At 32.4% G+C, this 61,390-nt stretch overlaps 8 protein-coding genes across 10 annotated transcripts; 3 read left to right on the top strand and 5 right to left on the bottom strand.

Moving 5' to 3' along the window:
* The first annotated feature begins 7,822 nt into the window (after positions 1–7,822).
* On the top strand, positions 7,823–8,769 carry LOC125825005 (uncharacterized). The gene has a single exon (XM_049504357.1). The coding sequence runs from the start codon at positions 7,939–7,941 to the stop codon at positions 8,551–8,553; it is 615 nt and encodes a 204-aa protein (XP_049360314.1). The 5' UTR covers positions 7,823–7,938; the 3' UTR covers positions 8,554–8,769.
* Positions 8,770–15,202: 6,433 nt separating this feature from the next.
* LOC125824988 (protein PHOX1-like) lies at positions 15,203–17,393 on the top strand. Its single transcript, XM_049504332.1, has 2 exons — positions 15,203–17,137; positions 17,227–17,393. Exons 1-2 carry the CDS (start codon positions 15,223–15,225, stop codon positions 17,367–17,369), a joined length of 2,058 nt encoding a protein of 685 aa, XP_049360289.1. The 5' UTR covers positions 15,203–15,222; the 3' UTR covers positions 17,370–17,393.
* Positions 17,394–19,172: 1,779 nt separating this feature from the next.
* LOC125825013 (probable protein phosphatase 2C 42) lies at positions 19,173–24,618 on the bottom strand. The gene is made up of 6 exons (XM_049504365.1): positions 24,030–24,618; positions 22,481–22,851; positions 21,662–21,898; positions 20,325–20,417; positions 19,550–19,647; positions 19,173–19,334 (listed from the first exon to the last, which is right to left on the bottom strand). The coding sequence occupies exons 1-6, from the start codon at positions 24,331–24,333 to the stop codon at positions 19,259–19,261; spliced, it is 1,179 nt and encodes a 392-aa protein (XP_049360322.1). The 5' UTR covers positions 24,334–24,618; the 3' UTR covers positions 19,173–19,258.
* A 4,307-nt stretch (positions 24,619–28,925) lies between these two features.
* Positions 28,926–30,057, bottom strand: LOC125824998 (uncharacterized). Its single transcript, XM_049504347.1, has one exon. It carries the CDS (start codon positions 30,031–30,033, stop codon positions 29,047–29,049), a length of 987 nt encoding a protein of 328 aa, XP_049360304.1. The 5' UTR covers positions 30,034–30,057; the 3' UTR covers positions 28,926–29,046.
* Positions 30,058–32,752: 2,695 nt separating this feature from the next.
* On the bottom strand, positions 32,753–36,182 carry LOC125825006 (ER membrane protein complex subunit 7 homolog). Its single transcript, XM_049504358.1, has 7 exons — positions 36,087–36,182; positions 35,705–35,748; positions 34,856–34,964; positions 34,420–34,483; positions 34,215–34,331; positions 34,029–34,137; positions 32,753–33,133 (listed from the first exon to the last, which is right to left on the bottom strand). The coding sequence occupies exons 1-7, from the start codon at positions 36,143–36,145 to the stop codon at positions 33,042–33,044; spliced, it is 594 nt and encodes a 197-aa protein (XP_049360315.1). The 5' UTR covers positions 36,146–36,182; the 3' UTR covers positions 32,753–33,041.
* A 612-nt stretch (positions 36,183–36,794) lies between these two features.
* Positions 36,795–43,206, top strand: LOC125824989 (protein FAR1-RELATED SEQUENCE 6-like). 2 transcript variants are annotated; one of them, XM_049504334.1, is made up of 3 exons: positions 36,795–37,113; positions 38,126–38,246; positions 41,063–43,206. In XM_049504334.1, the coding sequence occupies exon 3, from the start codon at positions 41,063–41,065 to the stop codon at positions 43,073–43,075; it is 2,013 nt and encodes a 670-aa protein (XP_049360291.1). In that variant the 5' UTR covers positions 36,795–37,113; positions 38,126–38,246; the 3' UTR covers positions 43,076–43,206. The 2 variants fall into 2 exon arrangements, with proteins under 2 accessions (XP_049360291.1, XP_049360290.1); XM_049504333.1 differs by lacking the exon at positions 36,795–37,113 and having other exon boundaries at positions 37,979–38,246.
* Positions 43,207–43,350: 144 nt separating this feature from the next.
* LOC125825003 (vesicle-associated membrane protein 711-like) lies at positions 43,351–46,550 on the bottom strand. Of its 2 annotated transcripts, none has more exons than XM_049504353.1 (5): positions 46,468–46,550; positions 46,016–46,256; positions 44,942–45,132; positions 44,395–44,558; positions 43,351–43,743 (listed from the first exon to the last, which is right to left on the bottom strand). In XM_049504353.1, the coding sequence occupies exons 2-5, from the start codon at positions 46,230–46,232 to the stop codon at positions 43,653–43,655; spliced, it is 663 nt and encodes a 220-aa protein (XP_049360310.1). In that variant the 5' UTR covers positions 46,233–46,256; positions 46,468–46,550; the 3' UTR covers positions 43,351–43,652. The 2 variants fall into 2 exon arrangements, with proteins under 2 accessions (XP_049360310.1, XP_049360311.1); XM_049504354.1 differs by having other exon boundaries at positions 46,016–46,258; positions 46,379–46,478.
* A 12,914-nt stretch (positions 46,551–59,464) lies between these two features.
* On the bottom strand, positions 59,465–60,220 carry LOC125825008 (agamous-like MADS-box protein AGL29). Its single transcript, XM_049504359.1, has one exon. The coding sequence runs from the start codon at positions 60,108–60,110 to the stop codon at positions 59,568–59,570; it is 543 nt and encodes a 180-aa protein (XP_049360316.1). The 5' UTR covers positions 60,111–60,220; the 3' UTR covers positions 59,465–59,567.
* Positions 60,221–61,390: the final 1,170 nt, after the last annotated feature.

The raw sequence follows: 61,390 nt of genomic DNA, 5'->3' as shown, positions 1-61,390 counted from the left end.
ATCATTCCCGTTTTTTCATTTTTTTCTCTTTCATCAAATTTTCACCATTATTCTCTCCCTCATTGTTGAAGAAGAACTAATTATTCAAGTTCATACCAATTTGTTCAGATCTATCAATTAATTCAAGAAATCTCTCAATTGATAAAGGTATTTTCGAAGTCGTCATTTATTTTGCGAGATTTCATGAGATTTTGTTTTCAAAATCACAAATTATGTTGAATTTTGGATTGTATGTATTACGGATCTCCGTCTTTTTATTTTAATTTTTATGTGAGTTTGTTAACATACTCATAAAATATTTATGCATTTTGGATTTTTAGTATTTTAAACACTATTGTTCGATTTTTTTGTGATATTGTCTACATATTTGAGATTTAGTAGATTGTAATTTGTAGTAATCTAAATTAGCATTCATACATAATATATTGTTTGATTTTTTTATATATTCATATTTAATAATTTCAAATTTTGCTTATAGGATTACTAATGCACAAGTGAATACAGATTCAGATTTGGGTTTGGTGAAAAATATCGGAAAAAAGGAACATAGCAGACGAAGAAGAAAGAGAGAGTCAGAGAAGAAGGTTGCAAAATTGTATTCATAACAGAATAGTATTCATATTAATTTTTGTTTGTCAATTGTTTTTCTTTTACTCATCATTGTATTTTTATTAAGAACATTGTATTTCTTTTTTAGTTTGTAGTCATTCAAATAGGTATGTCAAATGGATTTTTATTTTTAAGCATAGATGTATCCTATTTTTTAACAATCAATTTGTATTTTTTTTTTTTAGAATATTGTATCCTTCCTCAACATACTGTATTATTTTCACTATGTATGCTATTTGTTTTCCAGAATCTTGTATCCCTATTTCTTTCATAGTCAATTTGTATTTATTTTTTTAGAATATTATATCCGTCCTTAACAGATTGTATTATTTCCACCACGTATGCTATTTTTTTTTTTCAGAATCTTGTATCCTTTCATATATCATATTCATATGTAATGATTAGATTATGTTGAAATACAATTAGTAATATTTTTGTAATACAAATAAAAGAAATATATATTTGGCAAACAAGTACTCCCTCCTTCCCATTTTATATGAGGTACTTTGACTCGGCACGAAGTTTAAGAAAGAAAGGAAGACTTTTAAAACTTGTGGTCCAAAATGAATGATATAAATTTGTGTGACTGTAAATCATTTCATTAAGGGTAAAATAAATATTTTATAGTTAGATTGTTACTTTATATAGAAATGTGTCATTCTTTTTGGGACTGACTAAAAAGGAAAGTGAGTCATATAAATTGGGACAGAGGGAGTAATACAATTTTGATCAATGAAATACAATTTGTAATTTTCACTATGAAAGTAAAAGAAATCAATTTTAATTTGAATGGTAAAGTGAGCACATAAAATGTAAAAATTATTGGTATACAATTATAATGAAAACATAATAAAAAGGAAAATTTATCCAATTGAATGAAAAAGAGAATTTTTTTGAAATTGTAATTGATGAGAATTTTAAGTGATATGTTCCTTTTTAAAAAAAAATATTATCTCCCTTGATTTTCTCCTTTCTAAATAATTGTAATCTTAAAAATTAAACAAATAAAAAAATACATAAATCAAATACATAATTATCTAAAATATTGACATTTTAGATAATTATTAAAAGTGTGACTAAGAAAACCCATTAAATATCAAAATATTGACATTTTGAAAATTTTTCCATTCACTTAATTACTATGTTCTTTTTGTGGCTAACTATAGTTTGATGGCCAAAATGTCAGAGTCAAAGACAATGTTGTACTGGTTGGGCTAAAATAGGTTTTCATTGAAAATTCTGCTTTGAAGGAAAAGTCAATAGTCATAAAGAATAGGTGTTAGATAACTTACTTATTTTACTCATTCTACAAATGTTGCATAAACTATCTTATTATGAAAGAAAGAAAAAACTTCATTGAATATTTACAAAATAAAATGTTTTAACCGCTTTAATAGCATAATTAAAATCTTAGTAAAGCAGTACCCTCCAAATTTTGGCTCGTTAACATTATCATAGGATTTAATTTATATATATGGCATAAACTATATTCTCTCTGAATAAACATATATCTTATAAGTACTTAAAGACAACAACACGCATTACTCAGTGTAATCCTATAAATTGTGCAAGAGTAGGAAGGTGTGTGTACAGTTTTTACTTTATCTTATGATATGAAGATAGAAAATATGTTTTCGATAGACTCTCGGCTCAAATCAGCTAACTACAAGAAAACATCTTATTTGTAATATGATATTCCATCTTGACACATGTCCTAATCTTATTTGAATCACTTGTGTATCACACAATTACAATTTCAAATCCAATCCCCACCTAAAAGTTGGTTGATAAAAAAAATAAATGATAGAAGTATGATCATAACTCATAGGATATAATTTATATTACCTTAAACAAGTTGGTGTAGAGAATAATCTAATTGACATGATTTTTAACCAATAAACAAGCGTTTAGAAGCTTCTTTTATACTCTATGTTATTTAAAAACTTAATTAAGTCTTAGAAGTGGAGCTATTCCTTGTTGACTACTCTTCATTTAAAAGCAACCCCAATAAGTATTTTAATTTAAAAGGAATAGGATAGTTACTTTTCGAGGAGTACTTACGTTAGTTTAATGCCACATAATTATCTCACTAATCAGATCATGATATAGACTGTCTAATCAAATTTTTAAAACACTAGAGAAAATGTTTATTTTTAAAAAGTGACCATCGATAATCATCAACAACAACATAACGTTACTAACAAGATAAGAAAATAAAAAGAAAATTCTTGAAGAATTTTATAAAGCAACCCTAGTGTGTCCCAAAGGGTGGTTTTATAAGGTCAACACCAATATAATTTGAATAACATTATTGTTCTTATCATCAAAGAACCAAATGACCTAATTATTGCAACTTCTTTTTGATCGTTACCATGAATATAATTTTTGCCTGTGGTCCTTTTTCATGATGACTATTTAGTAATTGACTTATTTTTGTTTTAGTTTTTTAATATAATTTATGAACCTTTTATACTGTTGTCTAAATATGCCTTTCAAACAAATAAAAAGACATAACATTATATTAGATCATGCTCTACAAATTTTAAACATGATACTTTCTGACATTAATTTCTGCCAAAAACCTCAAGAAGTAAAAAAGGAAACAATGAGAAAGAAAAATAAAATTATAAAAGGTCAAACTAACTATTTTCAGCTTGAATCGTGTATAGATATAAAAACAATTATTCCCTCGGTCCCTTTTTATTTGTCAAATTTTGACTAGACATACCTATTAAGAAAACAATGATTGATATAAGAAATTTATAATTTTATCCCTATTAATTGATAGAGTGTTAAACATATTTACTCGCTATATTTTTCAAAAATATTAACTCAATAATAAGTTGAGGATATAATAGGAAGGAAAAAAAATTTCCTTCCTGATTTGTCAAAAATGACAATTAAAAAAGGAAAATCAAATTAGAAAATATTTGACAAGTAAATAGAGATCGAAGGAGTAATAAAAAATAATGTGTACTTTGGTTGGGGGGGAATTTTTTTTAAAAAATTATGGAAAAAAAATCTCTACGCTTTATTAAAATCGTCTCTTAGACGAAAATTACTTCTTTTTTTTTTTGTTCTTTTTTTAAAAACATTTTTTAAGGAATTTTCTTAACCCATAAACCATTATAACTTTAGCGTTTGAAGCAGAAGCAACTCTTCTTATCTAAAACACCCTATATGTCATTATTTTTGTGTAAAGTTAATTTTGAAAAATTAAATTATCATTTATTAAATAGCATGACTTGGATAACCACAAGATAATCCAAGCAACCACTAGCAACCAAATTTATATCTGCCGAATACATTGGTTTAATCTCAATATCAACACTTAATTGCTTTGATGATCTTATCCTCTCTGTCTCTGACTTTAATTCCATGTAGAAAAGGACAACTTAAGAGTTTTTGGATTTAAACTCTGAAAAATAAGAACTTTATGATAAAGAGCCTTTAAATATCATATATGACATGAATATAAATTAGTTAAGTGAAAAAATATTTATTATTGAGTATAAATATAGTGAATGTTTACCTTTTTAAGAAAATTTAGGAATTTTAATTTTGAGATCAAGTCAATTTTTTCTTATAAATAGAGGATCAACTCAAATTTAATAAGATTAACCATTAAAATTTTTAAAAAATATCTTATTAATTCATCCAACTTAACCTTCACTCTTTAAAACTAGTGCGATACAATTATTTAAAAGAAGACTTATTAACACAAATTATGTCACCCAATAATAAAAGCTTGGTGGCTCAAAATTCAAATATAGTCAAATGAATTTGAATTATCTCAATGTAACTTATTGCCTATAGGCTTATAGCATGTTAGACTAGACTTTCAAAATTTCTTTGTTTTGAAAACTTATCTTTTCTCGAATCTCTTTTTAAGAAAAAATATTTTTGACGAGTAACATTTTATGTTTGATTAATTAATTTAAAATTTATTTTTATCATTAATGGTATAATGTAAAAATATATTCTTTAACTTAGCCCAGTTAATATTTATATCCTATAATTTTGGGTGTGCACAAATAGACATTTAAATTTATATAAATTTGAATAAATAAAAATATATGTCCTACATGACAATTTATGTCCTACGTGTATTGTGTCTCATATGACGCATGTATCTACTTGTTCAACTTTATATAAATTTAAGTACCTATTTAAATACACCCAATTGAAGAGTATAAATTTAAAATGAGATCAAATTAAAGAGCACATATTTTGTATTATATCATATTAAAACAATATGTTGGTGTGACATTTTAATATTAATAAAAATATATTATATGTCACATTATGTATCATGTTATGTCCATTGGTGGACATTACATTTGTGTCTCTTTACTCTCATCAATTATGGAAGAAAGTAGTCATTAGTTGTTAGTAACTAATGTAACCACCAAATCTTTATTTCACCCATTATTCCATCTTTTATGTCTTGTAACTTATGTAACATTTGGGCCATTTATTTGGCAAATTTACTACCCACTATCTTCATATTCATTGCATGGAAGAATTCATCACCTATAAATATTGTGGTCTTTCTTTGTGTTGGGTACAAGAAGAAATAACAATAGATGTACAAGAAATGATAGATCAAAAGAAGATATATAGTATTATATTGAGTGTATATTGATGTTAGTGTAGTGAAAGAGAGAGTAGTGAGATAGAAAACATTCCAAGTCTTCAACTATATTCACTATACAAAATAGAATATTTATATGTTGAAGAAAGTGTTCTTTTTGTGGAGCTTTGGACTCTTCAATTAATCCGGAGTTGTTTGAGTTGTATGACGTTGTTGGGCTGTTGTATCCTGAAGGAGATAAGTCAAGAGATATATTGTTGGATCGGTGTAGATTATGCCGCAGTGGACTTGAATTTCCTTAAAAAGAACGAGATATCCTGCCTCAACCAAAAAATTTATTTATTCATTTTTATTGTTTATAATTTATTATATTTATGGCATATTACACCAACACAATAACTTGTGTTTTGGTCAAGGTTCTAAAAGTATCTAGAAAAACTGCTTTTTTTAACACAAAGCTTCAACAAGCTATTATTTATAGGAAAAAAAACTTAACAAAAGAATAAGTCCATTCTATTCAGCAAAAAAAAAAAGTCCATTCTAGTTTTTACATTTTGTAATTTAACCATTCATTTAGTTCACTAATGATCAATTCTTTAACTAATCTTTGAAATCATAAAGTGACAATTATTTTGAGATCAAGTGATAACTAAAATGGGAGTAAGTAACTTGGATCGGAAATTTCTCTCCTCCACCCCCTATTTCTCTTCATTGAACGGAACAAATTATAATTTTCATCACCAATAATAATGAAATTGATAGAATGCCACATATTTAATTAAAAGCCTCAAAATTCATAGTTTGAATATAATTTTTGTAAGGAGGACAATTTGTTCTTAAATTGTCTTACACGATGGAAATTCAAATTGATTAAAATTCTAATAAAAATACTTCGTAATTATAGTCAGAACATCAATTTTAATTTATGTTTCTGGTGCATAGTCACTTTCAAGTTTTATGTGACGTTACGTCAATATACTAGGACTAGGGTTTCCCCAACATATGAAGCAAATAAATAATGTAAAGTTTTTTAAGAGATCAAAGATATCTTTATATAAATTATACTAGTTTCTGGACATATAAAAAACATTTTTTTATACTTTTTTATTTATTTAACATTCTATATGACATATTTAAGACTATAAAATTAAGAGGGTGTTCAGGTAAGGCAGTTTTTAACTTCGGTAAATATTTGATAAATAAGAAAATAACTTCAAATAAGATGTTTCTATATATCTTAATTTAAAATATAAATTTATTTTTAAAATTTTTAATTTCTTACATTAAATTAAAAGTACCAATATTTTCAAATTTTTATAAGGAAATAAAAGTGGTCCAACTTGATTAACTAGAGGACTAGACAGCTAGATATATATGACAGATCTATTTTGCCAGACCCTAAATCAGCCTATCCTATGCTTCCGCCAATTTAAGTCGGCGCATATAATCCATATTTTTCTTTTATATAGTTTGAACATTTAATCCAAGTTGATCCAAAAAAATAACAAACTTATCTCGGTATATAAAAATATTTTTTTTATTTTAACTTATTATTTAATATAGTTATGATAAATAAATAAATTATAAATAAAGAAAATGACAATTTAAACAAGATAAGTTATATTCCTTTTATTCGCTTCACTTGTCCACGATGAATTTTACATTTTTATTTAAAATAATAATAAATAAAACATATATTTATCATAATATGCATGACTATTAATATTTTAATTTTGTTTTTAAAAAATGATGAGGGAATTAGTAGTTATGTTAAAGGTAAAAAAAGGACAATTTTTTATTTCTAGTTACAAAATTTTCAACTAAAAATAAAAAATATTTTAATATAGCAAACAAATAAAAATGAATGAGAAATAAGTTAATGTTCAATTCGAATTGACTCAATTAAATGTTAGCAAATTATAACTCAACTCGTCTATTGATTCTACTGATGCTAACCATCAAAATAGTCCTTTAATATTCTAATTACGAAATCCTCAATCTTTTCACACCAAATCAATTTAAATAAGTATTAAATATTTAAAATTTATTTTCAATTAATTCATATCCTCATAGAAAGAGTCAAACTATAAAGAAAAATGCATCTAGTTCTAAGTGAACGTTTAATAGTAGATTTTAAGCGTAAATTCTTTCATTTGTATTTGAATATTTATCCGATAAAATTTTGAAAATTTGATCTTCAACTATTTTCAAAAATTCGATTCAAATCATTTTATTTTATTTTTTAAAATTTTCATTTGTAAATATTTTAGAAAGATTAAAATAAAAAATATATATGTATTTAACTTTCACTCACAAAACTTAAAAAAAATTAAGTAAAAAATACATAACTAAATACAATTTTTCAAATTTAAAATTTATATACAATGAAACAAAAGACAAATACGTGGTACAGACATTATTCTCTGCAAAAGCAGTCAGCTAAAACGGCTCCAATTATTGTCGTTTGCTCTATTATAAGTCGCTGTCCATTGAGAAGCCCATATTTAACCTCCACTCTCGGGTTAACTAGTGATCATGGTTACTTGAACCACACTACCAATTTGCTTTCCTAATTACACCTCAAAACTTCCTCTTATTTACAATCCGACCATCATCTTCTCCCAGCTATAAATTTACCCTTCGAGACTCGCTAGGTTTGCCAAACTGAAAAGCCTTAGGGCACTTTTTAAGAGATCTATACAAACAGAAATTGTTTATATAGATCTTCAGCGAAAATGGCGAATTCCTCTAGAAGGCCTAGTGGGTCAGTGTTGCTTAAATCGGCGTTTGAGAGGTCAATCTCACCTACCGGCGGGTTCTGTAACACCACCACCACCGCAACTGATGCGATGTCGTTCGCTTCGTACAGCAACTCTAGTTTTTATTCCTCTCCGTCGACCGGGTGTTTCAATCGATCGGCTTCTCCGACGCGCGTGAATCTTCACGCTCTGGCGCCGGTGAATTCTACGCCTAGCGTTAGGTTCTCCATTGACAGATCCATTTCTCCTCGGCGTTCCATGGCGGTGTCTCAACGTGATCAGGTGGTTCGAAAGCAGATTCCGAAGAGAACGTGCTTATGCTCACCTACGACGCATCCTGGTTCGTTCAGGTGTAGTATGCATAAGAATGTGAAGAATACTCCTTCGATTTCGTATTCGCCTAGCCGATTGAATGCACGGAGATCGGCGATGACGAATTCACTGGTGCGTATCTGGTCTGTTGAAGGTGATTTAGTGAAACGAGCTTTGGCAGCTCTTATTAGGCCATCGTCGCATCATCAGAGACGTCGAGGTGACTTTCAACCGCGTCCTAGCCGGCTTTCCAGAATGTCCAAAGCTGATAACCTGTGAAATTTCCGTTTCCGTGGTGTAACAGGTTGGTGATTTTCATATATTAACTGAGGCTCATCTCTTGAGAGTTATCCGGCGGTGGCGTCTGATCCAGGCTGCGGTTCTTACTACTCCGGTGGTGAAATGAAAGCTATAGGGCAATTTTGATGCAGTATGGAAGTAGTAGAATTCTCCCTTGTACATATGGTGTTGTTGCAGTAACTGATTGCAATTGAAGGACAATTTGAACTTTTAAAATCTAATTAAACAGATTAAAATTTAAAGCAAAAAATCAGGAATTCGGAACATCGATTAAATATTAATTAACAAATCATGAGAAATTTGTGTGTGGACTTTTTTTGGTGTTCGATGAAGTGGTGTGACTTGTTTCTCTTTGTGTTCGTTCACAGCCTTTGTGTTTTCCGTCGTGTTTGGTGTTCACCGTTACGTTGTGCAATGGCGTTTCCCGTTCGTTCGCCGTATATGCGTTCGTCGTGTTTTGGCATCTTTGCGTCATCGTTCGAGGTATTCCTTTTCTGTATAATTTTATTTACGTATTTAGTATTTATTTCTAGTTGAATTTGTTAATGTTATTCTTTTTGGTGTCCTTGTTTTCAGGTTCGGAGTATTCAGTGCCAATTCAAATTCTTGGACCAACGGAGAGTGGATGACGTGTACGTATATAACAATAGATCTTCGTAATTTTTACCTTACCCTTGTCTTGGAATCACGGAGGAAGATTGAAAATAAATGTTAAATTCAAGTGAGACATGTGAACATACTGGACAAAATAAAAGGATCATGAAATGAACAAAAGAGGAAATCTTGAGATTACAATAACGAAAACAATAATAGTAAAGGCTAAAAAGAGAAATAATAATTTGGAAATTAAGTAAAGGAGAAACGCCATTAATGAAAGCAAGAAAACGGGATACAGGCTGTACGTACTGGTATGGCCCAGTTAGGATGCCAGTGGTCCTAAGCATGAACTTTCCCGAACATTTTGAACAGCAAATTTTAGACATTCTAGAAGTCACGGTATGACTAAAAATGGCTGGAGTTGGTTGGCATATTGAGGGAAAGATAGAAAATGAGGAATGAGTCCAAAAAAAGGGAGGTCTTGAGTAGTTCTTACTTCATTATCTCCCTTTTTGTTCATATTCATTCACACTCCTATTCAATACTCATGGAAAAATCCACCCTTGAAAACTATATATACCAAACACTTGTAACACAAGACAAAAGTGCAAAGGAGTGGACTTGGGAAAAAAAGTTTTGATTATCAACCTAAACACAACACCATTGGAATGGTGCCACCCCATTTGTTAATATCCATTAATATTTCTTGCAAGAAATCTACAATTATTTTATTTCTGAAGTAACACTTACTGTTCATGCTTGAACTGTATTTGACATGATTCTTTTATAAGATAGATTTCAACCAATACCTAAAGATCTTTAGCAACCACATAACTCATTCATCTTGTAAGAAGGTTGTTGACCTGGAAAAGACATACAATAAAATTCATAAAATTTCTAAGGAAGTTTTATAAAGGTGTCTGGAGTTTCGAGGTGTTTTTGTGGCTTATATTAAGCAATTAAAGACATGTATGATGGAACCAAAGATTTGGGTAGGAACTGTGAGAGGTAACTAATCGGAACATTTTTTGTTCATGACGGGGTTGCACTAGGGATCAACCCTTAGTATGTTAGGACGAATTAACATGGTATATTTAAGGAGAGGTGTTGTAATGTACGTTATTTGCTAATCACATATTATTGATTAACGAACACGTAGAGGAGTTAGCTGTAGGTTGAAAGTTTGGAGACAAGCCCCAAATCTAAAGCTTTCAAATCAAGCAAGACTAAAACAAAGTACATGAAGTGCAAGTTCAGTGATGTAACACATGAAGTGGAGGTGGAAGTAACGATGATTCACACATTGTATTGGAGTGGGTGGGTGAATTGTGGAGGTTCACATTTGGCATACTAAGTGATAAGAATGTGTCACTAAAGGCTTAAAGGTAAGTTTTATAGAGTGATGGTTAGACCTACTTTGTTGTATAAGGATAGAGCGCATGCCAATCAAGAACACACATATTTAGAAGATAAAGTAGAGATATGAGGATGCTCAGTTGGATGTTTGGCATACTAAGAGAGATAAGATTAGAAATGAAATTATACAAGATAAGTCTGACAGGATGAGGGAAGCTAGATTAAGATAGTTCAGACATGTGAAGAGGAGGGTTCGGATGCACCAGTAAGAAGGTGTGAGAGGCTGGCAATGAGAACAATGTTGAATAGGCTAAACCACATGAGAAGGACGAGCAAGAAACAATAAAGACACCAATTATGCTATGAAGGTATGTAAGACATAGGTTTCCAAACAAATGATATTCTCCTTCTGTTGATTACTTGTTACTAACAAATGGCAGTGAGATTAGCTGTTTTGATAAGACAATGCAGGTTGATAGCAAGTCCAAGTGAATTTAGGAAATGGATGAAGAAGTATACTCACTCCACATAAATCAAACTTGGGACTTGGTCAAACTACTGGAAGGGAAAGACAAGTCAGAATAATGGGTTACAGGGTGAAACAGAAGCATATGGCAAGCTAAGGTTTGGTAATAAGAGGTTTCCAACAAAAGGCATGTATGGATTTTACTGAGATTTTCTCCCATGTGGTTGAATTACCTACTATTTGAATTGCGTTTAGTATTGTTGTGGCATAAGATTTATTATCATTTGTATTTTGAGCATTTAGACGTAAGGACAACCTTTCTCCATGAAGATCAAGATGAAAGACTAGTATATGTAAGAACCTGAAGTGTACATAGAGGCAGATAAGAAAAATCTGGTCTGTAGACTGAAGAAGAGTCTCTATGGTTTGAAACAAGCACCAAGAAGTTTGACAGGTTTATGATGACTCATTGTTGTTACTTGAAGAAATTTATAAATTCATACATTATTTTGCTCCTGTATATGGCTGATATGTTAGTGACAAGTTAAAATATGTGGGGAATCACAAAACTGAAGGAAACTATATAAAGGGTAACTAATTGCCATAGTTAGCCACAAGAAAGTGAAAAAAAAGAACAAATTAATGAACTAACCTAGAAGTTTTAGTGATGTTTTCATGTTTCTCTTGGGATGAATTACTTCTATAATTTGTTTTCTTTCATATTTGTTCATTAACTACATGTTTTTATTTAAGGTCTCGGTTTGACTTTAGTGAGGAGAACGTTGAGACTCACGTAGTGTACTGACGTTCTGTTTTTGGAATCTACATTGACCTATGCCAATGTAGACGCAGGTTTCATAGACGAGCAGATTACAAGTTAGATTGCTTTATTTCAGAAGTTGATTTGGTAAGTTCCGCCCTTCACCGTGGAATTTCTTCTTCTTTTCAGTTAGAATTTTTCCAGCATTTTTTGGGTATTAGCCAGAAAACTTATGTCCTGTGCATTCCCCTTAGTGCTCCAGTAGAAAGTGTAGGCTCTTGGGTGAAGCCGGTATAGCAAACACTATTTGGGGCCTTGTTTTTTTCAATAATAGTAGGTTTACAAATTATTATTTTCAAAATAGATTTGATCAATTGAAAGCATATGATTATTTTAAAAAAAAATTATTTACTGGGGAAAAAATTGAGAAAGTAACATGAGAAAAAAAAACAATTACCTTAACCACGATTTTTTTTCAAAATATAATGTTCCTCAGATATACATTTTTTAGCCTTATTTTCAAATGGTAAGTGTTAAGAAAAATGACATAAATAGAAGATAATATTTATTATACTCAATCAGAAGAAACGACTTGATTGTTTTCAAATGCATATATTGCTTACTAAATAATGTTGACAATTTTATTAACATTTGAATATTCGGAAACAACTTTTTAAAATTAAAATTGATAAAATCCTAACAAAGATTGACAAAGTCTCAAACAGATACCCTCATAGGATGCATACTCCTGTTTAAACTTGCCTAACTACGTGGAAGATATGTCTGAATCTGGAAGTAGGCCATTAAGAAGGACGGAGTCGGTATCGGTATAGTGACAATCATCTCTGGACCGGGCACTATCACTATACTATGCGATGCTTTTAACCAAAAAAATGGAAACCAAACGTTTTAGTGTTGTTCCTATAAGAGAGATTAATTGAAAAAAAAAATCATTAGAGAAAATTGATTATAACAAATTTTTAGTAATTTCACATCTCAAAAAGTAAGAATAACTTAAAGTAAGAATATATACAAAGTTTTTTTAAAAAATATTCAAGGACTCTTATTATGATTTTGTTTTAGACCATCAACGTTGTTGAACCATTAACGCTTCATTAACATGTTTTTAGTAGGGTTATGGTTGTTCACATTTGGCATCATTTTCTAATTGTTTAGATATTTCGATATATCTTTTGAATTATTTAAGATTTGTTGGAATAAAGTTTTGATTAAAAAATTTAGTTAAGGGAAAATTGTGCATTATAGCAAACTATTAATTCAAAATAAATGTTATAGCTACAATTTCATTTAATTCCAATTCACAGCAAACACATTGTTATTCGCCTATCTCCCCTGAATCTCGCTCACCACTCTCAGTTCTCTCCCTTGCCTCTCTCACTTTTATACAAACACAAATGTATAAATTGTGTTTGTATAAAGCGAGAGAGACTGCATATACAAATACAAATACATGCCTCTCCATCCTATACACTTAAAATTGTATTAATACAAATCTTCATCTGCTCAGTTCTCTTTTGTCTTTCTCTCTCCAGCTTTATACAAACACAAATTATACAAATACAATGTATAATTTGTATTTGTATATAGCGAGAGATATTTGATATACAAATACAAATACAAATGTTTTAACTCGATTCGATCGTATACAAATTCAAATTTTATGCAAATATACAAGCACAATCATTGATACATATACATACTAGTTACATATATACAATTATCTAACCGATATACATTTACAATTCATCTCTCTCCACTATCTGCCCTCTCGCTTGCATCTCTCCTAATCTCGCTCGCCACTCTAGCCTAACATAAAGAACATATACATATAAAGCACAATTTTCATAGACACAGACGCTTGATTTATACAAATCGTCGCGATTTATACGAATCAAATGCTCCATAGCTAGTTTGCTATAGAGCGCAAATAGCAAAATTGCAACTATAGAACGCTAATATGATTTTTATGTTTGTTATTCCTAAAATTAACTCCAACTTAAAGACATTGAGCACCAGTTACGACTTATCATGACAATATGTACAAAATATTTCTAGGCAGTGAAAGTTGTGAGTAGATTCATCATGTCAAATCTTGGTACAAAATACTGAAATATTGTGAAGTGGATTTTGAAGTACATTTTAGCAATAAAAGGTTTGTACCAAGATGTTGTTGATTCAGATATGGCTGGACATCTTTCTCGTGGAATTTGCAGTTGAAATTTATATGATTCCACACAGAGCACTAATAATACATATTTACTTAATAGGAAAATGGCCTCCCACAACCATCATCCTCTTAACACTCAATTTAAATGGCGGTTACATATTGTTTCATAATATATCTTATTATATTATAATTTTCTATATTATTTTAATGAATATAATGTTTGGATAAACTATATCATTTTTTCTGGCATTACATAACGTTATACATACGTAATTTAAAGAATAAATTTACTAGAAAAATAGGGTATAAGATAGAGCTATAAAAAAAAAGATAAAATATAATTAATAAAAAACAAGTAAATACAAAATAAAAATTCTGTTAATAGGTATACATTAAGGACCAATATAGCCCACCTTCTATAGATTAAGGATCCTTTTCATCATTTTTCTAAATCATTTGGGTTTCTTGTAATTCTAACACAACTCTGGCATCATAAAAATACTGATTCAGAATTTTACATTTATGAATTTTGCTCTTGATCATAAATATACCGTGGATCAATTTTTAATTTGTAATTTTTGCATACACAATATTTTACAACATTAATGGATTTTTTTTTCTGAAGTTATAATCAAAATTCCAACTAATATTTTCTAAAACAATTATTACTGTTGTAACAATTAATTTAAAAAACCAAATCGAGAGGGTCCTCATAATGTTTTGTTCAAAATTATGGTGGGCACGTCTTGCAAAAAAAGAGAACATGAAACGTAGAAACAAACATGGAAGAGAAAGGAAAAGAAAACAAATCCAAACAAACAATCATTGCAGATTTGCTTTATTTGTCAATATTTCCTTTTCTCTTCCATATATATCAATCGATTAATTGTTATCGATCGACTATATATATGAATCAAGGATAATCTTTTATTTCAAGATAGCGATACGTTCTAAAAAAAGTGAAGGAGAAGCTTTCATATGATCTTTTTGTTGGGAGAGCGTGTTCATCGTGTATTGAAGGTAATCTAATTTTCTTTTTCTCCCTTTCAAATTTAGGTTACATTTCAACAAGGCATATCTAATTCCATAAATCAAAATTACATCTGTACAATTGAGTTTGATGATCATTAGCCATGAACATGTTTGAAAAGATTTGGTCTTTATTTCATTATTTTCGATGATTCTGCAGCATCGTTATAGTTATTTATTGATTTTCAGGACAAAATTATAAGTTGATTTTGGGGCTATTCTAATTAGATTAGCTTATTGGAGTGACAAACCATGGGGAAGCCAACTGGGAAGAAGAAAAGTAATGTAAAATCAAAGTCAAATGATGGAGATGTGAAGCATAAATCAAAAGCATTTGATGAAGACACAGCTGTGTTTATCAAGATGTCTAAAGAACTGAAGGAAGAAGGGAACAGGTTCTTTCAGAAACGCGATCACGAGGGAGCCATGTTGAAGTATGAGAAGGCACTCAAATTGCTTCCTAGGAACCATATTGATGTTGCCTATTTGCATAGCAACTTGGCTAGTTGCTACATGCAAATGGGGCGTAGCGAGTTTCCAAGAGCTATAAATGAATGTAACTTGGCACTTGAAGTTGCTCCCAAGTATAGCAAAGCTTTGTTGAAGAGAGCAAAGTGTTATGAATCATTGAATAGGCTTGATTTAGCTTTAAGAGATGTAAACCATGTCTTGAGTATTGAACCTAACAATTTGACTGCTTTAGAGATTGCAGACAAGGTTAAAAAGGAAATAGAAGAAATACTTAAAGTTGAAAATAAAAAGTTAGTCTTACCCCTTCCAGAATCTGCCAATGTTGTGAAGGATAACATGAAAAAGGAGAAGAAGAACAATAAATTTGATAGAAAGAGGATAGTTGAGATTAAGGAAACGAAGATTGATGGAGTCGAAGAAAAGAAGGCCGAGGACAAGGTGGTAGTGGAGGAGAAGAGAACCGTCCAGGGAGAAAAAACGATGACAAGAACAGTGAAGTTGATTCTTGGAGAGGATATAAGATGGGCACAGTTACCAGTTGGTTGCAGTATTCGACTTGTGAGAGACATAGTTCTAGATCGATTTCCAAATTTGAAGGGTGCACTTATCAAGTACAGGGATCAAGAAGGTGATTTGGTAACTATTACAACTACTGATGAGCTCAGGTTGGCTGAATCATCTGTTGATCTTCAAGGTTCTTTAAGACTCTACATCAAAGAAGTTAGTCCAGATAAAGAACCTATGTATTTGAGGGTTGAAGAAGATGAGAAATCGAGCATCTGCAGATCAACTATAGTAAAAAAGGATGGGGAACTGAATAAAGGGCCAATTTGCCCTGAGAACTGGTTTGTCCAATTCGCAAGGCTATTCAAGAACCATGTTGGAGTTGATTGTGACTCGTATCTGGATCTTCATGAGACAGGAATGAAATTATATTCAGAAGCTATGGAGGACACAGTTACAAATGAAGAAGCAGAAGAGCTTTTTGACATTGCTTCAGCTCAGTTCCAAGAGATGGCAGCTTTGTCTTTGTTTAACTGGGGAAATGTACACATGTCTAGAGCAAGAAAAGAAGTATTTTTCACAGAAGAGGGTTCTGGGGAGACGGTGTCGGAGCAGGTTAAATCTGCATATGAATGGGCAGAAAAAGAATATGAAACTGCAGAAATGAGGTATGAAGAAGCTCTTAGAGTCAAGCCAGATTTCTACGAAAGCCTTCTTGCACTCGGTCAGCAGCAGTTTGAACAAGCAAAACTCTCATGGTACTATTTGGTTGGGAGTAAAGTAGAATTAGAGACAGGGACATGTGCAGAGATCTTGGAGCTATACAACAAGGCTGAGGATAGCATCAACAGAGGGATGGAAATGTGGGAAGAGATGGAAGAACAACATCTAAATGGACTCTCGAAATATGAGGAATATAAAGCTCAATTGTACAAAAGGGGCTTGGAGGGTATACTTAGAGATAAATCATCTGAAGAAACTAAAGAGCAGACTGAAAACATGAGGTCTCAGATTTACCTGTTATGGGGAACCATGCTCTACGAACGTTCCGTGGTGGAATTTAAGATAGGATTACCAACCTGGGAAGAATGTCTAGATGTTGCAGTATATAAGTTTGAACTAGCTGGAGCATCACATTCTGATATTGCAGTCATGATAAAGAACCACTGTTCCAATGAAACTGCTCTCGAAGGTAAAATATGAGTGAGATATTTGTTAACTGGTCTTTTTATGTTTCTCTTGAGTGATTTTCTTTAACATATTGCACCTGTTCTATTCCAGGGTTCAAAGTTGATGAGATTGTACAGGCATGGAGTGAGATGTATGATACAAACAGGTGGCAGACTGGGGTGCCAACTTTCAGGCTAGAACCATTGTTCCGCCGTCGGGTTTCAAGCCTTCATTCTATACTGGAAAATATTTGAATTGCAAAGCTATGATACATTGAATTGCAAAGCTATGATACATTAAAACAAAGACTACTGGTATCACCTCAACAAGTTTATGCAGTGATATACTTCCCATGTCAATATGTAAGTAACTGCTTCCTAGAGTAGTGTGTCCTTTACATGCTAATGCTATTGTGACTTAAAGGTGGTGAGAATAACTCGAAGCATGTTACCCTTGAGGTTTCTGATGCTTTTCCTGTCTTTTCTTTTCATTCTTGAGTTATTACAAGAAAAATAAAACCATAAAAGAGTAATTCGAATGGTAAAAAAGGAAAAGGAAGAAGATAATATTTGGAGATGCATGTTACTCTGAATAAGATTTCATGTGATATTTTCTTGATTGACAATGTTATCATCTCAAAACAAAGATTTATTTATGTGAACTCTTGTGATTGTTGTGGTCTGTGTCTTGGGCTTTTGCCGTATCGTCACTTCAGTTACAAGTCAGAATGTCATGTTAGCTTCGGTTGGAACAGGACATAATAAAGGAGCTAAAATAGAAAGAAAGTTTATTTCTGGATCCTCTTTATAGAAGAAGCAGAAGTTAAATAGGATTGGCCAAGCTTCTGTGAAGCCAGAAGTGCTTATTTTTAGAGCGTTGAGGTGTTTGGCTAAGCTTTTAGGAAAAAAATATGTGTTGTTGAATCTTGAGTAGTAGCAAAAGCTGTTTTTCAAAAGATGAAAAAAGAAGCTTTTCCCAGAAGCACTTTCAAGTAAATTTGTCAAACAAAATTACGTAATTGAAATTCACGTAATTTTATTTTTAAAAGTAAATAACTAAAACTCTATTAAAAAATACATATATAAAACCTAAATAAAATGGAGGGTATTTTTGTAAACAAACAACTTATTCTTAAAAAGTATACCATGCATAATAGTTTTAGTACAACAAACCAAACAGTCAATAAAAAACAATCTCAGGATAACTAATCCCAGCATAACTTGTATTCAAACCAAACGACCCCGTAGTGTCCAGGTCAACTTCCACGCACATCACCTAATTCCACTGGATACCTGTCACCAACAACAGGTACCAAGTAACTCTGTCCACTAAGGCTAGAATAGATGGGAAGAAATCCCCTAGTGTTTTTGTCTCTGTTGGATTTGAGCCTGAGACCTCATGGTGCTCAACCCACTTTATTGGCCGCTAGGCCACACCCTTGGGTGCAGAGGGGTCGTATTTTCTTTCAATAATAACTTATCATACACATGTTAGATTACTACTGTTTGTTAAATATAGAAGATGCATCTCCTTCACTCATAAGTGATTTTCTCGTGTTCTTGCAGATTCTTTCTTTTGAGTTATTGTCTTCATGTTCTGTTATTTGCCTTTGCTGATACATCGCTGAGTTCCATCTTTTCAAGAGATTTGTTTGTTCTACATGTGAAGGTTTCTGTGCCATCATTGGCTTTTACAGTTTTTTGTTATATTTTGTTAGAGGACCCATGCAAATTAGTTGCATTCAATTTTCACAAAACTAGTAAACTGTAACATTGAATTTGTAAGTCTGTGGTATATAGAAAATTGCACTTTCTGTTTTCGTCTTCATTCAATCTCACAGATGTGGTATATAGCTAGTCAAGAGAAGTTTGTTCTACAATTAATACTTCCCATTGTTACTGTTAGCCATCCAAATCGGGAAAACAATGATTATAAATTAAGAGAGCAGAAAATGCTGTAAGTAAAAGAAAAGGATGTATGTCAACAGGGCCGAATATAGTGTATATGTAACAGGTCAGATTGCTTGCAGCTCCGACCTTGCATATATATATGAAAATCTATTAGAATCAGTTTATTATTAAGAGAAGTGAACCTAACCTACTGCTTCAAGAGAGTCAGGTGCAGTTGGCCATTGCTCCTCCAGCTAGTTAAACTCAAGGCACTTCCTGGATCTGCCCTTGCCTACCAACCTCCAAATGGTGCTTTTGGCAGGAAACTTCCTGGGCAAAGAAATGCAAAGTTGGTTTAATATGGAAAATGGCTGCACAAAAAGTTAGATGAGGTTGTCCAGTATAATAAGACAGTGGAATCAGAAGCACCAAAAGAGGGATACATGTAGTCAAGGAGTTTGGGTTTGAATTGTGTGTGTGTGTGTGATTGTGAAGCTATCAATGAATTAAAGAAAAGAGGTCTTCAATATCAAACTGTAGCTCACCTTGCAAGATAAGAAAATGACCCCCATCTCCAAGTTCTTGAAACCAACGGCGGATGCCTAGCCTCCATCGCCATTTCAAAGAATTGAAACCATATTCTCTGTGTTATTTGAAGAATATGATTTCTTCAACAAAGGACTTACCATATACACAAAATCTATGAGGACAAAATACTAAGATTAAATTCAAGCGAGCTCGTTTGATTGGTCAAATAATTGTTCTCTTCTAAGGGAAATAAATTTCTTCCAATTAAACAATAAGACCGCAGCAACATCCTCTTTTAATTCAAAAGCCATCATTCTCTTGTGGCGAACCATTTCCTTTTAACACTTGTAACAGGCGGCAATGTTACAAGAAATTAACAAAATACTCCAGAATCCAGAAACAAAAACTAGTATACAGAATAAATTAATAATGAAACAAGGCTGTTACATAGAGGTTGACTGTATCCAAAACTTTTGAATTAGCATTCTTCTTGAACTCCACCTATAACAAGGTTCGAGAAATTCAAATTATAAGCCTCTTCAAAGGAAAAAAAACACTCTTATACAGCGTAGTTGATTCACTGATGCTGCTCCGGAGCCGCATATCAAGGAAAATTTTGGTGTTGTGACAGACCCTCAGGCACTAGTAAAAAATAATATATTCCTTCAACAATCAGTGTTCTAAAGCACTGCGAATAGAAAGTGTTGGATCTTGCACAACGCCTCTACATATCAGGTCATGGTTTAAGAATAAAATAATTACAGTTATATCATCATGAAAATGACGTCGGACCTTTTTGTCAATGTTTCGAAGATCAGAATAACGCATCTCTCTTTTTTTGGCAGCTACATGGAGAGCAGCCTTGACAAGCCTCTTTGCACTTCCCTGTATTTGCAAGAAAAATATGAGCATGAAAAAGTGAGAAGATTTGTTTTTCATGTTCAAGAATGCATACGAAAATACATCAAAAGGGACAACGAGCTAAAACCATCTCTTTGAAAGAGTCTATATATATATATATACACACACACACAGAGGGGATCTCGAAGGGTAAGCCTTAATTAATAAATTGAACCATGAAGAGTAAAAGGATTATGTCATTTGGCATGGTACTGAGTTTACAGGGTTGTTATTATGGAGAGTGATGATATAACTGTGAGTAACTCAAAGGAATTTCAAGGTTGTGCCACAGCTTGAGTGGCTTCAATCACTGGTGTACTCCCAAGATCAAAGTAACATTTGATTATCATCCATATGTTACAGAGCTCTTTTGGAAAATGCATGATATCTTTGGTACACTCCTGTTACTTTTTCTTTCACCATTCACCATAAAAATAAACTATACACCGCAGGAACCGGTGATCCCATTTCAAACTAGATTTGGAAGGTCTGAGCCTTTCATTTAAAAGACATCACGAAGAGGCATCCACCTACTTGCAGAAATTGAAAGAGATCACAAGGAGAATAGACCTTGGAAGGTGAAAGCATCTTCTCACCCGAAAACCTGATTATTTGGTGTTAAAGAGATTGACTTTTCAATAAAATTATGAAGGAATAATTAAGGAGAATATTCAGGGTATAAATAATGGAAAGACATTAGGCAAGTCATCTACAAGTTGCTGAAATCTAATGGGGAATGCCAGAGAGCTTGAAAACCTAAAAGAAAAGTAACGTCTGAAGATATGATTCAGAAATCATGAGGGTGATCATAGGATGGCACTTATGCTGGTATAGACAAGCGCTTATGGAGTGTATGAGGAAGTTGACTCTTGGATGGTCCAATTTAGTACACTGGATGTATATCACTGTGTGATTACTGATTTGGGTAGCATATATATATCTATCTCTTCGGTTTTCTGTGTGGTTTGCCTTTAGTGTAAGAAGAATATAGTATTCCTCTTAATAGATGGTTAAGTTACAGTAGTTTGATGTGCTTTCATTTTATAGACTTCTACATACTTGGTAGTTACTGAAAATTATCCTTGAATTATCAAAAAATAAAATAAAATTATGTATATCATCAAAAGTAAACATGTATTTGAAGTCATAGTTTACCCATAAGAAGCATATTTAGCTTAAATTGAACTGAATATGCAGGAAAGTATAATGGTTTGGTGCATAGAACTTACTTTACGAGGGTGACTCTTCACAATTTCAACGGCTTTTTCATTGCTCAAGTGCTCCCATAGACCATCAGAAGCAAATATGAGGAAGGAGTCATTTGGATGTAGAGGATGTTTTAAAATTGTTGGAGTGGCCAACAGGATAGGCATATTAAGGGGTGGAGGAACTCTGAATTTTCCATTTATTGGTTCCCTGCAAAACCTTGTGTGTTTAAGATAAACATCACCAATGGATCTTGAGACCTGCAGTCAATTTAGGAGACCAATTATTAAGACATAAGTTGCAGACTAGAGAATGAATTCTAATTTTTATCCATGAAAGGCAACAATTGTAGAACTCCAATTCGAAAGTATGACATACACCACAAACTGATCAACCATAGACTAGTGACACTTTCGGCGAAAAAAAAAAAAAGAATTCTTTATCCTACCGATAAAAATATAAAATATTAAAATTGATGAGAAACAGTAGATATTCGAGACGCGTATCAATTTTTCTTTAAAACATGATGTCATCTTGAAAGTTTGTAAACCTGCTTTTCTACCCAAAATTCAGTTTACTTCAGTTCATTATTACACCATATGGCCATACATAACATGGTAATTCCCCAGCAAAAAGAAGGCTGACAGAAGCTTAATTATTTACTGCAAGTGGCAATAGAAATAACATCATTCACATCAAACTCTGCTATTATAGATCGTGATACACATCAAAGCATCTATGCATATCCTCTACAAGCATAGGAATATGGGAAATGTAGGGAGAACTTGGAAGGTTTTTTTCATAATTTAATAACAAGAAACTTTTCATATAGTTGACCTTACCTGAATTATTCCTTTTACCCTCCAAACACCATGTCTAAGAACAACAATTTGAGGATCATTTGGATGCAAGTCTTTTAGCTCCCACCTAACAGACTCAATATTGGCATTGTGCTCCGTTGATAGCTGTATGGCAGCAATTTCCCCAGTGTTTCCAACCTTCTTTCCAAGGACTACTCGAGAGTCACCAAGATTTGCTACAAAGAGCGTCTGCTGATAAATAGCTCCAACCAGGCAGCATGCCCCCACTGTCGCTAGCTGTGGTCGAGAATGCCAATTTTCCGAAACAACAGAAGTAAATCCTCTCTCTGTCTCAAGAAAGGCCCTTTGAATTGTCTCCTCTGTGACTACACCATTTCCTTCAGCTGATATTGCTGCATTAAGAGTAAAATCCATGAAACCACTACAAAGTTTTCCTTTCATAATGTTCAATATCTAAATACATTTCTTTCACCCTCAGGGCTTTGGTCTAGTACTAAGAATGCAGTGCATGATGTGTGCCATTGACCCTCGGGGATTCTCTATTATCAAGAAAATATATCCAACATATTTCGGTGTTTCAAAAATTTTGAGGAAAAAGGAAACAATCAATGAAAAACTTGAGCCCCCTGGTTTTAGGAGTTTGGGAGTTAGAGATGGTAATGGAGCAGAAGGGCCAAATGAAGATCAACCCACTATAATATTTCACATGATCACATTAACAAAGTAGATATCAGGAATTTCTATAAAATAATTTAGGAACGCTTTACACTCTAAGCCATTTATGCAATTAAACCCTTCCACTAGAAAGAGCCCAAGGAAATGCCTCTAATAAATCCATACACCCTATTCATCAAGAAACCTGCAGAGAAGGTACCTTAAGAGTTAGAATTTTTGTAACAAGGATTCTCAAGAGTTGATCTTTTTCAATAGTACAATGCAACTGCTACCAGACATCACGGGGAACTTCCATATCCTTATGATTATTCCCAGAAACAAAATTATTTAATAAAGTTCTAGAATGAAATAGGCCCGAATAAAGTGGAATACAAAAGATTCATATAACTGAGCAGGTGCCCTTAGTTAAGTTCCTTTTGACTCATAAGTTCATCTAAAGGTCAGTTGTTCAAGTCAATAAACATGAAGGCCCCCTTCTCACTAAAGCTCAAGCATTTACTTTCTAGTTAGAAACCAACGTCTTGGGACTAATGCGGAATCCACTCAAGGACTCCCTCCCCGCCCTGTGACTTGAACTAATTAGACTTGGGGCTAGTTTTGCCTCATTCTTGAATCAACCTTCCTCACTTAAATCGACATATCCTAATACTCATTAGACTTGGGGCTAGTCATGCCTCATTCTTGACTCAACCTTCCCCACTTAAATCGACATATCCTAATACTAATTAGACTTGGGGCTACTCTTGCCTCATTCTTGAATCAACATTCCCCACTTAAATCGACTATCCTAATTTCGATATGAGACGCAGTAGATTGTCTACATAGCAAATTTAACATCTTTTTTCCAATAAAACAGATAAAAATTGGAAAAATTACAAAGAGAAAGAAGATAAACCTTGGAAATGTCGAAATAAGTGATCACAAACATAACGAGCAGTTTCAGGTCCACCATGACCATCATAGACTCCAACAAAAGTTCCAAATGGACCAGACTCAATCTGGCTCTGATCCTCTAAAACCTGATTAGCTTGCACAATTGCCATGGAATATTCCCCACTCCCACAATTCCCAATATCATGAAACCACAACAACCCATCTTTCCCAAATCCACCATTGGAACTTTCACCACCCCTAATTTCACTTCTTCCAGCTCCACCACTACATTCACTGTAACTCAAACATCTTGGAAGGAAATTCATCAAATCAAAATTCAAGAATCCCACATGGAGCTAACCCCAATTCAAACAAACAAAAAAGAACTTCAAGATTCCAAGTACCCAACTTCCAAAATTGGAAATTTACAAGGTGAATGAAATTTTCTTGAAGCAATACTAAGAGTTAGATACAGCTATGTATATGTAGAGGATTGTAGTTTGGGGGTAAGGGGGCCAGAGGGAGGTGGGAGGTGTTGGTTGGAGGAGGAACACGAAATAGAATGTGCCTCATTCTTAATTTTGTCGGCTGCTATTAACAATCTCTCTATTGCTTTCTTATACTCCACCATCACAAAATACTTTTCTCACATTTCAATTCTCCAATACATTATTGATCTTCCATTAAGTGTTTAACAGTTAAGATTTGATAAATAAACAAAATTAATTATGAACATGAATTGATAAATTGTATTTGGCTTAAAAGTAACACTAACATATCATATAATAATCGAAAGCTTGAGACTGCAACAAATAAAAAATTGAAATTAAATCATAAGTTAATGACTTTATATATCGAATGATATAAATATAATTTATTATTGGATTATTGTTTAGTCCATTAAGAAAAAATCTCAAATCCTTAAGAATTGATAACCTAATAATAAAAAAGAATCAAAACAATTAAATTAATAACTCATTACCAATAAATCAATAACTTTCTTTTTTATTCGATTTTGAGTAGCCCTACTCTTCATCACCTTCTTTCCTTTTTATTTTCTCTCAATATCTCTCTATCCTAGTCAATTTGCTAATCATTTACTTCCTCTTTCCCTAATTACTTGTCAATTTTGACAAATCAACAAAGGACAAATTATTTTTACCTGTTATATCCTCAATTAACTGACTAATTATTTTGAAAATTGTAGAACTTTTCATCCACTTCATAATTAATAAGGGTAAAATGGTAAACTCATTATGTCATTAATTATTTTTTTAATATGTGTGTCAATTTAAAAGTGGACAGAGGGAGTAAGTGTGAACAAACTTTTAAGGTTCAAGTGTCAATATTTGGTTACGACTTATGATTATAGATTTATACTACTTGGTAATTTTCGCAGATATTTGGTACACTTATTCTATCTTTCTTTTTTTTAAAAAAAAATTGTATTTAATTTATTAGATTTCAATGAATTTAATATATTTTTATACTATGGTTCCTAAAAAGATAATAGACATACTCCTCTCTCATTTTTTGGACAAAGTAATAAAATTGCTAGTTCTAGTAAGCCTGAAGTACCTAAAACTAGAAAACGTTTAAAGAGTTATACATATTGATTAAATGTTTCTTTTTCTAAACCTGATTTTGATATTAATTCAAGGGAACCACTATATAATGAATAATTAAAAAAATAATTTGGCGATTACGAAAATATGAATTAAATGAACACCTACTAATTCAATAATCGAAACTCCAACTCAAACTCGATTTGGAGCTTGACCTCCTCATTTACAGGTAGGACATGAGGTAGACATTTGAAAAACAATCACACAGATCATAAATGGAGTACAAGATATTGGTAGTGATTCTGTTAGGGTTCAAATATGTTCAACAACAATTACAACTTACCCCCTGCTAATTAACGAATTTGTGCTATCACGATTTTCATAATTTACATTCATCAAATATAATCTTACTACTCTTATTACTTACTCGACCACTAATTTCTTCTTTAATAGGTCAATTCTTTGTGACCTGTCTAAGAATAATTCTTATTTATTGCCCAAGTTTACTTGTGACACAAATAATATCATAAATAATATTTAATAAATAATAGATTTTGTCCGTACATTGGTTATTTGATGGACATATCAGATTAAGTCTTAACCTCTATAAATTGGTCATCTCTCCATCAGTGGCGGATCCAGAATTTTTAATAAGGGGGTTCGAAATCTGAAAAAATAGACACACGAAGTAGCCGAAGGGGGTTCAACATCTACTATATATACCTAAAAAAATATTTTAACCATGTATAAATAATATGATTTTCCGCCAAAGGGGGTTTGGATGAACCCCTCATTGTAAGGTGGCTCCGCCACTGCCCTCCACCTATTATTAGGGTTATAACATATTCTCAAAAATAATTCCATCGCTGACGGTTGTGGTAACGTAAAGCTAGGACAAGGAGGTAGAAATTAATTTATGACTAACGCTTTCGTTTTTCTTTGTGATGATGTCTTCCGCATTAGGTACGTAAGATTATTGTGTTCAAGATCTTGATGTGTATTAAAGTATTTAATCTTATAATTACACTCTGTTCACGACATCCTCGCTTATCTAGAAGGCAAAAAAACTGGTTAAACTGTCCAAATACTATGCAATATTCTTAGATTTTAGCTGAAGGTTTTTGTCTCAACTGTTTAGAGGCAAAAAAAAAACGTTAGAAAAAACATTTGGGTCAGATTGTCAATCAACAGAATCAGTTAAACATGTAGAACAAAACATAATTGATGAACTCCACCATCACTTGGTCTCTACAATTCAAAACAAAAACAGAAATTATATATGTCGACCATGATGTTTTTTGTTTGATCACTAGTGTCAATATCAGACACTGTTGATTTTTCCATAGGCACCTTTCTTTATTTTTTGTGCAGATTGGATGTTACAACTAATTTTGGCCTTGTAATCTATGAGACATTAATCTGGGCATACTTGGTCATTGCAGACAATGTTGTACTAAATGGGGTTTTGATAGTTTCACAAAATAAATAATTATTTTATTAGTAAATTAAATTATGATTAGATGTCCATATATATGCATTGGATTGACTGCATATTACCTCACACTTGGAACCAATGAGATATTTCCATTACCATATGAATACTAAGTAATAATTGTATGGTAGTTCGAATTCAATTTGAGATTTTATTTTTTTTAATGTTAGATTCTATATCGATAGAGTAGTAACATTTTTATATGTTCTCTTATCATGTATCGAGAGTTTAGTTTAACGTCACAATTTTTTTTATTCTCAAAGAGTTCTTAATAATGTGTTATGAATCAAAGTTTCAATGTATATATATGCAGTATTACCATGCTGCTTGAAAATAGTATGAACTAAATAAATAATTTAAGATAGAATAAAACCGTGAAATTAATATAATGTTAGATTTAGACTATTTAAAAATTAGTTGTGATAATAAATCGATACTGCTTCGGTAACTAAACTCACATCACCCTTTCAAATCACCTTCTCAACCATTTGAGACATGTTCACGTTATTCTTCCTTTCTTAAGTCTTCATTGATTAGATGGGAATGAAGGAGGAAATATTTTATCGTCCAAAATTAATCAAATCTATATATAGAATATTTGTTTTTCCGTCCAAAACTTTTTCAGTTTGTATAACCAAAACACTACTCTCTTGTCCATTTTTAATTATCATGATCTTTTTTTTAGAGTAAAAAATTGCAATTTATAGTACTTTTTTGGATAATTTTTGAATATCTAATTTTTTTGCTTAAAATATAGAAAATGTAATTTAATTTTAACTTTGAAAATTAGTCAAATTGACTTTGAAAAGTGAAAAGTTTCGTTGACACAAATATTCAAAGAAGTAGTGGTTGTTGATCTGATAATGAAAGAGAAAAATCGATGAAAAAACGAACACAGTGAAGAAGATGAAACTACCTATTGACATATTTGAAATTTGTTTACTGGATAGAAATTCAAATTAGGATGAAGTGATAAATGTAATGGAGCAATTAACTGAAAAGATCATAGGGATAAAAAATGGGAGAGATTTGTGAAGTGAAATCAGGTAGTAATAAATATGGGTTTGGAGAGTGGAAATATTTATGTATCGAGATATTTTGTGTTGCGTTCAAAATAAGGGATTTTAATTTTTTTTAGAAATGGTAGGAAATAATAGGAATTATGAAAAAAAAAAAAGTGTGTATATATATATATGTAATTTTTCCATTAGCTATTCCTCTCTTGAAAAATAGTAGCATTAAATTTCATTTTAATGAAGTGAGTATGTGGTAAAAAAAGCAAAGTCAATCGATGTGGTCTTCCAACTTATACTTTTACCCTTTAACTTGATAAAAAATAGATAAATTTTTTTTACTTTTACCTATACTCAGAAATTTAATTTGTCACGAGTAAATTAATTGTTTTAATTTTGTCATGAGTTGAGGTAATCCTAGTACACGTGGACTAACAATATCGGTAATTACTAGTATACAACAAAGATAAGTATATTATTTTCTTTTCCCTTCGAGAAAATTAAATTTTTTTTAAATATGTAAAAAAAGAAGGAGGAAGTATTAACATAAACCAAGCGATTTACTTAATAAACACACATCTTATTATTAGTTCTAATTAATAACAACGACGAGTTAAGATCGTCGATATATACATAAAAAAAGGGCTCGATTAGGCTCCTTCCCTTTAACGTAATCGTACTAGAAGATATTACGAATCTTCTGTTCCACACATCTAACCTGCTTACGTGGTTCACCAATGCCAAGCAGAACACTTATTTCTTAGACAACCTATGCCTCATCACAGGGCCACCAAATTCTACTAGAGCACACCACACACCTATATGTTATTTTTCTCTATAGCTAACCTTATTTTAACTAAAATAATACAGTACATGAGGATTAATAATTTTGCATACATGCATATTAATTAATCCCTTATACTATATTACATATTTTCAAGCACTTGATCAGCTAGATATTTCTTTAATTTATTTAATTTTAAGCATATTAAGTCTCTCTTTAATCCAAGAAGGTCCAATTTTACCCTTAGCACAGTTGATATGTGCAATATGGCCAGTATCCTTGCTATAATACATCCAACCTTCCTTAGACACCTTCTTGTTACAAACGTTGCATCGTGCTATAATATTGTCACCAAAAGGAAACGTGTAAGAAAGTCGAAGTTTTCCATTTGTATTATCGGCTCTCTTGACGATGTTGTACAACGTGGCACAAGTGACATGAAGATCAAAATGGCAGAGGTCACAACAGTAGAGAAAACTTTGCTTAATGTGTTCACAACAAGCGTCACATGTCTTCCCACAATGCTTGTAGTAGGATGGGTAACGAAGTGTCATAGGGTGTGCAGGGTGTGCATCGTGCTGGATCTTCTGTGGAAGATCGAAGCACGATGCATGCAGATAAAATTGACAACTTTGACAACCGTAACCCGATCCAACAAGTTGCAGCCCGCAGACTTTGCAGTTGGTTTCTGAGTATTGTTGGAAATTGTACATGTTCAAGTTGTGGGAATGGCTAAAGTGTTTTATGACCCCTTCGTCATCAGTACATGAGTCTGAGTAGTCTGGAATAGATCGACGATTATGGTTAATCGTTAGTTGGGAACGACCAAAACCAGCACCAGAAGAAGCACCAGCACCACCACGTTGATTGAGATTGATCATCATCATTCTTAGAAGCGATGTAATATCATTTTTGGAACGAGGTTGACGACTCATAGCATGTCCTTGATCATCTTGATCGCTTTCTGAAGAATCTAAAATGGAGCAATGATTATAGCCAAAAGAAGTAGGTTTGGGATTACTGTGTCGACTCTTTCTTTGAAATGATGCAGCTTGATCAACATTGTAATTATCTTCGTCATTGTAATTAATAGAGTTGTAACATTCCTTGCTGCTGAGACTATCCATGATTGTATGAGTAGCCATGTACTTTGATGGTACTGATCTGTTCATTTTTATTTTTTTTGTTTTCTTGTGTTTGTGTTTCTTTGTATATGTATTGCTTGGTCTATGTTATTAATTACAGTATTTATAGAGGTAGTTTGAGTAATTGGAAAATACTAATCATAAGATTCCTGCTTAAATTGGAAGCAAAGAATCAAGTTCTCATACTCACATCCATATATCGTTAACTTGTGCTTATCAGCATGAGCACCTTTATATATGACAATGTAAATAACTTCTAAGAAGATTTAGATTAATTTTGTTATTACTAGGGGTGTTCATGGGATGGTTTTGGATCAGTTATCAGTGAAAATCAAAACTAAATCAAATCGATCATGTTAGAAGTCTTAAGGTAGAGAGGTTGATTGTGCTTTAGGTCTCAGGATAAGGCGAGAAAGATATTAAATGAGTTTAATAAATAGCTGAAAGTCCTGGTATGAACTCCCCTATTGATCTGACTCCAGTGGATTCTCGAGAAGAGAGGAGTCGTGGTGGTCCCCCGGACCGCCTGGATCATTAATTAAGGCATTCTTCCTTCTTGCGTATGTGTTGTAGCTCATAGCTCTAAGCCCCGATTCCTTGGTGAATCGGTTTTAAAATTATCAAAATCAAACCAAACCAAACCAAATATAATATACATTAATCGGTTTGGTTATTATCGGTTGTAGTTCGGTTATTTGGTTATTAACCATAGACAAAAATAAAAGAAACAATTCATTCAAAACGTGAAAATGTGACAAAACTCCATTCAAAATGAAAAATAGTTCGAATGGTTGACATTATAGAACTTTCGATCATTGAAAGTTTCAAAATTCACTATTTTGGCATAGAAGGAAGAGACAATGACATTTTCAAGACGATGACATTTTCAGTCCCACAAACATAAACACTCGTATAATGAACCACTAAGACAAATATTCTCACAATAAAATCAGTTTATTTTATCGGTTTGATTCGATTTTTCTATTTGAATTGATTTTTATCCATACCGAGAACACCCTACTTATTAATATTATTATTATTATTATTATTATTATTATTATTAAAATGGATAAATTGTAGTGCATTAACACAAGCCTAGTTGTTGCAAATTTGTATGAGGTAATAGTGCAAACGTCAGTAACATGTAGTAAGATTTATCATTTGGAATAAGATTCACTTCTATCTTCTAAGGAGCCTTTTTCTGTTTCTATGGATAATGATATTCTTCCACAGATTTATTCTTAGCACCTAACTATATATAAATGCTTATCGATCACTTTTTTTTTTTTTTTTAATGTCTTTGATTCTCTATCTTATTTTTTTACTTTCGGTTTCCTGCTTCAGCATTTTCTCTTCCAGAATATGTTATGGAAACACAGAAGAAAAAAAATCTTGAAGCTCAACCTTTGTATTTCATATTAGTACAGTCAGAGATAAATTCAAAATTTAAATTTTATGGATTCTAGCACAATTAGAGACGAATTTAAGATTTAAATTTTGTGGATTCTACTTGATATTCTTACTAGTAAAATTACCCGCGGGAATTTAATATCACGAAATTTATAAAATAATACTTAAAACCTATCAGTCATTAAAACTAAAAACTATATTATCTTACAATGAAAATTATTACATCTTATCATTTATCCTTAATAACATAAGCATAAATTAATGGCTGTAAAAATACATACAAAAATCTATAACATAAGCAATGGTGTCAGTGAGCCACTCAATATGAGCAAAGTACACAAATATGTAATTGTGAAGAAGAAGAGGTTCAAAATTTTCGTTGTTTTAAAATGAGAGGAAATCCCTCTATATATAGACAACAAAGGGTAGTGTGAACAAATATTTATTGTGTCTTATCATAAAGGTTACAACTATTTGGAAAAGTTGCAACCCTCGGAAAGGTCACAACCTTTCATAAAAGTCACAAATTTTCATAAAAGTCGCAACTCTTCATTAAAGTTATAATTTTTCATAAAAGTCACAACTTTTCATAAAAATCGTAACTCTTCATTAAAGTCACAACTTTTCATAAATGTCACAACTTTTAATGAAAGGGGAAAGACTAGTTTTGGAAATAAATAAATTAAAAGGAAATTTTTATTTGTGGTGGCACCACATAGACAGGTCTAAGGTTCTCTTTTATATATATATATATATATATATATATATGATTGTTGTTCTCCTCACTCTTATGATATTATGAATTCAAAATTATATATACTCAAAATTAAAATAGACTCAGAACCTCTTGGTTAAGTATGAGGGATCTTATCTATCCCACCGTAACCATTGATGATATATGTAATATGTACTTCATATACAAATTTAACGTGCTATCAAATGTTTCTCCATGCAATGCTTAGTTATGTAGACACTGAGAGGCCGGTTGGTAGTTGGTTAGAGTTATATAGGTATTAGTAGTAGTTGATACATAAATTAATTATGAGAGAATTTATGTACATTTAGTTATTTTATCTTCTATCCTGTATAAAATATTGTGTGTTGAATTTTATACTACATAACCACAGAATGCTATCAAACATGATATTACTCATCCATGATTTATATTTAACGAGCTACCATACGACCCCCAACAGTTTGTTTAGAACAAAACTAAAATACTAGAAAGAGTATTACCTTGGCAACTTACTTCCAAACTCTCTTCTGAATTTCCTTTTTTTCCTTACAACTGTTAACTGATGGTTCTAATAAACTTGTATAACACAAGCATATACAGTGATCAAGAATGGCAACACTAATTCGAATACAGGGAATTCAATATGAAATAGTAATTCTTAGGACAACCGATCGATGCATAAAACATTAAACTGATACCAGAGGCCTAGTAACTTTAACCAAAACGAAACGTAGGATTTTTGCAAGTGATAAATGAACTAATGATGGTACTCATTGACTTTAAAACAAAAACCTTGATAAGGATCGTTGGAACTGAGTTTACGAAGAATTCAGCTTTTTCATGGAATGGCCATGAAGGATTTCCCTTTATAGCAGGTGAAATCCAATATCTAGTTGCTGCTTTGAGCCCCAGGTAATAAGCTTGAAAGACTGGCTTGGTTTCTCAAGATTTCCTCTTGTGTTCGTCTTATTTCTTCAGGATCTGTCACACATGAAAATCAGCACAGTAGCGCGAGTTATTTTATGTATAATGTCTGTTTCATCACAATTAAATAGAGAATCTAAAGGTCAAGTAACTTGCAGAAATGTAAGCAAGAGTACACTTAATCAACGTCAAGTTCCAAAATCTAAATGATTTTGAGATTGCATGGAGCCACTAATGATGCAATTCAAGGGCTCTAGCTTAACAAATTTTCTCGTAATTTTGTAGATAAAATACCAGACGTATTATTCTATTAGATCATATACATAAACACTGACACATATAGGACTTGAAACACATATCCGCAGATACAATTGAGACGTTATGATAGGCAAAAAAGACAACCACAAGCATCCAGTTGAGAAATATTGTTTTTGTATGTGTAGGGGCATCTGTATTTATTTATGTATGTGAGGGAATGTGTGAATGCATATAACATTTAGTCATCGTAACATACTGTAACATAGATATCCATCAATATATATAAGAAAACAGATTCAGGAAAAGTCGATAATCTTCAGACAGAATAGTGTGCATAGTAATTAAGCGTTAGGAGACAGTGAAGTTCGCGTTCACTCAGATATAAGGATTAACAGATGATGCTTCTTACTTTGAGAATTTTGCCACCCTAGTGAAGCACATATATATTTGGTGCCGATATTCATGGTCCAATTCGATGAAGAAAATTAGAGATTGATGCAAAAATGTACATACATCACGTTGGTACCATTGGATACTAATCCTTAGTGAACCACATATTTAGTGCAGTCATCCCAAAGCACAAAACTCTTGCATTACAGAGACGTTAAATTGGAGCAACGTTATGGAACTACCGTCCTATAGCATGTGATAGCAACTTCATTTTGGTTAAAACACAGAGCACAAGAGTACTCACCAACATTTTCTGCTAATTTTGGCATCACAAACATTACAAACAGCATAAATCCGAACATCAGGCCAATTGGACTTTTCACCAGAGACATAATGGAGAAAGGTTCCTTTAACTGCAAGGGATATTCACACAGTAGTTTAGAGAAAGAAGGGCGAAATGAAACGGAAAGCTAGGAGATCAAAGTCCGACCTCATAATACTGCTCCTCACTCAATGGCTCCAAAATCAATTCAATCAAACTCCTCCTGTTCTCGGTTAATGCTGCTTGAACCTTACCTGGATTTCTGGCACTGACATCAACTCGGACCTGACATCACGAAAGATACATTAAGCATATAAATCTTTGTCCTAGAAAATTGGTGAAGAATCAAACATATCATAGTAGAGAAGCTCACCGGAGAAAAGAAGTAGCCAATTGCAGACACCTCAATAAGATGTGTCCCTGCTGAAACATTATGACTATTGCTAAGGTTAAGGAATTGCATTCATAGAATAACATTCCCTTCGCATAGCCTTTGCAAAGAGGAGTAGCATTCTAGTTTTCATGTTATCCCGCAAACTTAGTAGAATTCAGATGAACCACTCACAACCCAACTTATCTGGGACTGAGGCATATTTGTTTGTTCTTGTTGTTGTTATTGTATCATACAAGAAAACAACACATAAAAACAGTGAAAACACATTATATGAATGGTTTTTTTTTTTGGAGTGTGGAGCAGCAGTAAATATGCAGTTGAGGAAGCACAAAACTCATATCAGTATACATAACCTAAGGTAATGAAAGCTGAAGTACCAACTTAAGACATTGAGTCGTCAACGTAGGAAGGATACAATGAGAAATATCCATTGGGTCTCAAGAAAGTAACTCTTTGGCCAGCATTGAGTATGACTTTAACATTTGAAGCTTTAGGTAAGAAACCAGATCCTTTCAAGCTAAAGACTACAGAAAACAAACAAACAAACAAACAACAACAACAACGCGGCATTAGTCACAAATAAGTTGGGTTGTCTATATGAATCTCCACATCATTTCATATATATCAATAACAATAACAATAATAACATTAAAAGTTATGTGACAATTCCAAAACCTTTACTCAATTACAGAAAACAAAGTCAATATTTCTTATAACCTGATAAATCATCACAAAAGAATATTTAAAAACATCAAAGTATAGTGAAGTGAATCTCTATAACAAAAGGAGAATTTTAGCACTATAATCTAAAATTAATAGAACTTATATAGCCTTAACAAAAAGTTGGGAAACTTAACTAACTCACAACTTTTTCATGCCAAATAATTGTTTACTTTTGACCTATTTTTTCTTAAATTAATGGTATTTTAGTTACCATATTAGTTAAAATAGGCAAATAAATGACATATTATCCAATATATGAAGCTTATGTATACTAACTACAGTTCTATACATCAACAACATACCCAAGTCCCAGTGTATTCCCACAAGTGAGGCCTCGGGAAATGGTGTATACGCATCCTGTACTAGTCTTTTTCAAATTTCACAATAAAACATGATCAAACGTTGAAGTGGCATGTGCTAATAAGAAATCGGAGAATAAGATAGTACGAAAGTGATACTAAAGCAACTATAACTACAATTCTATATATTCTAAAACTATAACTAGGAAGAGAAAGGTGAAAAGAATTCTAGAAGTATGTACTGGGAATTTTTACTCGACCGGTAACAGTATAACCATCAACATTCCTGCAAAAAAAAATTAATTAAAATAATGAAAATGTGGAGAAAATAAAAACAGGCCAATTCAATTCTCTGTATCAATTAGGTTTAACTAATTTGTTATCAACACGCTACGAAAAAAATTCAAAACAGGGGAACTTGAAGATTGAAGATCCAAAATTTTTGGACATTTTTTTCCCATCCAATGCCAAAAAATTCAAATGGAAATTAAAATTAATTAGAAGCTACGGGAAAATAATCAAATTGTTATTAATTAACAAGCTTAATAAATTCAAAACATAAACTAAATTTTACAATTTTTATGAATTGAGTTCATATTTTTACGTGCATGAAAATTTATATACCCAGAAAGAATAGAACATAAGAAGAAGCACTGAAGAAGAAATATTGATCGCACTGCCATTAGGACTATATTTCTCTGTAAATTTCCAAGGAAAAAACTAAACAAGAACGGGTACAATTTTTCCAATTAAATTATACAATTATTTATATTTCTTATCGAATTATTGTATTTATTATTAAAAATCATATCCTTGAAGTTAGTAAGTTAGTTATAATAAGTTCACTTTACACGTTCGAAATGTAGCATATATGCCCTTTAATTTGTCTTTAATAAGTATTTATGACCTTCAATTTTGGTCGTACTTAACTAACACTTAAACTTGTATAAAACTAAGCAAGTGGACGTCACATAGGACACAAAATTATCATTTAGAACTCAAAGTAAGACAAATGTATCTATTCGTTCAATTTTATATCAGCTTAACTGTCTAATTAAGCACACTCAAAATTTAAGGGTATAAATACCAACTAAAATTAAGTTAAAGAATACATTTGTATATTATGAATCATAATTTTTATGATTTATGCCCTTGTAGTACTCTACTAGTATCCTATTAGCTTTGAGATTTTATTAATTTGAATTAGTGTAAAAAAGTTCACATTAGAAGTAAAATATTTTTTGTATTAAAAAATAAATTTTGTTGATTAGTAATTCTTTTGTGAAGGCTTTAATAATGAAATGTTTTGATTGGAGAAATTGAAATGTTTCGAGGTGAGTAACGCAGTATAGACAATATTCCAAGGATGTAGTTTGCAAATATTAATTTTCCCAAATTCTAAGACCTTACCGATTTTGGTTCGCTCGCCGTCGTACAAAATCAGCCTTTCCACCTCCGCCGTCCGCCGTTCTCCGCCACCACCCTCGCCGCTCGTTCGCCGGCGCGTGACTTTTATTATTAGCCTGCTTCGGAAATTGATAATTTCTGTTGAACAGCTGAGCTAAAATTATCTACTTGAAGATGAACTGATGATGATTTTGATTGAAATGTTTTGTCCTGGATAAGAAAAATTTAATTTAGTCCGGTAGAGGTATAATCTTTTCTTCTTTCTTTTTTCCTGCTAATTGTAGGTAGTCCTTTATTTCCTTGAATTTTTTAGCTAAATTTGATTATAGTTTTTTTGTTGCGTTTAAACACTTCATTATCAATGCTGAAATTTCTGAGGATCAGTAACAGTTCATAAAAATGGAGGTTGTCTGATGTTAGGGTGACTTTAGCTTTTCAGTTGATGAATATCACCTGATCTCATACTCTTTTTGTTATAATTAAAGGGCATGATTATATAATATATGATTTTAAATACTTCATCAATAACCCAATTCGATCATTATTGAGCTATGGAAACCAAACTTGGGTTATGTCTCTTTATGAGCTTTTCCATTTTGTTTTGGTTGATGTATGATATTTACTAGAAGGGATTCTTCTAAGTGAAGTGTTGTTGAGTGTTGTATCTTTTATTTTGGAGGGTGGAAACGGAGGAGGTGAGTGTTGATTGGGTGATGGCGGAAGGGAGGGGGTATGTTGACTATCAATGTGATTAAGGAAACCCATTGATCAGCTGTTAATTTACATGAAAATATGAAGTATATGGTCTTTCTTTGTCATATGAAAAAAGAGAGAAAGGAAAAGAAAAAAGGTGTTAGTGAGTGATCATGCTGAGGCAGATCCCAGAACACTGACTGATCTCTTTGGAAGATTTTTCAGGCTTCTGTGGCAGGAGGTGCTATGTCATGTTTGTTCGGTGTTAGCTGCTGCGATTTTAGTGTTACTTTTGGAAGATCAGGATGAACAAATTGGCTCGTGTACCTCAAATATCATCTTCTTTAGTGCCAAAAGCACCTCTACTACTTTTATGCTACTTCGACTGGTTTAGACCAATCCCGTCTCCACTTGCATGTTTTTATTTTCACTACTATTTTATGAGTCTAGCGGATTGGCCGCACTTGTTTTCTGCACCCCATACCCGTGCACAAAATAGTTGAATCATATGTAATATTTTGTAGTGTAGTGTTTTTTTTGTGACATGGAGATATGTTTCTCAGGTTAAGATGGTGGCGGCTCTCTTTTGAGTTTCAAAATGACAAGTCTAATGTCAAAATCAATGAGAATCTCGCGGCTTTTCTAGCTTACACTGCGGCATAGTTGATGAAGAATCTGTAACTGGTATGTTTAGTGTTAAGATGATTGTGTTTGTGGATTGTTAGAATTTTCTTGGGCTCTCAAATCTCTCTGTGAACTGCTTTTAGTCATTTTATGAACTTCCGTAGTTGGTGAAGGAGAGAGTAAGATACATAACTTTCAAAAGAAAAAGCTAAAAGCACTACATAAAGTATCACATAGCCTGTTAGAAAAAGAATATGCTTCTGAATTTCATGTCAATATTTGGGGTTTTCAGGGGTAATAAAATGTTTGGTATCAAAATTATTATAAAACACAGGATAAGGTCCAAGGTTCCATGTATTTAAGCCGTGAAATGGGTCAAGCCTCGTCTCTAATACATTTTGAAACTTGGAATAGTTGAAGGAGTTAAGTTAATCCACGTCTTTATGTGTTTTTTGGTGTATCTATACATGCCATCTCATGTTGGCCTAAAACATGCATAAATAAGTGGACATGCATTTTCTTTTCTTTTTTACCAGCCTTTCTATATGTGAATTTCCTGCTTGTATTCACCTTTTCTACAAGACCGTAATTTAGTCTTTGACTGCATAGCTTTTATCTTATGCTGGGAAGCATTAATTGCTAGACTCAGGCCCTCAAGTTGCGATCTGACATCTTGTCGAGCATATTTCTGATGAGTGCATAGTGAATTCAGGTTTTATTGGTCACCCTGTATTTATTGCCTAAAACATTTGCTAATCCTCATCTTTTTCATCATGCTTATTCCAAACTAACTTATATTAATATTTGGGCGTATGTGCCATGCGGGCAGGATGGATGGATTTCTTACAAAATAGAGTATACCTATCACCTATGCATTTAGTTCAAGTAATAAGATCATGCCCCGGAGGAAATGGAAAATGTGTTTCATTATTCTATATTTCGAATAGTCTAAGAATATAATAATGTCTTCGCACGTAAATATAGATTTTTCCTTGAGTCTCCTTGGAGATGGAAAGACTGGATTTTTTTCCTATTCTCAGTGCACATGAATGCATTATTGGGGCATATTGTTGTCACTGTACACATGCTTGGATAAGTTCAAGCAATTTGTTCGCTAAAGAAGGATGCAAAAAATATTATTGGCTGCTGTGTATCATATGCAGGGGAAATTGTTACAACAACAACATACCCAGTGAAATCCCACTAGTGGGGTCTGGGGAGGGTGGTGTGTACACATACCTTACCTCTACCTTGTGAAGGTAGAGAAGTTGTTTCTAATAGACTCTCAGCTCAAGTAAAACATTTCATAAAAAGGTTTGAAAAGGAAACACAGTAGTGAAGAAGCCATGTGAAAATAATGGAGAAAAGAACAGTAGCAACATCAAATAATACGATAATCGAAGTAAATGAAACAATAGGTAATAAAAAAATGAAGAATAAGATAAGAGAAGATTAATATTAATAATAATGATACTAATAAGAAAACCTAGACATCGTTTGATACCTACTAACCATCTACCTTAATTCTCGACATTAATTTCCTCCTCTCTAGGGTCATATCGTCGGTAAGTTGAAGGTGTGTCATATGTTGGCTAATCACCTCTCCTCAATACTTCTTTGGCCTGCTTCTACCTCTTCTCAGACCCATCATAGTCAATCTCTCACACCTCCTCATTAGGGCATAAGTGCATCTCTTCCTCACATGCCTGAACCATCTCAACCACATCTTGTCCACCGCGGAGGCCACTCTCACCTTGTCCCAAATATCTTTATTCCTAATCCTATCTCTCTTAGTATGCTCATACATCCATCTCAACATCCTCATTTTAGCTTCTTTCATCCTTCTAGACTTGCAAGTTCTTGACCGGCCAATACTCTGCACAATACTACATAGTTAGTCTAATAATCAATTTATAAAACTTACCTTTAAGTCCTGGTGGCATATTTTTATCACACAAGACACTGGATGTGAGCCTCCATTTCATCCACCCCGCTCCAATACGATGTGTAACATCATTGTCAATCTCCCCATTGCCTTTGATTATTGACCCAATACTTGAAACTTCCTCAATTGGAGATGACTTGTGTATCAATCCTCATTTCTGCATTTGCCTCGTGAGTTATGCCACTGAACTTGCACTCCAAGTAGTTTGTCTTAGTCCTGCTCAAGCTCAACCTGAACCCTTTAAACTCTAGGGTCCGTCACTAGACCTCCAGCGTATCATTAATTTTGCTGCTTATCTCGTCAATCAGTATTATGTCATCACAAATAGAAAAAACCATGGCACCTCGCATTGGATATGCAACGTTAGTTCATCCATCACCAAGGCAAATAAAAACGAACTAAGATTTGATCATTGGTACAACCCCATCAAGATTGAAAAGTGTTCCAAGTTTCCTTCCACTATTCTCACCCCAATCTCGGCTCCATCGTACATGTCCCTAATCACCCTACTGTATGCGACATGTACACCTCAACTTCCAAATTGTTGTTGTAAGAAAAGTCCTTCCCATCATTCTTGCAATTTTACCTTTTTCTTAGTACATTTTAGTTTTACTACTTAACAATGTTGTCTTGATTTCTATTAAACCTGTCAAACTCTAACCACATTTTCAAATCCCAATACCACATCGTTTTGAACTTAATCTATGAGTTCTTGAAGGGTTGAAACCACCAAGTGATCTATCATGAACTCTAAAGCACACACTTCAGGTTCTTTTTAGAATTGTCTTTTTGATATGTTTACTATATTTGAAACGCCTCCTTCCAAAATAGACTATTTAAAAGAAGGTTGCAACTGATTCAGAAAGAAAGCATTTTGTTTGTTTACTTCTGGTCAAATCATCTCCATGCTGATTTCAATTCCATGTTTCAGATGGAGGCAGTTTGTCTTAACAGCGGCCCAGTGTTTGATGACTGTGAAGAATATGAGGATGGAGGAGACTGTTCTGTGGTGGAGCATGATAATGAAATTCATGAAAATGATTCAAAGAAAGAGCCCCCACAACCCACAGTCGGTCTGGAATTTAGGTCTTTTGATGAAGCATATGATTTTTATAACATGTATGGTAAGGAAAAAGGATTTGGTGTTAGAGTGAGCAACTCCTGGTTTAGATCAAAAAGGAAAGAAAGGTATAGAGCAAAACTTAGCTGCAGTAACGCAGGTTTCAAGAAGAAAAGTGGAGCAAATCACCCTAGGCCAGAAACAAGAACTGGTTGTCCTGCAATGCTAGTAATTAAGCTTGTGGACTCAAAAAGATGGAGAATTGTTGAAGTTGTGCTTCAGCATAATCATACAGTAAGCCCAGAGATCGGACGGTTCTATAAGTCTCACAAAAAAATGATTCTTGCTTCCAAAAAGCAGCAGGAATCGACACCTGTTACAGAAGTACATACAATTAAGTTATACCGCACATTTATTGATGCTGCTTATAATGGATCCCAAGAAGTTGAGGAAACAGATAGTGGGCTTCCTGTTGATACCTCAAAGCATTTGGAGCTTAAAGAGGGGGATGCGCATGCACTGTATAATTATTTTTGTCGTATGAAATTGACAAATCCAAACTTCTTTTATCTGATGGATCTTGATGATGAAGGATGCCTTAGAAATGTGTTCTGGGCTGATGCTAGGTCTAGGGCTGCTTTCAACTCCTTTTCTGATGCAGTTGCAATTGATACAACAAGCTTGAGAAACAAATATGAAATTCCTCTAATTTCTTTTGTCGGATTAAACAATCATGGGCAACCTGTTTTGCTGGGATGTGGTTTTCTTGGACATGATTCAGTAGAGTACTTTATTTGGATGTTGAAATCATGGCAAACATGTATGCTGGGGAGACATCCACAAGTTATTCTAACTGATCAGTCAAAATCAGTGCAAATTGCAGTTTCTAAGGTTTTCCCTCAAGCTTGTCATTGTTATTGTTTGTCATATGTCATGCAGCGAGTTCCTGAGAAGTTGGGAGGATTGAAGGGGTATGAGTCTATCAAGATGCAACTGTATAAAGCAGTTTATAATTCTTTGAAGATCACCGAATTTGAAAGTTCTTGGGGTCAGATGATAAGTCAGCATGGACTCAAGGACAATAAATGGCTTCAATCATTGTACGAAGATCGTGAAAAATGGGTACCAGTCTACTTAAAAGATATTTCCTTCATGGGAATCATGCCAATAAAGGAAAACGAGAGTTTGGATTCATTTTTTGATGGTTATGTACATAAACACACTTCATTCAAAGAATTTGTTGATAAGTATGACCTAGCCCTGCAAAGGAAATATCTGAAAGAAGCAATGGCTGATATGGAGTCGAGAAGTTCAAGCTTTGAACTGAAAACAAAATGCAAATTTGAGCAGCAACTCTCTCGGATATTCACAAAGGAAATATTCAAGAAGTTCCAAAAAGAAGTTGAGGAAATGCACTCTTGCTTTAACACAAGACAAGTAAACATTATTGGGCCGATAATGACATTTGTTGTCAAAGAAAGAGTAGAATCCGAAGGAAGTGAGAAGGAGATCAGGCAGTTTGAGGTTCTCTATGAGACGACACAAGTAGAAGTACGCTGTATTTGCAGTTTGTTCAACTTTAAAGGCTACTTATGCAGACATGCATTGAATGTACTGAATTATAATGGTGTAGAAGATATTCCATCACAATACATCCTACCGCGTTGGGATAAAGATTACAAACGTAAGACTCCAGTAGATTCTATTCTTAGTCATGTTGATGTGAATAATCCTGTGGAATTATACAATCATCTACATAAACATGTCATGCGAGTTGTTGAAGAAGGGGCTCAATCTGAAGAGCATTACATGGCGGTCCTTAAAGAATTAGAAGCTTTATTGAACAGGTTTTCCCTTATAGATGACAATTTGGTTTCACTGTAATATTTGACATGGAACATTCAATGCAGAATTATAGTGCATCTTTGTACAGAATATATATCACATATCTTGATATAAGGATGGAATTGTGGTAGTTTGAAATTGCATTAGCATTTCCTCTATAACAGATAATTTGTGTTTGGTTGAAAAACAGTTTCCTGCAAAAACAAAAATTGAAATATATCCTCCAAAATGAAGTTTTCAAATCTCTAAAACAAATGTTACATAGGTTGAAACCTCAAATAAGTAAGCAACAAAACCAAATTTTCAGCATAGAGTGCAAATAAAAAGATAGTCAAGATATATTTCAACACAGATATCAAGCCAAGAAATCAATCATGAGTTATTTGACCCCTTCATTTTCCTCACATGGGTCAAAATTATATATAAATACAATCTACATTATCAAACCAAGAGTTTTGGCTTGCTTATAAACTCAAGGATATCACACGATTAATACATATCAAGGATGAAATCCATGCCAAAATACACATCCAAGCTTTACCCCAAGATTAATTAAGATGAAAAAATTGCAAAATAATGTTTCAGGACGAAAGATGTGATGCTGATCCAGTAATCCTCACTTCAAACAAGTTGGAAGTGTGAGTCCATGACAAGCGAAAGCCAAAACAACATAAACTATCACAAGGAGGAGGAATATCAGTGCCACCCTGCAAAAATCAAACATCATTATAAAGAACGATGACAAAATTAAATAATGAAATAGGAAAAGAAAAACTTGAAGCTGGCAACTCCTTCAATGTAAACAACCATCAAGAACAAAATTAAAAATATCCTGAGAGAATCAGTACAGTATAAAACTATGAAATCTTCTGTAAACGTAGGGATCTGTTGTTAGAATTGCTTCACAAAATTCACACTGTTTAGGAGCAGGCAGATAAAAGATCGTGAAACACATATTATAAGGAAAAGGAATAACCAGATCAAGAAATCCATGAGGAAGCTTCATACTGATCTCAATCATTTCATGGACTTCCCAAAGATGTAAAATTTGGATTATTATTTATTCACATTTTAAAATCTCTCTAAATAGATCCTGGAAGATACACTGTCCGTTTTGTCAAACCATTTTAGGTAGGATAGAGCCCAGCTAGTTTCAGTAATGTCAGATAACTTACAACTATAAGGGATCTTCACATGTAACAATCTAACTGTTCGAATCAGAATTTATTCTTACCCAATAAAAGAAATCTAATAGTTATAATTCATCCAACTATTGAAAGAACAACCCCCCTCCCCCACCAAGGAAAAATGAAACAAACAAAGAAATAGCTTTTGTCCAAGTAATAGAAGCAGCATACGTGAGTTTGACATTTCTCCACCATACAGTGCTTCTGAAACGGCGAGCCTGCTTTCTGAAGCGGAAAGTGTTCTCTTGCATATTAGCTGTTTTATCGACCAGCAATTCCAAGCGATCACCTCTCTCTAGAACTTTATCAATATTCTCAACCATGACAGTGCGCACCTGTTACATGGCACATACATCCAAAATTTTCTTAGCTAATGTCAAAATATAATGGCTGGTAAATATGATTTGCTGCAATTTCTAGTCTACAAGATTTGACAGCTGAAACTGTAAATATTGTTTTTATCACCGCTACTCATCAATACAATAAAAGCTTTATTACAGGAACATATAAATGACTACTGATGGTCTCAAGGGAAGCATGTTGCATCAAACACCACAAATTATTATGCCTAATAACTCATTACAATATGCTTGTTGATGAGATAATTATGATGCATTGAAAGGTGCAAGCCTCATCAGATTGAGAAAATGTGGATTTTGCATGAGCCAACATCTAGAACATAAGGTCCCTAAGGCCTAAAACAACATTGGTAACTGACCTGACTCATTTCACCCTTTAGCCTGTTTATTCTGTCTGCATTTGGATCACTAGAGTAGTATTCCATTTGCTGGCTAAGCACCCTTGAAAATTCATCATTCATACCATAAGCTTGCGCAGACAGAACTGCTCGGCCATAGGTCCTCACAAATCTTTGATGAATTTCTTCAAGAAATGCGAAAGGGATTCTTCCTGTAGCGGAATTTAGTATAGTAAAATATCCACAATATATGACAATCTTCCAAGGCAACATATCAAAAATGAAAATGAAATCTGTGGTGTTACTAAAGAACTAAACCACTATCTAAATTCGAACTAAATTAAAAGGAGAGTCTGTGTACAACTACAAATCTTCTTCTTTTTTGGGAACTACTAACCAAAGTGTATTTACACAATGTACTAGGAGATACAAAACCAAGGAAAAGATGCCAAGGTAAAATATATTAAAGAATGGTATAGAATAGATATCCCTAAGACAGAATAAATATATATCAAGAAGAGCAGAATTACCAATGCTGCAGGATATTATCCAGTGATATTGTGAAATGAACCTGTAACTAAAGACCATAAGGCTGCTTAAAAGACAACACTTCACAATATTCTGTTTCTCGGATTTATAAAATGGCTTTAAGCCCAGGGATTGATCACTGAGAGGAGTCCTTGTGGGATTAATATATCCATTCACCAACTCACTGAAGTATAGTTATCTTCACACCAACCTACCCTGACCCCACTTGTCACTGGTTATGTTGTTTTTGTTTAGATATAACTAGTTTTAAGTCGAGTATCCATCAGAAACAGTCTCTCTACCGTCAGGGTAAGGTTGCATACACACCACTCTCCCCAGACCCATGTTGTTGCTGTTGTTTAGATATATCTATATTTGAGCCAAGGCTATCGAAAACAGTTTTTCTATCTTCAGAATAAGGTCGTATACACACCAGTCACCACCCTCCCAGCCCCACTTGTCAGATTACACCGGCTATGATGTTGTTGTTTAGATATATCTACATAAACATGAATTTAAACACATTCTAACAACATAACTGCATTATACAAAATGGTAATTGCTTACTTCCAGCACTATCATCCGCCATACAGAGTACGGTAAGGCCATCAGTGCGTTTAACATGGAAAATATACCGATCCTGTGAGTACGAAGCATTGGAATCATTATTCCCCGGGATTTTCTCCAAAATCTGCCTCGCGATCGTACTCGCGTTCGTTGACGTCCCGCTCTGCTCCGCCAACACCACCGATCCCCTCGCTACCAGCGCATACAGTATCGTCATCTCTCTTCCTCTGCACCTTTCTTCCTCTGTATATACATACAAAATTAAAAATATGTATGATTATGATTATGCATATCATAATTTCAAATTCTAGATCCGTCTCTATGTTTGTATAAACATATTTATATCAAAATTTATATATATACCCGTAAATTTCAAATTCTAGATCCACCTCAATAATATAAATTTAGAGCGAAGTTTGAAAAAAATCGAATCGTTACAGTAGAGCGTTTACCTTTTTTTTTTCTTTTTTGAGGAAGAAGGCGATGAAGAGATAGGCGTTTGATTGACCCACGCTGTACCCTTTCCGAGCTGTCAACTAACTTTAATGCCACCAATCATGGTTTGTTATTTGAATTTAAATTTGGCAAGCATGTGTTTGGATGACATTTGATATGATTTTTATTTGTTTCTTATTGACTTAACATATCTTAAAATGATAATTTTATTATATTATTATTTGAATATAATAAATTTTATATTTTAAAAAATAATTATAGTTGATAGAAATTAATTCAAAATGGAAAAATCACCCCCACATATAATTTGTTGGGTTTGTGTTTGTGAGCTTGTAACGTAAAATTTTAGTGAAACAGACAAGAATTTCATCTACGGTAAAACATCACTAAATTAATATAAGTGGAATCATGAAATATTATTATTTTATAGAAATATTATTTTATCGATAAATTGATATTTATCAATTTAAAGAATATTTTGAGATTCAATGAATGTTAATTTTGATTACATCAAATTCATTGTATTTTACTAATTTATGTATCATATTTATTGAATTCACATTAAAAAAAAAAGTTTATACATAATGTACAATGAATATGTCAAAATCATTGTATCTTGCTAAATTATGTATCATATTTATTGAATTCATATAAAAAAAATCAGTATACGTAAAGTACAATGTATGTGTATGATCCATTGTAATATATTATTTTGTTAAATGGTTTGTTGTAATATAAATTCAATAATTCAATGATTCATAGTAAAAGTAATGTACATAATGTACATTATGTACATTATTTCTTAATAATAAAATATTATTCATTGTATCTTTATTACAAACACTTTAATGTATGATGGTGAGACAATAAATTATATACGCAATATAGAAAATTTTGAAAACCATATCCAAAAATGGCTTCTCATTTAAAAGATGTCACAAAATCAACAATGACGGATCAAAAACATAAAGCATTATGTGAGTACAAAGAGATCATTCCACATGCTCTCAAAAGAATTTGCAGTCATGGATTAATGAAAAATTTTCATTTAAAAGCTAGTCAAGGTACAATACCAAACACACTCAAACGATCAGCTGAATTTTATGGTGCACTTCAAAAAGACATCGTCAGAACTTTTGAATGCAATAAGAAAAGTTAGAATTGAGCTTCAACAATACACAATAGAATCATATTTCATTAATTTGTCTTGGATATATTTGTACTTTTAAGGAATTATTAATTTATAATATTAATGAGACCATATATTTATATAGGTTTTCTGAAAATATATTATCTTATCGGAATAGTTGATATTTTCACTGGCCCATGTCGTGATTGGAGAAAATATTATTTGTCATGACCTGAGCCTACATCCTAGACGTGACCGGCACTCGAGAACCATTGTTGGTCCTGAGCCTACATCATGGCTGACTACAAGCGGAAGACTAACTCAAGCATATATAAGCATCAAATTGACAGAAACGTTTAAAACAATTTACTGAATCTTAAAACTGAACTGAATATACTGAATATGAAACATAAGTTTTAAATAAAACATTTGAAACTGAAAGACTCTACAAAACTGTTTATCAATGAAACCTCTATTATACAAAGATGAGTCTCATAAGACTGGAGTCCTCCGGAAGCAAAGAGACCTCATTCGAAAGTTGACGAACAGATGAAGTGATCTTAACAGACTCTTGTTGAGGATCTTAATAACTTGTATCTGCATCATTAAAAGATGCAGGTCGAATGACATCAGTACATTGAATGTACGAGTATGTAATATAGTTGAATAACAAATAACGAAAAGAAAGGACTGGAATAGATAACAATGTACTCAAGCTGAATGTAAAGAAATAAATGAGTTAAAATCATTTAAAGTTTTACAAAATACTTTCTCATCTCTGAACTCAACATAATAAGTTATACATAAAAATACACTTTAACTTTATTTGGGAGATTCTAGAATCGACAACCATTACTATGAGCTACATGATGAAACAACGTCTCGCCCACGCTGCCAGAACTGTCATATACCTTGTCGGGATATAGGACACCTCAACTAAGTAGATTCACTAAGATATGCTTAAAAAGCAATATGGAATTATCTAAAAAGTATGACCCTTTACCCATGTTGGCATACATGGTTTATGAGGACTTTGAGTTGTCTGAACTCGTCCCCATATCGGTGCTCAATACTACTCCCAATAATATATAATCATGCTCATATGTTTAAAAACATAACTCTTCCTCTAGTTTTAGATAATTGCTCAAACTACCATCTTAAAAGAAGTAACTGGTCTTGAAATATCTTTGAACTCATAACTCATTTAGGAATCTCGATTCTTTTATCAATGTAAAAATTGATACATCTGGGAATACATAGCCCCCGTATACTTTTACTCAATTCATACTTGAAAACTCTTTCTCAAAAATATATCAAAATCATATTTTAATATGATCATTAATGACTCGGGAAGTCATACTGCATAAACATTGATAGTATATCTAGATACCATACTGCTCATACATTCATGGCATACTCAATTGTCATATTAATCATGGTTTAGAAACTCTTTTCCCAAAACTCATCTTTACTTTCTCAAAACTCAGCTTAAGAACTCAAGTGTTGGTTTAAAAGCTTTTCAAAATTTATAACTCAAATCATAGGGTTCATGCTGAAATATAGACATGAACAAATCAAATCAAGGATCTCAATAAAAATATAGAGACTCAATAATTAGGAATATAATTTGTTTAAAAGAAACATGAACTCAAGAACTCAAAATCAACTTATCTCAAGAATACTCAAATCTAGGGAAAGAATCCTAGATTTTTCTTTTATTGATTTGAAAGTAGATGTAGGGTGTGAGGACAAACTAGTCCAACACTATGATAGCCTTACATACCTGAAAGAACAAGGTTCTTGAAGAATCTTGAAAAAGAACTTGGTTAGAAGACTTGAAACTCTAGCTTGAAAGAGAACGATTAAGAAAACCTTTATTGAGATTCTTGATTACTTTCTTGAAATCTCTATGGCCAAGAATTATGGAGGAATTTGAGTTGAAAATAATGAAATTCTAGGAGAAAAACTTACCTTGAAGAAAAATCTTGAAAAAGATTGAAAGAATCTTGAATGGAGTCTTCTACTTTTATTTTTCCTTAGGGTTTTGCCCTAGGGTTTGAGAGAGAAGAGAATGATGAATTAAAAGATGAAAATCTGATTGTTTTGAGCCTTATATTAGTCTAGAAAGCAGTTTAGAGTTTTATTGGAGGTAAAAAGACAAAAAGTCCCTTTTTAATGTTTTTCCGTCGGCTAATTCGTCACTGCACTGTATCAGTTACTAAAATGGTCATAACTTTTTACTCATAAATTGGATTGACGCGAAATTGGTGACGTTGGAAAGTAGATTAAAATACCTTTAATTTGATAGGTTATAGGTCACATAACACTTATATTCTAAGAGATATGGTCGTTTGAAGTTGATCCAAGTAGAATCTTACATCGAAACTTAATCGGTAAGGAAACTTTCAACTCAACTCTGTGTTAGGAGATTCTAGTTACCTTAATTAATATCCAAAATCATTCCCAAACTAAAGAATTTACCTTTACACATATAAACAATTTAAGAATCACCCGATTCATAGTTGCTTAATTTCTCCCCCTTGTGTCAGAAAAATCTAACATATATCTTAATCTACTTTGAAGAATTCATTTTTTTGTGTCATGGTATATATTATCACAAAAAAATAGATGAACAATATGTTGGTGTATATGCATTTTGAAATTAAAATATTAAGTGCATAAGTTTAGTGGTATAAGTTGACAAGAATGTGGTCATTATTTTGATGTAACTCTTATAACCATTATTGACACGATCTACCATTAATTCCACTCATTATTCTACCTCATTATACATTGTAACTTATGTAACATTTAAACCATTTATTTACCTACATTATATATATCCATATTATTGATCTTATTCAATACAAAGAAGAATTTCTCCCCTATAAACAGTGGTATTTCTTCCTTTATGAAGGGGCTATAAAAAAAAAAAGATGTGTGGAATAATATTGTAGTGTATAGTGAGGTAAGTGTAGTGAAAGAGAGAGTTGAGACAAAGAAAATACTCTAAGTCTTCAACTATATTCACTATGGAAAAGATAATATTTATATGTTGAAGGAAGGTGTTCTTATATGAAGCTTTGGACTCTTCAACTAAATCCGAAGTTGCTTAAGTTGTACGACATTGTTGGGTTGTTGTATCTTGGAAGGACAAGTCAAGAGTATTATTGCTGAATCGGTGTAGATTATGCCGCAGTGGGCTTGAATCTCCTTAAAGAGAGCGAGATATCCGCGCCTCAGCTTAAATAATTTGTCTATTCATTTTTGTCATTTTGTTTTCAACTGTAATTTATTATGTTTGTGGTAAATTAAACCAACACAATATTTATTTTTTTAATCATAAATCAATTGAGAGGAAAACTTAATCACGATTCATTGATGTAATGTATACAAATGCTTTTGTACGCAATATATTAAGCAAAACTCGTCGGTAGCCACCTAAAATTAACATCAACTTTCACTTAGACACCTCAATTAGGGTTTGTTCATTTTAAACACCTCAATTAGGGTTTGTTCATTTTAAACACCTCATGTGGAATTTAATTTCATTATGTCATTTTGACACTTTTTTAACAATCATTTAAATATTAAGATGTGTGTAACACACTTGCCGATGATATGTAAAAGTAGCGAATTAAATAAAAACATGTGACATATATACCAAAAATAATTGTTGAAAATATAAATTGTGAACAAAAATCCATGTTTAAAGCTATTTAGTTAATTACTTTTAATAAAAGCTACATTTCAATAAAGAAGAAAAAAAAATAAAAATGCACCACTTCTTTTTTTTCTCCCCCGTTTTCACATCTTCTCCTCCTTTAACAAGCATGACCTTCTTATTAAAACATGTTGAAATGTGCCGACTTAGTAAAATGTAGGGATGGCAATGGGGTGGTGGGGGTTGAACTTAACCCACATATTTTTTAATCTGCCTCGCCATGTCCCACATAATAACTTTTTTCATTTTCAATCCACACCGCATAAATTTTTAAATATTTTATTTTTCTAGTTAAGTTTGATTCTAAAAATAAAATTCATAAAAATAAATTCACTTTTCATTAAGTTGTATTAATTTAATAGGATAGTGACTTAAAAAATTATTTTTAGAGGTCATTGGAAAACATGTAAGAAATTGTATATTCTTTATTGAACCATTTTGATTTACTATCTTAAATATTTTAGTAGCTTTATAAAAATAATCTTAATAAATAATGCTCTATCACTCTTGTTGACACCCAATTTTAGACCTCCACAATATAAATTAATCATCGAGCTTTCTAAATTCTAAATGATTTGAAATAATTGACTTTATAAAATTCAAAATATTTTTCAAGTCATTTTAAGTAGTTTTGTCATTTTTATAAATGATAAAATAATAAATATGATATTTTATATAATTATGTGTCTAATTAGTATATTTTATGAATGTTCGAAAATTGTCTCAAAAAAGATTTTAGTTTTATTTAAATATTTGGTTATTTAGTTTAATTAATTAATAGCGTATATTTTGAGTTGATTAGTTTATTAAGGTAATTATTTTGTTTCGTTAAAATTAAGAAGCTAATTAATTAATTTATATTAATTCATCTTATTTAGTTATTAGCCAAATCCCCTAAACTCATTTGTGATAAGCTAAATTTGGGCCCTATTTGTAAATTCCAGCAGCCCATCTCATTTTTTCCAATTCTCATTCCTCTCAGCCAGTCAAATTCCCAGCCTACCCATTTCCTTTCTTCCAACCCAATTCAAATTAACCCCCAGCCCACCTTTTTTTCCATTTCTTTTCCATTGCCAGCGCAATTCAGCGACCCCAATGTTAATTCCCCCGACCCGACCCACTTTTCCATCCTCAGAAGAAGTCCAAAAATGTCAACGCGCAGCAGTCCGTGAACGACAAAGCAGCAGCAACACACGCAGAAGCCAAGCGACGTCTGAACGCACTTCACCTCCCTTCACGCGAGGACGAACAATGGGGAGTTCACGGAAAAGGCACGGCTTCCAGCTCTAACGTTCATATCGGTGACAGTACGCGTCAAACTTTAACAATCTCATTCACGATTCCAAACAGACATAGACGGAAAGCACAAGACAGCAAGTTCGTTGTGTTGACACCCAATTTTGGCCCTCCACGTTATAGATTAACACGAGCTTCTTTAATTTCAAACAATTTGGAAAAAAGTTAGTTTATGAAAAAAAATCAATTTTTTTTTTAGTTTTAAAGTGATTTTAGTCATTTTATAATATTTCCAAATAATAATTATATTTTAAATATAACTAGTATATTTTATAAGTATTCGAAAATCATCCCAAAAAGATTTTATATTTTTAGTTAAATGTTTATTAATTTACTTTAGTTTAAGTCATAGTTATAACCTCAAGATTAACTAATTTGCAATTAAATTAATTATTTTTTGTAATCGAATTAATTATTTCACTTCATTAAGATTAAGAAGTTCATTAGTTAACCTCTATAAATTCGTCTTATTTAGCTTTTGACCGAATTTGCCAACTAATTTCAATTCGGCTAAGTTTTAACCCTAATTGGTTATATTTTCAATTTGCAAATATAGCCATCTATTATTAGCTTTAGTTCCAATTATTTTAAGACCCAAAATTTGGGCCATTTTGTCAGCCCATATTCTTAACAAAACTCTCAGGCCCATTCTTTTCTCCAAATTTCAGCCTACAACCTACAAATTCCAGCCAAAACTGACCCAAATCTCCAATGTACAGCAACACACACCGACGCGTACAGCTCCTGTACGTTTTCTTCGTTCTTCTTCCTCGCGTACAGCCACGCGAACCCACCCAAAAATGCTGCAAAAACCCAGAAAATGAGCCAGCAGTCCAGACGCTAGCCCGAGCCTAGCAGCGACGCGATTCCTTTTCCCTCTCTCCTCGCGACGTGCCCATCTCCGTACACGAACTCTCGTACGAAGCCAAGTGTTTGCATCTCAGAGATTTTGAAATTTCTCAAAATCCCACATCGAAAATCTTTCCACATTTCAGAGATTGTAGGCCCTATAAATAGGCCTTCTTTTCATTGTTCAAAGGGGTAGGATTTTGGAGACCAAAGAGTATCCTGAAATTTTGGGAATTCTTGGTTTCTTAGTTTAAAATTTTAAAACATTTTTTTTGCGGATGTTCGAGTTGAAGAGGTGGAATCACATCCGTTAAACTCGTTGTCCGGTTCGCTACCCGGAAAGAGGTAAATTCTCTCATTAACTTTGTTTCCCGTTAATTTTTAGTTTTGTTCGGTTTATGTATTCTTAGTCCTGTATGTGTTTTAGCTATGTTTTAATCTCTTTATGTTAGCATTTTGTTGATGGGTATTAGTAGCTAATACCCATTTCATTATTTTTGAGTTCTTTGTTTTCATAATTAGTTTCTATTTTATATATGTGTATCTCTACCTAAGCTGTGATTTATTTATATATCTTGCTTCACCAGCCATTAGAATTTGTATATTGTGGAAAAATTAAACAATATTATTGATGTTCGAGTTTTAGCTGGACTAGTATTAGCTTTATTCTTGTCCGACTTTTCCTATAATTTCGGTGTCATGTTGGAAAATTCCTAATTCTTTGAGCAATCAGTTTAGTCTAAACATGAATGTAAAATAGCTTTTTATTTGCTCAAAGCTTATAGCTATGCATGAATCTACTTCAAGCCTTTTCTTGGTGTGATCAGAAGTAGTTAGTTAAATGTTATTTGTTAGCATATGGGTTAGAAATCCCCCGTTTATTTGTTACTATACTCGGCTGCCCACTGTCGTTAGTTGCTTCACTGTTCTACCCAGTAGCAATGTCATTATTCTCTGTTTTCTTCATGATTTGTAGTATTTTTTTCTTGTAATAGCTTTCCCCACTTGCCACCGAGAGTTAGATATGATTTCCTAGGACATTCATTTATGCTTGAGATTTTTCTTGGGATCATTGTTCTACCAAAAGTTGTTGCTTGTCTGTTTTAAATCAATCACCTAATTCTCTTCATAATTTTCCAGAAATCCTTTCATTTTAGCTTCTGTTCAAAGTAAATCACTGTTGCTAATATTTTATATTGTAGAGTTGAGTTATGATTCATAGAAAACTAGCCATGTGGTTAATTGATTGGTTACTTGCTTGATCATTGTGAAAATAAGAAGTCTATCCTGTTAGGGAGTAATTTGGTTGGAGATTATCTAATTCCTACATGTTATCTTTATTGATGAGGTTGAATATGTAGTTAAGGTTTGTTGTTCTCTTATGCTGTATTAAATCACTTGCTAATTCTTTTTCTTCATCTTCTTTTCATGAACTCTCCGAATGAGTCCAATGGACTCCCCATCTCTTGCATACTCTTATATTCGAGTCGACCTCACCCAAGTCATTAAAAGAAGGCTAGTACTGTTTGGTTAAAGTCCAAACCAAAATCAGCAACTTAGTAGCGAAGTAATGACAGTCCTAAAGGGCTGAAATTTGAGTATTTTGGATTTAAAAGCTTGGTAAAATGACCAGCAGCAACAACAGCCTCTAAAAGGCAGAAAAACGAGGGGTAAAATTGGGTCGAAATCCCGACAAACCAGCAGCAGTAGCAGCAGTCCCAAAGGGACTAAAATTGGAAATTTTTGGACTTTAAAAAGTCCAATCTGGGCAGCAGCAAATGAAAAGCAGCAAGTGGACTTAAAGTTGTCCAAATCTTATTTGCACTTTTGTTTTCCTTATATCGTGATTTTGTGATACTTGCTCTTAATTTCTAACATTTATTTTATCAATTTAGATGAATCCTTGGGGTGATATGTTTATTTAAGTTTTCAAATTTCGAAACTCATTTCAAGTTAGCTAATTTAAGCTTTATAGAATGACTTGAGAACCTTTTATGTTCTTTCATAGTTATTGAAAAGCTTTGAATCCATGTTTACGAGTTTGAATTAACATATTTAGTTCAAATTTTTAAATAGGATAAAGTTGTTAAGTTCTAAAAATAAATTAGTTGTCTTTTAGTTTAACTTAGGACTTTGTATGAATGACTTAAGGATTTTCTATATCCTTTTGTAGTTGTCAAACAAGGTCCTTTAATCCATGTTTAGGAGTTTGAATTAATCGTTGGTTCAAAACATGACTATGGGTAAAAGTTTCAAGTTAGGTTTATTCTTGAGATCTTTACAAGTATCAAAAGATTTTTATCTAAATTTCAAACATGAACTTTCTGTAAGTAACCTTTTTTTTTATATATATAAAATTAGCCAAACTTTTCAATCCGTCGGTCAACCGCGTGTTAGCGGATTCTCTAAGATGCCTGAACCCTTCCTTATAGAATTATTTGAACCCTTACCTGACTCTGATTTTATTTAAAATATCTTCTTTCAAAAATTCCTTTTAAATGGTTTCCTTAATTTTTCCTAAAAATTAAGTGGCGACTTCATTATTATAAATTTCTCCAAAACATGTACAAAATTGCCAAAAGTTGCGAAATTGGTTTCGAAACCTTAATTTTCGAAATTGGGTCGTAACAGAATGTCTTCTTCCTCCTGTGTCCCTCTCAAGTCGTACCATCAAAGCAGCAGAAAAGCAACGCAGAATCGTCTTTGCACCTTGGGATTGAGCCGCGTGGCATAGCGAGGATGATCGAATCGATCCGGAGCATCCATCTTCCCTTTCCTCTTTCGGAATAGGGCGAAAGTTTCAAAAAAGGTTGTCTTTCCGGAATTGTGAAAGAATTTTTCGAGTTTGAATTCGAAATAGGCCTTGAATCCGACTTCGTCCGCTCCCCCCAAAAGATTGGGAACCCTAGAAATCTGTTTTATATACTCTCTTCCTCTTTAGTGTTAGGGTTGGGGAACAAAGTCTAAGAAATATATACTCAGGCAAGAATACACATAAAGAATCACTAGCTATAAAAGATAAAAATATACTTTCTACTCACTGCTTGCAAAGCTCATCGGAATCCCGTTGTGGTAGTGAAGTCGTTGTTCCAAAGCTCACCTGGTCTCGGTTCTGCTGCCCTTTTGAAGGTAATACTCGTTCCGCTTCAAACATTTTTTGCTCTTATTGTGTTGTTGCTAATTTTTTACTATGTGAAACTGTTTACGTGTTAGAATTCAGAGTGTTTTTGACTCACCGTTGGCTGTAAATCAGTGAATAAAATTTGTTTGTTAGTCCATGTTGTTGTTTGTTTCCGTTTTCTTGAAAGGTTTGGTGTTTCCTCCCTGTATTGAGTTCGTTTCTCCTTATTGGAATCTCTTTATCTCATTGCTATCTCGATTGGCGAGCTGTAAAGTTGTGGTTTAGCCGTGAAGCTCGAACTCATCTCCTATAGGTCTGATGTATACGTTGTTTCCTACTCTTGTTACTTTCAACTAAATATCGTGTTCCATTGTTGGTTTTTTGTGTGTCGTTAGGGTCTTTTGTTTAAATAAAATAGAAGTATTGATCTTGTGCCTTTTCGTTAAATGATTGAGTTAAAGCTTGACTAGTGAGTTCTCATATGCTTGCATATTTGAGGGTCTATTCATTTATATTCTCTTTACTTTGTTTTGGTTCCATTTTTTATGTGAGTTAGTATCTCTATTTCATGTATTGCGTGATTGTCTAATGAACCATGTGATTGGGGTGCAGTTAATGCATCTTCTTATCACTAAGTTAAAAGGCAAGATTCAGTTTTCTTTCTTAAGTTATTATTAGATTTCAAATGACTGGTCCATTTCTTTGTGTGTGACTTTAGCTAAGGGGTCAAATATTTTGTCTTTGTTTGTACTGTTGTCCAGATCTTCTTAAATTCACATAGATGCTAGTAATTTACTCTAAATCATGTGTATTCCATTGTATGATTTTCAAACCTCCTTTCTTTGTTAAGGCTTGTGTTCTCTGGTTTGTTTCCTAAAAGTTTAAGTGCTTCTCATGTTAGTGTATAGCATTTGTGTTTCAATTTCTTTTGCGTGTTTTATCATGAATAGAAGTAGCAATTTGGATCAACTTAATAATTTATTCATTTTTAGGTGGAGCATTAAAGTTATATTTTCCTTAATTTGCCGAAACAAAAGTCATTTGCAAAGATGTTGTATTATTTATCTTAAACCTATTCTTGCTTTATTCCAAGTTTATATTGGTGTGGAATTTGTTTATTTTCTTCTACAGAGCGAGTCCAGTAAGCATGCCAACATGACTTATTTATTTGTGTCATTTTTTTTTATTCTATGTCTTATTTTCCTTGGCTAATACAATTATTTTATGTGTATGTGAATCTGACTTGAGTGCTCACAGACTTCTCTATTCCCCTTGCATTTCGATTTGGGCCGTAAAGGCCTAAATTTTCTCTTCTTCAAGTCAGCCTCATTATCGAGTCAGAAAAACCGGCGAACAGGTTACAGGCAGTATAAGGGCTGGAAATTAAATTTTCAGATTCCGGAAAGCTGAAAAAGGGGTTGATATACATGTTGTATACACTGATATACAGTTGGAAAATACGGTATACATGTTCGAAATACAGAAATATAGATTGAGAAGAGCGAAAATACAAAGTGCAAATAAAATACAGCCTTCGGAAGCCCTAAAACGGGTTGGATACGGCTCGTATACAGCGATATACATAAAACGTATACGCAGATTTTCTAAAGGCAAATGGGCCCAAAAGCCTTAAGCCATTTTCAACAGGCCTAGATGGCATGAAAATGGGTCAAAGCCCAATGAGACAAATCAAAAAAATTGAAGTGAGAGTAAATGGGCCAAAACCCATCATTTTGGCAACTTTAGACTTGGGACAAGTTCAAAATTTGGGAATTTGGGCAAAAGGCCCAAATTTGATATTTCCTTCCTTTGCTTTTTATTTGTTATTGACTAACACTTTTGGTTTAACTTAATTAATTTCCTGAAGATAGTCGTTTCTCTTTATATTCAAAATTTAAAATATTTATTCTTTCTTATATATATAACTTATTTATTACTTAGCTCTATTTTATCATTAGACTTATCGACACTTAAGTTTCTTCCCTTTGGAATGATCCCCCTTTAGTTTATTTCCCCTTAAAATAATTAATTAGAAAAATAACAGTAACAAGTAAATAAAATAAAAAATGAGTTTTTTTACATAGTTAAAATTTTAAGAATTAGTCAATGTCATTTTTAGTCAAATCGCTGGTCAACCGCAAGTTAGCAGACATTTCGAGGGCCTAACACCTTCTCGAAATGTACATTGAACTTGAACCCTTTTTATTTCAATTGATTTTATCTGTTTAGATCTCTTGAAAACCTTAAGTTTTTCCTTCATTTTTACTAAAAAATAAAGTGGCGACTCCGTTTCTTTTTGGAAAATCGATTTCTCTTCAAACTATAAGTTTATTTGATTTTTCGAAACAAGTCTATTTTTTTTTTTTGAGTAAAACAACTCTTATAACATGTAAAAAGTTAAATTTAAGTTTGAACCAATATAAAATCATATATATCCGCAATCTGCCCCATTCCGCATTGGTTTATAAAACACCCACCTCAATCTACCCCGCATCCCACCCACGCCGCCCCGCCCCATTGTCATCCCTATTAAAACGTGTTAAAATGTGCCGACTTAGTAAAACATGTTGAAATGACATCGTCAAGTCTTATTTGATGTGTTTAAAGTAAATAAATTTTAGTTGAGATGTTTAAATGAAATTTGATGTCAATTTTATGCAGTCATCGATAAATTTTGTCGATACACACACACACACACACACACACACACACACACACATATATATATATATATATATATATATATATTTCTAAACAACACATGAAATTTTGTTCTCATAAACAATAATTTAGACTAACCATATCAATTTATTATTAATGAAAATCATATCAAATACATGCTTGTAGCATTATTGAAATAATTTTTTAAAAAACAAAACACCTTATTAATATAGATTTAGACTTACTAGAGTCTTCCCTAATATATCCATAAGTGATAATTTAGGGTGAATCATTTGCAATTTGAACTTTTCAAATTTCACACTCCAAAAGATTCATATCTCATTAAGGATGAAGCTTCAATTTCTAATTGATTCAAACGATGGTGTAAATTAGAACTAGTTTCATTTAACCAAGTTTCAAATATGAACACTTCATCTGGATTGAGCTGCTCAGTCGACTCCCACCAACCTTTTTGTCTTGTTTCTTCCATTTGTTCATAAGAATTTTTCTTAGCAATCGCAATGTCTTCTATGACATCAAGTTCTTCAAGCCTAGTTTTGAGTTGATTCACTTCATTTCTAGCAAAATTCGCTTCTAGATTTGTACTTTCACCTAGCTGCATATTAGGATTCTGAAAACGAGAAATAACTGCATCAACTGTAGGGTGAAAAAATGAATGAGGCTTACCAGTAGGGGAAATCATCATTATTCCAATGTCAACATTGCATTCTGTAGCGAGTTCGCTAGATTTTTTGTACAAACCCTCACGACGCTTTGTAAATGTAGCAAACATGGAATCCTTATTTTCAATTTTTTTCATTGGTATCTTTTGACGTCCTTTCGTCTTTTTTCTCTCCATGCCTAAATGAAACGTTTTTCAACAAATGATACTTATGAAAAGATGACATCGCACTTATTTATATACATCAATTTTCTTACTAAATGACATATAATTAATTCTTTAGTCAAACAACACAAATAAAAATAATATTTTCATCATACAGAAAATTAGGAAATTAATTCAATATTATACTGTAAATATATTTTGTATATTCACCACATTATTAAAATATAATTTTTTAATCAAATATTTTAATACACTCATGAAATTTATCAAGTTAAAGTTAGAAAATCTGAATATGATTTTAAAAAGACAAAACAATACTCCATTTTTTAAAAAAAAAAACTTTTGTATGATAAACAAAACAATATAGTAACAAAAATAAATCTGAAAGTTATCTATAATAGGAAATATCTTAATATTTTGCATAAATTAATCAAATTCAAATAGACAATAAAAAATAATTGATTATAATTAGAAATAACATAAATTGCAAATTAAAGTAATTTCAAATTTAAAGTAAACTTCAATTTATTTATATGCATTTACATTAAATAGACATTGACTTGAATAAGATTCACAGATTTAACTTTAATGGGAAATAAATTAATGATGCAATGATATAAAAGGAAATTATATAATGAAATATCATGTTGAAGTTAACAAATATGAATACAATTAGCTGTAAAATAAATTACATACCAAAAAATTTTAGTTTTTTTTATAAGAAGCAAAATCAAAATCCTAATTTACTTTAGCAAAAACAAATCTAAAGCTTAACCATAATAGGAAAATATATTAATGTTCTAACATAAATTGTAGTTCTACAAAATATAATTTTTTAAGTAAAATCAAATATAAAAGGAAATTATATAATGAAGTTAACAAATATGAAAACAATTAGCTGTAAAATAAATTACATACCAAAATTTTTTAGTTTTTATTTATAAGAAGCAAAATAAAAATCCTAATTTACTTTGGCAAAAACAGGTCTAAAGCTTAACCATGATAGGAAAATATATTAATGTTCTAACATAAATTGCAGTGCTACAAAATTTAAAATTTTAAGTAAAATCAAATCATTAATATGCACAATATATAGCCATTGACTTATAATTAATGAAATATCTTGTTGAAGTTAACAAATACGAATACAATTAGCTGTAAAATAAATTACATACCAAAATTCTTTAGTTTTTTCTTTTATAAGAAGCAAAATAAAAATCCTAATTTACTTTAGCAAAAATAATTCCAAAGCTTAACCATAATAGGAAAATATGTTCTAACATAAATTGCAA

This window comes from Solanum verrucosum, unplaced genomic scaffold (assembly GCF_900185275.1).
Source record: "Solanum verrucosum unplaced genomic scaffold, falcon-dt-bn FXZP01000086.1, whole genome shotgun sequence".
Lineage (NCBI taxonomy): Eukaryota > Viridiplantae > Streptophyta > Magnoliopsida > Solanales > Solanaceae > Solanum > Solanum verrucosum.
The sequence above is the reverse complement of the archived record's forward strand: the minus strand, read 5'-3'. Positions and strand labels throughout refer to the sequence as shown.

What these genes read in the sequence shown, in the direction of transcription:
- LOC125825005 (XM_049504357.1), top strand. Translation starts at nt 7,939, where the DNA reads ATGGCGAATTCCTCTAGAAGGCCTAGTGGGTCAGTGTTGCTTAAATCG.
- LOC125824988 (XM_049504332.1), top strand. Translation starts at nt 15,223, where the DNA reads ATGGGGAAGCCAACTGGGAAGAAGAAAAGTAATGTAAAATCAAAGTCA. An exon ending in CAATGAAACTGCTCTCGAAG is followed by an intron (nt 17,138 to 17,226) that starts GTAAAATATGAG and finishes GTTCTATTCCAG; the next exon opens with GGTTCAAAGTTGATGAGATT.
- LOC125825013 (XM_049504365.1), bottom strand. Translation starts at nt 24,333, where the DNA reads ATGAATTTCCTTCCAAGATGTTTGAGTTACAGTGAATGTAGTGGTGGA. An exon ending in GGGTAAAAGGAATAATTCAG is followed by an intron (nt 21,899 to 22,480) that starts GTAAGGTCAACT and finishes AATTGACTGCAG; the next exon opens with GTCTCAAGATCCATTGGTGA. An exon ending in TTCGAAACATTGACAAAAAG is followed by an intron (nt 19,648 to 20,324) that starts GTCCGACGTCAT and finishes CAAATAACACAG; the next exon opens with AGAATATGGTTTCAATTCTT.
- LOC125824998 (XM_049504347.1), bottom strand. Translation starts at nt 30,033, where the DNA reads ATGAACAGATCAGTACCATCAAAGTACATGGCTACTCATACAATCATG.
- LOC125825006 (XM_049504358.1), bottom strand. Translation starts at nt 36,145, where the DNA reads ATGGCAGTGCGATCAATATTTCTTCTTCAGTGCTTCTTCTTATGTTCT. An exon ending in TTATGTTCTATTCTTTCTGG is followed by an intron (nt 35,749 to 36,086) that starts GTATATAAATTT and finishes TTTTTTTTGCAG; the next exon opens with GAATGTTGATGGTTATACTG. An exon ending in CCCAATGGATATTTCTCATT is followed by an intron (nt 34,484 to 34,855) that starts GTATCCTTCCTA and finishes CCTTAGCAATAG; the next exon opens with TCATAATGTTTCAGCAGGGA.
- LOC125824989 (XM_049504334.1), top strand. Translation starts at nt 41,063, where the DNA reads ATGGAGGCAGTTTGTCTTAACAGCGGCCCAGTGTTTGATGACTGTGAA.
- LOC125825003 (XM_049504353.1), bottom strand. Translation starts at nt 46,232, where the DNA reads ATGACGATACTGTATGCGCTGGTAGCGAGGGGATCGGTGGTGTTGGCG. An exon ending in GGCGGATGATAGTGCTGGAA is followed by an intron (nt 45,133 to 46,015) that starts GTAAGCAATTAC and finishes ATTCCGCTACAG; the next exon opens with GAAGAATCCCTTTCGCATTT. An exon ending in TGGAGAAATGTCAAACTCAC is followed by an intron (nt 43,744 to 44,394) that starts GTATGCTGCTTC and finishes TGATTTTTGCAG; the next exon opens with GGTGGCACTGATATTCCTCC.
- LOC125825008 (XM_049504359.1), bottom strand. Translation starts at nt 60,110, where the DNA reads ATGGAGAGAAAAAAGACGAAAGGACGTCAAAAGATACCAATGAAAAAA.